Source organism: Narcine bancroftii, chromosome 3, assembly GCF_036971445.1.
Source record: "Narcine bancroftii isolate sNarBan1 chromosome 3, sNarBan1.hap1, whole genome shotgun sequence".
Taxonomy (NCBI): Eukaryota; Metazoa; Chordata; class Chondrichthyes; order Torpediniformes; family Narcinidae; genus Narcine; species Narcine bancroftii.
This window is the reverse complement of record NC_091471.1, coordinates 280,439,475-280,511,563: the sequence shown is the minus strand read 5'-3', so window position 1 is coordinate 280,511,563 and position 72,089 is coordinate 280,439,475. Positions and strand designations below refer to the sequence as shown.

General features: G+C 45.7%; 1 protein-coding gene and 1 long non-coding RNA gene across 5 annotated transcripts; one reads left to right on the top strand and one right to left on the bottom strand.

Moving 5' to 3' along the window:
* Positions 1 to 24,903: 24,903 nt before the first annotated feature.
* Positions 24,904 to 27,696, top strand: LOC138758849 (protein ELFN1-like). The gene has a single exon (XM_069928322.1). The coding sequence runs from the start codon at positions 24,910 to 24,912 to the stop codon at positions 27,268 to 27,270; it is 2,361 nt and encodes a 786-aa protein (XP_069784423.1). The 5' UTR covers positions 24,904 to 24,909; the 3' UTR covers positions 27,271 to 27,696.
* A 4,495-nt stretch (positions 27,697 to 32,191) lies between these two features.
* Positions 32,192 to 70,363, bottom strand: LOC138756503 (uncharacterized). 4 transcript variants are annotated; one of them, XR_011353114.1, is made up of 4 exons: positions 70,221 to 70,363; positions 51,755 to 51,963; positions 51,019 to 51,089; positions 32,192 to 32,575 (listed from the first exon to the last, which is right to left on the bottom strand). It is a non-coding gene; the product is annotated as an uncharacterized lncRNA (long non-coding RNA). The 4 variants fall into 4 exon arrangements; XR_011353115.1 differs by lacking the exon at positions 51,019 to 51,089; XR_011353112.1 differs by lacking the exon at positions 32,192 to 32,575 and having other exon boundaries at positions 50,855 to 51,089.
* Between the last annotated feature and the right edge of the window lie 1,726 nt (positions 70,364 to 72,089).

Genomic DNA, 72,089 nt, shown 5'->3' with positions numbered 1-72,089 from the left:
TGATATACCCAAACCATTACAGTCCAGGCCAAAATCTAGAAAGTCAAAGTTCAGACTTTTAAAGTCAGCGTTGAAGTGTAGGCCTTTGAAATATTTGATGCCCAGAATTAATGTTGAACTGATGAGAAGACTGGAGTTGTGGCTGCTACAGACTCATGAATTCTCCTTGCGTTGTCCTTGAAGAAGTTTCCATCCACACGAGCTGTGATCACAACACTCCTGGTCCTTTTGTAGGCAACACTCGAACTGGGTGGCCCCCACATAGTTTCCAAGACCCTGGTCTCTCCAAGTGACCTTCACTGTTAGTCACACTCAAAATGAAGCACTTGGCTTCCCAAAAGACACCTCCTGGCACAGGTCATCCACCTAAAAAGCCCAGTCATTTCCAGAGCATCCTTTGCTCGGAATTCCACAGAACGGCTGGCCACAAGAGCTGCTTCAAAAAGCTGCTTCCTCTCCTGCCGTCAGAGTGGTTCCCCCTCACAAATTCACAAGGTCTTTGCAAATGTATTGGATCTGGAACAGACTGTGACAAACCTTCCCTCATTTCTTCCAATGTATTGAATTGTTGCTGGGCTGTGACTTGTGAAGGTGCTTGTGTAAAATGTTAAATGTTAATTGTGACCATTCAGTTCCTCCTGTCTATACTATCCTTTACAGTGATAATTGTCCTACACAACACCCAATGTGCATATGCACTGAAATTCTTACTTGCTGTAGCTAAACTTTGTAAAAAAAATATCATCTATAAAAGCAACTAAAAAAAACTGCAAGGATATACTTGATTTAATTAGAAAGAGACAATAAGTGCAGAAAAAAGATAGATAATAAATATTTGTAGTTATTCCAGCATAAAGAAATGTGGCTGAGCAATCAAGCAGTCAGTCCTCTTATGGTATCAGAGCAGATCCTGATTCGTGTAACAAGGGGAGGTTTGATTGCTGTTAGAAAGAGATGGTTCTTGAACCTGGAGGTGTTGGTCTTCAGGCTTCAGTACCTTCTACCCAAAGGGAGCTGTGGGAAGAGGTTATGACCAGGGTGAGGGGGGGGGGGGGTGCGGATGGGGCTTTATGATGAGGATTTGGTGCATATTTTGGAGACGGCTTAGTGAGAGCTCCAGAAAAGATCGGAAAAGCCTCCTTTTGGTGGCCCAGATCTCCAACGATAGGTGAAACCAGAGATCAATGCTACCTCGTGGACTTCTTTCCTCAGAGGTCCTCTGGAAGCAACAGTGAAGGTCTTTGATCATCACGATGTCATGAGCCCTGTTTTCTAGAGTCTCACTGTGCTTTCTGTTTATCGGGCCTGCGTTGTTTAGCAGGAAAAAGTTGACAGGCGACTTTCGGCCTCTGGATATTGTGCGTAAGCCCACCCTTACTTCAGTGTAAGAGTCAACGATGTCTTGTCGCTCAGTCTCCACGTGCACTTGGGTGAGGTCTGTGCACTATTAACCAATGACAGAGGTTGGGGTGACTACTGTAAGTGGAAAACAGTATGATGGGGTAAATGAGTGTGAGCTCCAAGACATGATTATTGTTGCGAGGTGAAGGATGTGAATGCAATGCAGTGTCTCAGAGATGTTAGTGAGATGTTGCCCTTGATCTATTCACAATGGATATTGGGTTATTACATTCCTGGTCCAGATCTTCGAGGCTCTTTCCCTGACCATTGAGCTCTCTTCCCCAAATCCCATCTCATGCGAATGCCATCCAATTTACCTTCCTCACAATCTAATAGTACAGAGGACAATCATAGGTCCCATCACACATTTGCTAGCTCTTCAAAAGTGTTTTCCAGTTCCCTTGCCTCTGTCCTTCCACTCGACCCCATACATTGAGATGTTGTACAGTTCTTTATCAGGATGTTGGCTTCAAGATCCATGCCATTGGCAGCCTTGGGGCCGCAGTGTTCACGGAAACAAAAGTTAACAAATTTTGTGTGTTATGTTCATGACAATAAAGGAACCTTGAATGTGATATTCAAGTCCCATTGCCATTTACAAGCTATAGACTGTACAGAAAAGACACTCAATCTTGCTTAGAGCAAGAGACTGAGAATCCCTTCATGATTGTAATGCCTCACAAAGACTACCAAGGATTAAGGAATAAGTCAGATATCCCAAATTCCTCCTGGTCTCCACACAGTTCCATTTGAAACCATTCACAACAGATGGAAAATTTCTAGGTCCATTCACTCACTTGTGCCAAGGCAGCCAATCATAAGGGGCGGCATGGTTAGTGCAACAGTATTACAATGCCAGAGACAAGGGTACGAATCCAGCACTGCCTTTAAGGAGTTTGCATGTTCTCCCTATTGCCTGTGTGGGTTTTCCTCCAGACTCACCTTTCAAAACATATTGGGGCTATAGGTTAATTGAGGTATTTTGGAGGTACGGGCTCATGGACCTGCTATTATACTGTATGTCTAAATTTTTCTTTTTTTTTTCCTTTTAAAATATTTGTATTGATGTTAATAAAGAACTTATACTATCAAAAAGGTACAATTCAATAAGATAGTATGGACAGTTACACGAACAAAATAAGATTCTGTATAATCACTAACATACATAAATTGTAAATCATATCCATAATTCATACTCTAGATAGTATATACTTTTTTGGGGAAAAACTCTAATAATATTAAAAAAAGAGAAAAGAAGAATAAAAACTCAAACCCCTTATCTAACCATGTTGCCAGATACTCTATATGGCTGGTATTAAAAGAAAAATGAAGGTAAAAAAAAAATATATATATAAGGAACGTGGAAAAGATACGAGTTGGACAATTTAATTACATTGGAGTAAAATTATAATGTAAGGTAATGAATCATAAATGACCCTCATAGCATTTGGAATCTTATGTCTTATATCTGAATTATTAATTGAATAACAAACCTTTTCCATGCTCAAACAGGACATGATGTCTCACAACCACTGATCATGAGTAGGTGGGACAGCCTCCTTCCATTTCAGTAAAATCGCTCATCTCGCCAAAAGAGAGGCAAAACAAATGGCACGACTCTGAGCCAGAGATAAAGAAGAATCAGTCCATCTTGTTGTACCAAAGAGAGCCACCAAAGTATTTGGTGTTAAATCTATATTGAAATTTTTTGATAAAGTATGGAAAGCCTCTCTCCACCATTTTTCTAGATGAGGACAAATCCAGAACTTATGAATTCATGACGTTTCTCCGTTCTTACACCTGTCACACCAGGGACTCATATTGCAATAAAAACAAGACAATTTGGCCTTGGACAAATGTGTTCTGTGTACCACTTTGAATTGTAGTAGACAATGTCGAGTACATAACGAAGAGCTATTAACCAAATTAAGAATTGTGTCCCAATTCATGTCCAATATAGTCAAATTTAAATCCTGGCCCGAGCATTTTTGATTTTAATAAACAAAGTCTGATTTAAACATAACAATTTATCATAAATAATAGATATTAAACCTTTATAAGAAGGCATTAAACTAAAAAAAAACTCATCTACAAAATTTGATTTGGACTCTCTTGGGAAATTAGAAACCTGTGATTCAAGAAAATGCCGGACTTGCAAATACCTAAAGAACTGAATTAAATTTAGCAGTAATCTGTTCAAATGATGCAAAATATCCATCAATGAACAGATCTTTCAAGCTTTGAATAATTTAAAACATTAAAAAAGTTAGTTCATTGAATGATCCTGGGATTTGGCCCAGGAGTCCAGGATTGGGATTATAATTCACAAGGAGTTGTTCCTGATGCCTCTCCAGAAACAATTCTCAAGAATATTAAGGCTGACTGGTGAGGAAACTTCCCAAAAAAATGGCAGAATTTATTAAGACTGTTGGGGAGAAAATATGGAAGGCACTGAAGGTTAGGGGCAGTTGCAGATTAATTCAGGAAAGATGCCTTTGCAAAGCAGATGGTTGGATGTGGAACAGGGAGCAGCTGAGGTTCATTCAGAGGGATGTGGGTCACCCATGCAAGGAAGAAAAGAAGATGCAGATGGAGTTAAATGGAGGACGAGGGGAGGCTTATGTGGGTGGGGAAGACAGAAGGAAGCTGTCTGTTTCAGACCTGTACGCTCTCAGGAATTTTACAACTGCAGATGGAAAGTGCGACTCTGGAGATATCCCTTGGGTAATGAACATGTATTTATTGTTAAACATACAAGAACAATGCACATATGCATTGAGTTTCTTATATATTGCAGCCAAATAGGTATTTTGTGGGGGAAAAAAATCCAATATTATACATTAAATTGTTGTACAGAAAACAATAATAAACAAAATATAGATGGAAATAAATAGATAATGCAAGAAAAAAAGTGGTGTTTCAATAGTGCAGATCTTTTTGAAATGCTAGAGTAGTAAGGGGAGGTTCAAAAGTCTAATTGCCTTTGGAAAGAAAGTGTTCCTGAACCTAGAGGTGCTGGTCTTCTGTACCCTTTGCTTAATGGTAGCAGTGAAGAAAGGTTGGGACCAAGGTGATGGGGCCCTTCATGATGTTGGCTGCCTTCTTGAAGCAGCACCTCTCTCAGATATGTTCAGAATATGGGAGGTTGGAGCCTGCCTGCAATATTTATCCCATTCGGATGAACTGCTGTTGAACACTGTTTAACAGTAAGCCCATAACATTTCTGAAACATCGTTCTGCACCATTACCTCTCCCAAAGCAAGTTGTGCAGATGAAGTGAAGTCATTGTCAGGATGAAGGGATCTAGATACCAGTTGCCAACATTCAGTGAAACCAACCAGTTAATCTGTCCCACTGATGTTATTTCAAGGACAAGCATTGGCTGAGACCGTAGACAGGCCTTGAAGCAATGTCTCCTCTAAAAGACTATTGTGTGTTAAACAAGGAAGTCTGCAGACCCTGGGCCAAAGGTGCTGCATGAGTCTCTCCAACACTTTTGAGTACAACACTCATGCGTGCCTTGTAACCTTTTCACTCAGAGGCAAGAATGCAGTTCACCAAGCAACGATCTGATCTTCCTGCTCTGACCTCGGCTGCTCTGTTCTGATACACATAGAGCTCTTCAAAGCCAGCCTGCACTCTCTCAGGACAGGGAGGGGTTGGGGGTGGGTGTGTGTGTTGGGAGGAATAGGCTGGAAATAGTGAATGTGGTAAAGTCCTTCCCATCCCAGATCTGTGACTCCCACCTGTAGCTGTGCATTGCTCCATTAAATCATGGTGGTGTCATTTCCATCATAGGGCTGTTAAATGCATAGAGTGTACTTTATTAATAAACCATTTATGTAAGCCTTATTAAACTCTACACTTGGATGGAATAGTCAAGTTAACGACACAAGAAACCTTGTGTTTTATTAGTAATGAACATTATTATAAATGTACAAGCCTATGGCTGGAGATTTCATTGAAGCAAATGACTATTTTCTCATCGGGTAGATCTCCGATGCAATCTCTGCTATTTTTTTTAGTTAGCCTTTCATTATCTTTCCTGACTGATGATTTTATCAAATTCCATCTCTCTCTCTCGGTGTTTCTCTTTGGCCCCCACGTGGCACTATCCTGACATGGAGCCAAGCTGCCTTCACTGCATGCAGCTGCCGGCATCCTCCCCGACGTGCCAGGAAGTCGCATGGCGGGGCTCGTCAGGTGGCCAGCTGGTGGGTGCATTGGCCAGATGTTGTCTCGAGCCCCCACGCTAGGCATGCACTCAGAGCTGGACTCATAGAGTTGCCATGTCCTGAAGGCGGGGTGGTCCTGTTATACCACCTGCCCTCTGAGGGGGGCATTCCAAGGCCCCGACGCACACCTGGTTCTCAGTCAGCAACAACAACCTCTTATTGAGAGTGTGCCACCAGAGGAATAAAATGTCCTGTGGGAGATTTGTTCAGCAAACATTGGCAGCGAAGCACACGATAGCAAGATGGAGCAGATGGAGCGAGGTCTTCAGGTGCCTTTGAGGAGGAAGCAGACCTTCGGGAAGGAAATGCCAGGAGCAGGAAGATCAGATGAGTGAGTTCAGAGGGGGAGATGTAGCTGGAGGAGGCTTCAGACACTGAGAGAGGGAGTATCTTAGAGGGATGCGCCTTCTGCCTTTGATGTGTGCACGTTGTCCAGGGCTGGTGAGGATATAAGAGCTGGGCTTTGAATGGAAGTGATTGGAACAATGAAATCTGAAGGGAGTGAAAGAAGCCATTGGTGGAAACCAGTGAGTTGAAGCAGGAGATGGGTGGGGAGGCAAAAGTGAAACAAAGATGCAGTATGCAGCTCAACTCAGCTCAGTGTGACCACTAGCTCCATTCCCATTGTCTATCTTGGCCACTGACAGTTGCCAGGGAGAAGATTGGAGGTGGAGGCTGGGGAACACATCCTGTGATTGGGGGGGGGCCTCAATATTGCCTATACAAACAGGAAGAAGGTGAAGGGTCACAGCACGCTGGGCAGCATCCGTGGAGAGAAACAGGCTTTAGGTAGGGGCAAGTATCAAAAAAGGGTCCAGACCTCGTGTTACCTGTACATTGCTGTCTGTAGATGCTGCCCGACCCACTGAGTCAGGCCCGAGATTCCAGCATCTGTGGGCTTTTGTGTCTCTGTCGAGAAAATGTTGAGTTAGAGGGGACTCCTGTTGTCTCACCAACAGTCTAAAGCCTCAGAAACAGGGCAGAAGTTAAGGGATAGGCTGATGAACAGGACCAGGGTTTGAGCAGGAAATTATGAATTAATTTCAGATGATGAAGCCAAGGAGAAGATTGTAGATGAAGTCATCGGAGAGGGCCAAGGATCAGTTTTCGGAGACAGTGAGGTGACCACGCGGGGGAAGACACCATTCACTGACAAGAAGAAAGGCTAAATGTATTGCCGACACTTCGATCCTGAGCCTCTTCTTCAAGGACTAAGTAGAAGAAGGGCGCAGGCCCGAAACGTCGCCAATATATCATTGTCAAATCCTACGGATGCTGAAAGATTGGCTGAGTTCCTCTAGCATTTCCCTGTGTTTTTAGCACAGCAGGACGAACACGGTCGGGTGGTGAGGGAGGGGGGGGAAAGGAAGTGGGGAGGCAGTGGGGAAGAGGATGGTCCATAACATCCGCCCATTGTGGGGGGAATTGGCTATTCCCCGGGATCACAAGGTAACTGTGTCAAGATCTTTCACAGTCCCTCATCCAGAACTAATCTGATTGGATCAGGAAAGAAGGGACAATTAAGACAGGATTCAGGGAGCATAGTTCAAATGATTGGCAGGCATGGGGGGAGGGAGTGGGGGGGCGGTTGTGAGTTGGTTGTCCAAGGAATCTGATGATGGCAGCAGATTGACTGTCAGTTTTAATTGATTACGGATAAGATTCCTGAAAGGCATGTTAGATCATGCTTCTGGTCCAAATAATGGGAGCAACATCTCTCCAGCTTCCCAATAAAATCATTAATGGTTTGAACGAAGAGATGGATTTGAAATATAGATTGCCTTCTGTTCAAGAATATAAACAAGGAGATTCAACAAGCATTTGGCAGATTTGAAGCATTGGTTCTAATATAACTGATGTAGGAGCATTAGACTCATCCACGGATGGGACAGGGGATAGCTGACAGGACTGGCAGATGGATAGTACTGTTGGCATATCAATCGACCACTCTAATTTGTTCTTGGTGTAGGGTGAGGGAGTGCAAGAGGATCGGTGGGAGTTTTTGGGAATGTGGGAGAGAATAGGTTACAAGTGGGAGAATGGGAATGATGGGATTGCTCTTTTTGGGGTAGCAGACTGATGGGCCAAATGGTGTAACATATCAGAACATTAATTATATTTCCTTTGCTCAAACGCCTGTCGGAGGTTCTAATTTATCAAAGCTTACTTCACATTCATCTTTTGAGATGTCGGGACCATTGGCAAGGGCCACCATTTCCTGGAATCATAGAATCATAAGGTACACAAGTCAGCCATTCAGCCCATCCCATCCATGCTGACCATGAATCCCACTGGCCCACATTAGGCCTGCATCCCTTGACTTTTTCTCCCATCCAAGTCTCCAAATGCCTGTGAAGGCCTCCTTCCTCAGTCATTGCCATCCTTCTGGTCGGGCTGATCCCACAGTGATAAAGGAGGGGTGGGGGAGATGACGACATTGTATTTCCAAATCAAGCTTTAAAGGGGAGCCTGCAAGTGTCTTGGCTGCATAGGTCATTGGTCTGGGATGCACTGTAAGGTGTAACCTGGGCAAGTAGATGTTTCACACTACATTGTATTTCAGAATGAATGTTTAGGGTGGCAATAAGGCGTTTTGACCTGGCTGGCTTGGATATTCCATGAGTATTCTTTGGAGATGATTGAAAAGCCTGAGGGAGTCGAGACAGGATGCACTAATTGCAGGATGTCCATTCAAAACACAGTATTTTTGTGGCTGGTGCCATTGAGTTTCTGATCAAAGGTTGTTGATGGTGGAGGCCTCAGCAATGCTAATGCCGTTGAACATCAAGGGAGATGGTTGTTGGAGATTGTCATTGCCTGGCATCTTTGAGGTTTGAATGCTGCCTTGTTCTTGCCGTATGCCTGTGCGACCTGCAGCATTTGCAAATGGAGTTGGGCCTTATGCAATCTTCCATGATGGAAGGAAGGTCATTGATGAGGCCGCTGAAGGTAGTGGGTCCTGGGGCACTACCCTATGGAGCTCCTGCAGTGATGTCCTGGGGCTGAGATGGTTGACCTCCAACCACCACAAGCTTCTCCCTTGGTGCTAAGCTTGACCCCAGGCACTGCCATGATCTGTGATGATAGGGAGTGCACTCGTTCTATGGTCCTGAAGTCATAACAGTGACTCCATCTGCTGCCAGTGCTCCCAGTTACCGCACTTTCAGGTCATTATACTATATCAGTCTATATTTCAAGGACTAATTCACTCAATCTCTTAAGTCTCTTTTCTGAAGGGGCTTGACTGTCAATAAACTCTATTTTGAATGGTGGATCCCCTTCCCAACCCAGGCTAAAAAAAAAACTGAAAACACATTTATTTTGTTTAAAGTGAAGCACATTTTATTCTGAGTAGTAAATTCCATCAGAGATAAAAACTTTATGAAAGATTTTCAAAATACAAGTGCAATTCTTCCAAACCAGAGAAACATACCAATGAGGGACTGGTGAACAAGTTGCCCATCGCAAGGAGCAAGTTTGTGGTCTTCATCTGCATGTCCTTCGGTGACTCCCTGTTAATCCTTCCTGCCTTCTCATTTTTCTCCTGATATTTGTTTTTGTCGAGCTAGACAACATCATCTTGATGTGTTGCTTGTGACTTCATGGGCCAAATCCAGTGAATGGACACTTGGTGTCTCTGAAAGGAACTCTCTCTTGCTTCTCTTTCTCTTCTTCGCGGGGTGACTTTACACAGGCAAACAAAAGTAAACACATTTGATGAATATGGCAATAAGGGTCCCTTAACCTTGACTTGAGTGTTTACATGGGTTAACTGAACACTACAGTTTTTCCGGATAAGGTGAACGCTGATATAACCATATAACCATATTGCAATTACAGTACGGAAACAGGCCATCTCAGCCCCTCTAGTCTGCACTGATTTAAGTGAGCTCCTCTAGTCCCACCTACCTGCTCCCTGTCAATAACCCTCCAATCCCCTCACATTCATGCACTCATCCAGCCTTCTCTTAAATGACAACCACCTCATCCGGAAGGATGCGCAAACATAACTAGTCAGAGGTTTAAACTTTTTGAAACTAAGCATCTTTGAACTTTGAACAATTTCTCACTGAGGTCACAGTGAGTCTCACAGACTGAAAGCTGAGTTTAGCAATGAGTGGTGAATATCCATCTCAGATCCCATCAAAGTCAACACTTTGGGGCTCCTTGATCAAACACTGCCTTGACTCTCACTCACCTGCAAAAGTCAGCTCCTTGGTCCGTGCTTGGGCCAACTCTGTGGCCGGGGCTGGGAGCTGAGTATCTCTGACGATATGCCGACGTGGCATCAGCCAGCAAGTTCCCGTGAGGAACTGCAGCGTGATGGCCCTGCTGACGACACTTTCCTCATGCTTGAGACTGATGAGGCAGCAATTAGCTGGATTAGCTTTGTCCTGTTTCGTGTGAACAGAATGCACCTGGGCAATTTTCCACATAGTCGGGTTAGATGCCAATGTTGTGATTGTACTGGAACAGTTTGCTTACAGACAGCTGTTCTTGGACATTTTCAGTTCTATACCTGGGATTTTATCTTCCCCTGTGGCTTTTACTGTATTCTTTTTTATCTTCTTTACGATCTATTTTATTAAAGACATTATACCTTCATGTGATGTCTAATTATTTTGCATTGTGAGTGTATTTTTTTACGCACTAACTTGCACCAAAACACTGGGGAAATGTCACAAGCTCACTGCCTCATGTCTATTCCAACCACTGCAAGGATAGAATGCAAAAGCCAGCATCTCTCTCTCTGCACTTTGTCTTCACACTCACCACATACCTTACCCTTCGTTATGGAGTCATGGGTTAAAATAATAAATAGAATTAACAAATAGGTGCTGAGGAAGGCCCAACAAGCCTGCAGCACCATTCATCACGATCGCTGTTGATCACGTGACCCTATTCCTGCTTTCCCTCCAGTCCTCCCTTTAGCTTGTTAACTCCTTTCTGGATATATCTAAAGGACGGGCCTCAACAGGGTGTTCTACAAGTTCACAACTCTGCGCATTTCACCTCATCTCAGTCCTCAACGTCTTAGCCCTCGTGCTCTTGACCTCTTGTTCCCAAGCATTGGGAATATTGTTCCTGCATCTAAACTATTGAGTCCGATATTGGAATTTTCTAGCTCAATGTGAGTCTCTTTAATCATGCTCAACGATGTTTCGTGATCCTTATTGACCTTTCTCATGCCCTGCTTGAGCTCATGGACCCAGAGTGACAGAGACCCAAAGCACTGAAACAGATTCACAAGCCCAGCGTGTCCTCACTGAAAAGTGTCCACCTCCTCTGGCAGCCTATTCCATACACCACCACCCTCTGTGTAACAAAGTTATCCTCAGGTTCCTGTTAAATCTTTCCTCCCTCACCTTAAACCCATGTCCTCTGGTTACCAATACCCCTACTCTGGTCAAAAGACTCCCTGATCTATTCCTGATTTTGTACACCTCCATGAGATCACCCTTCATCCTCATGTGCTCCAAGGAATAAAGCCTGCTGAACTTCGCTGCTATTGCTCAGGCCCCTGAGTCCTGAAGAGCTACCTTTATAACCCAGCTCACCTCCTGCAGTAATGTTGGGGTGGGAATTCGAGGACATAGAACCAGCAGCAATGAGCTGACAATGAATTTTGAGGTCAGCAAAAAAGGTCCATGCACTTGGATATCCCAAGGCTTTGAAAGCCACTGTGAATAATTTATTTTCTGTCAGTAGATCAGACCTAGCAGATGTTGCATAGTCAACAAGTGTCCCACCATTTCTATGTCTCATTCTCCCTCATTGTTCCAAACCTTCTCTCCCCTCCCCTCCTCTCTCTCTCCCCTCTCCTCCTCTCTCCCCTCCCCTCCTCTCTCTCCCCTCCCCTCCTCTCTCTCCCCTCCCCTCCCCTCCTCTCTCCCCTCCCCTCCTCTCTCTCCCCTCCCCTCCTCTCTCTCCCCTCCCCTCTTCTCTCTCTCTCTCTCTCTCTCTCACACACACACTCCCCCCCTCCAGTTGCCCACTCTCAGAAAACTGCTTACCAGCTTTCAACTGTACCATGCATTGCTTGTGTTCACAGTCAGAAATCAATTGCCCTTTGTTGAATTTGTTGAATACTTGATCACTGATCCCATGATTGGACGGCCACGACACAAGCACTACTGGACTACCTGTCAATGGGCTCTCCAGAGATTGAGAGGTTGTACAGAAAACTACTGAAGCATTTCTATGATTTCGATGAACTGGTTGAGCTTTAAATCATCCGGGGCATTTCCTACACCAGTTTTCTCAGATCGGTTTCTATCACTGGCTATGAATAGCCACCACCCTGAGCCTTCAAAGCATAGATTGCTCAGATTCACCATCTTATTACATCTCCTCTCTGGGCAGCTCCTCGGAATCAAGGATAACCTGCTCCCTCGGGTGTTTTGGTTCCGAGGTGGCTGATGAGGCCATCATAGGAAAACCAGGTTCTTCCACATCAGGGGTTGGAGGTATATGATGAGCTAGGGAGAAAGTTTGTGAGATGACAGACTCCTTCCACAGTTGTGATCCTGATCCAGGAACTCGAGCTTCATGAATACTCCCCTGTCTTCAGCTTCCAGGAGCCAGGTGTCAGTGGGGATGTTGCATTGACCACATCCTTAAGTTTGTTTCCCTCCACTCTGCCTGGTAATCTTCTCCTATGACAGAGTTTTAGGGTAGACTGTCTACTTTAGGAACCAAGCAGACTGTCTAAAGGAGCCAGCGAGCACAACGAGGGCAGTGCTGGGGTTATGCCTGGGAAAGGGCACTGGTAAGGTTGGAAGATTTAGCTGTTGGTTGTATCTCCCCAGTCCCCTGGGATGGTTGGTGCAGGTAGCCCAGGTCTCAGACTCATCGTAAGTACTACACTACCCAAGGGAATGTCGCAAGCCCCTCGCGCCTCAATAATGGAACTGATCTCCCTCTCTCTTACTTTTTGTAGTTGGACCAGTCTTCCAGCCTCAACTTCCCTTCCCTCAACCAAGAGGATTTACCAGAGAGACATAAGGTGCTAGAATCTTGAGCACACCGAATTGCTGGAGGAACTCAGTAGGTCAGGCAGCAGTAGAACTCTGTGCTCTTCCGTTATATCCTCATACTCCTGTTCTCCCACCCGCGTCCCTCCATGGAGATGGCTGGTGGTCTCTCCCATGCCTCTCCCACCTTTATCACCAGACTGCATTATTCTGCTTCTTGTTGGCACTGCCTTCCTTCCACTGCTATCTGGGTCAATCCAATCCCTCTCCATCTGCTCCTGAGTTTTTGTACACTTCACATCTCACAGATCATTTAATTTAAACTTTAAACAGCCTTGGTACTATCTTGAGTGATATCTGACTTTCTCTACAATTTGATCAGTTGTTGGGAACAAATCAGGATGACCTGAATAACTAAAGCTTGCATTTTATTCATTGTCGTGAGGTCCATGCTTACCAATTTGTCCCAATCACAATCTATTCCCTCCAAAAGCAGAAATGATTTTATATGGCACCAAGTTTAAAGCTCCATACAACCATACAAAATAGGAGCAGAAGGCCATTCAGCCCTTCAAACTATTCAATACAATCATGGATGATCATGTGATGTCAGTATCCTATTCCTGCTTTCTCTCCATTCCCCTTGATCCCTTGTCAGGAAGGTCGACATCTACTGAATTCTCCCCTGAATATATCGAATGATCCAGCCTCAACAAACATCTGTGGCAGGGTGTTCCACAAGTTCACAGCTTGCTAACTGAAGAGGTTTCTCCTCACCTCCGTCCCAAATGGCTTCCCCCTTTCTTATCGACTGTGATCCCTTGTTCTGGACTTCCCCAACATCTAATCTGTCCAGTTCTGTCAGAATTTTAAATCTCTCAATAAGCTCCCTTTCATTCTTCTAAATTGCAATGAAAATAATCATGGTCTATCTCCTCTTTCTTCATAAGTAAGTACTCCATCCCAGGAACCAGTCTAGTGAACCTTCACTCCAGCCTTCAATAATAAAAATGCCCATTCTTAGTTGAGGAGACCAAAACTACACAATCTTGGTTTGGATTCATCAACATGCTATCCAATTGTAGTGAGACCTCCTGCTTCTATATTCAGAGCCTCTCACTAGAAAGACCAACACACAGTTTGGTGATCTGCATTTCAAATTTTTCCTCTTCTCCTTTCCTTAACTTCTAACCATTCAGCTAACTATCTGCTTCCTATTATTGCCACCAAAGTGGAGAACTTCACATTTATCTTCATTAGACTGCATCTGCTATACATTTGCCCACTCTCCCAATCTGTCCAAGCCACCCTGCAGCCTCTTGGAATCTTCCTCACAGCTCATACTGCCACCCAGCTAAGTGTCAGCTGCAAACGTAGAGATAATGCATTCAAACCCCTTCATCTGTTCTAGATCCTTAATATATATATTGTAAATAGATGGGTCCAGCACTGAACCCTGTCATACCCTACCAGTAACCGTCCCTGAAAGGGACCATTTATCTCCACTTTCTCCTTCCCGCATGCCAGCCAGTTTCCTATCCACGTCAGTACATCTCCTATGTCACGTTCTCTCATGTTGCCCACCAATCTCTTGCACTTCACCTTATCAAAAGCATTTTTAAAGTCCAAATGCACCTGTTTCACCGCACCAGCAACAATTGAGACACGTTAAGTTTTATACAATATTTATTAACAAATTATCAATAATAGAATTACCTCAATAAATTTAACACCCAAACATAAGCCTTTATGGCCACACTACATTAACAACAGGTATATGTGAAAAAAAAAAGAACAGGTGTATGTGGAAAAAAATCCCAGACCATTACAGTCCAAGCCCAAAAAGCCACAAAGGAAAACTCCCAAAACAAAACCTGAAGTCAGTCACATCAAGTCCGACAGTCAAAAAAGAACAGTTCCCAGAATCTGGTCTCCAGTCTTGGGATTCTTAGTTTATTGCACACGGGTCTTTAGTTGGGCATGGAGACAGATGGCTGTGATTACTGATCACTGTAGACTTAACGACTTTCCTGAGTTTCGAATGTGGCAATGACACCTTTAATTTCTTCACACGGGAATTTTCACCGTGACCTCCTAGTCACTACATGAAGTTCACACCTTTGAAGCCCACCTTAGAGTCAACAAGTGGCCTTCTGTCACACACGTCTTCCCCTCTAAACACCCTGTCTTGGGTTGTCAAGTGACTCCTGTCACACAAGGTTCTCCTCTTGGAAGGGGACTGGGGAAGCCCAGGTTGGACATGGACAAACACACACACACACACACACACACACACACACACACACACACACTCTGGGAATCAGAGTGGCACAAACTGCTGTCAGGACAACAGTGCTAGCACCCGTGGTCAAAGTAGCTCAGACTTCTTTCTCCCATTGAAACTACCGGGTGAGCCCACTGACAAGCAGTTACGGACGGCAGCACTAGCACCCATGAATGACACAACTCAGCCTCTTGTTTGCTGAAGCTGTCAGGTGAACACACACAGACCGACCTTCTGACTGCCCTCCGACTAGCTGACCAGCCTGTTCAAAACTCAGTGCGCTGGGCTTTTCAACTGCCCCAGCACATTGCCTTCAACTCTCCCGATTGGTGGAGAGAGGTTGACAACAGCGGGCGCGCTCTGGCTTCCAGCGTGTGGCTCTCGCACTTCTGACAGCTGTCAGCTTTCCCAGCGCTATCTCAGCACTTCACAGCAGCACACAATCCTCTCTCTCATGCTGTTGGTTCAGTCTTGTCCCTGGTCCAAAAATAAAATTGTCCAGGGTCCGTAACACACCATATCAACTAGTTCACTGTTGTGCACTCCACTGGTTTTGTCCTCAGAAAACACTCAAAGATTTTTTAACCCTTTCATAAATCTATGCTGACTTGGACTAGTGTAGACACCTGCAGTTCTGGCAACCACAGTACAGCAAGGAGTCCCACAGGATGGAAACGACCCCCATGCCCAGCTTATGACAGGCATGAATCAGTGGAGAAGGTGCAGAGGAGATTCACTGGGATATTGCCAGTCACAAAGAGAGCGTGGATTGAATGGGTCTAATCTCCCTGGAGTGGCGGGGTTTAAGGGGTGGATGATTGAGGTGTATCAAACAATGAGGGGTACAGATAGAACAGCCCGCAGGAAGGTATTCCCCACATGAAAGGCAGATAAAACCAGGGGACATAGGTTGAGGATGATGAGGAAGAGATTTTGAGGGGATCTGAGAGAAACATTTTTCATCCAAGGAGTGGTGAGTACCTGTTAAATACCACCTGACAGAGTGGTGGAATTAGCACTCAAATAGGGCAGGCATTGAAGGCTGTGGGCCAAGTGCTGAAAGATGGAGGTTAATACGGATGGGTTCCCACTGGTCAGCATGGATGTGATGGGCTGAATGGCCTCTTTCCATGCTGTCAACTTCTCTGACTCCATGATTAAACCAGTCTGGATTCACCAGATGAACGATAGCCAGTGTAATATGCCTGGCAAGCAGAAAAACATCTCAAGTAGCTGAACTAATGTCCCACACTGTGAGACCAAATTAATTGAAAATTCAAAATTGGTAATGACAATTATTGTTAAACATGTTATAGAAACATAGAAAATAAGTGCAGGAGTTGGCCATTTGGCCCTTTGAGCCTACACCACCATTCATTTTGATCACGGCTGATCGTCTACTCAGTCCCCAGTACCTGCCTTCTCCACGTACCCACTGATCCCCTTAGCCACAAGGGTCAAATCTAACTTCCTCTTAAATATAGATAAGGAACCGGCTTCAATTACTTCCTGTGGCAAAGAATTGCACAGATTCATCACTCTCTGAGTGAAAAAAAAAGTTCTCAGTCTTAAAAGACTTCCTCCTTATCCTTAAACTGTGACCCCTGGTTCTAGTTTTCCCCAACAATGGGAACAAGCTTCCTGCATCTAGCCTTAAGAATTTTATACTTTTCTATAAGATCCCCCCTCAATCTTCTAAATTTCAGTGAGTATAAGCCTAGTCGATCCAGCCTTTCTTCATATGTAAGTTCAGCTATCCCTGGTATCAATCTAGTGAACCTTCTTTTCACTCCCTCTATGGCCAGGATGTCATTCCTCAGATAAGGAGACCAAAACTGTACACAATATTCTAGGTGTGATCTCACTAAGGCCCTATGCGGCTGCGGTAGATCTTCGCTACTCCTGTAGTCGAATCCGCTTGCTGTGAATGCCAACATACCATTCGCTTTCCTCACTGCCTGCTGTACCTGCATGCCCACTTTCAATGACTGGTGCACAGTGACACCCAGGTCTCGTTGCATCTCTCCTTTTCCTAATCGGACACCATTTAGGTAATAATCTTCTCTCCTGTTCTTGCCTCCAAAGTGGATAACCTCACATTTATCCACATTATATTGCATCTGCCATCCATTGGCCTACTCACCTAACTTGTCCAAGTCACCCTGCATCCTCTACACAGCTAACCCTTTCACCCAGCTTTGTGTCATCTGCAAACTTGGAGATGTTGCTTTCTATTCCCTCATCTAAGTCATTATACAATGCACACATGTACCAAAATTCTTATTCACTGCTGAAGAACACACTCTTCATAAAAAAGACTGTAATAGATTGAATTAAAAAGATAACAATACAAAATATGGACATTAAATATTCAGTTATCCTCATGCAAGGAAAAAGATGACTTTGCAATAGTGGAGACAGTCCTTTCGAAGTGTTGGAGCAGTCTATTATTCAAATAACAGGGAGGTTCAAGAGCCTGATCATTCATTTATCATTCAATTTATTTAATAGAAATTTAGGCGAATTAGCCCCTCTACATTTCTACAAAACTTCTACATTTCTGATGTTACTACTACAAAGGCAAAGCTTTGACTTCTTACACTACCTTTAACATGACAGCACAACACAGGATTTCACAGTGGTGGGGGGGCAGGGGGGTGGAGGAATGTTCAAACAAAACTTTGTATTGAGCCACCATTTAATTGAAGGAGAGAAGAGTTGTCAGGATTTTCTTCCCGGGGGGCAAACAAGAATGGAGGAGTTTGTGGACTGGAATGGCTGAAGGCACAAGAGTTGGGATGTGAAGATAGTTGACCTGCAGGGTTTGAGGGACTGATGGAGATTATTGAAAGAGAACCTGAATGATATGATGGGATTTGAATGCAAGGCCAAAAATTTAGAATTGTAAGACAATTTAAAATGTCAATGCATATTAATACTACAACTTTTATTCCCTGGAGCAGATAAGAATGAGGGGTGATTTGATGGAGGTATTTAAAATTATGAGGGGGACAGATAGAGTAAATGTAGATAGGCTTAAGAGTGAAAGGGGTAAAGTTTAAGGGGAACTTCTTCGCACAGAGAGTGATGGGAGTGTGGAACGAGCTGCCAGCTGAAGTGGTGAATTTTAACATTTAAGTAGAATTTGGACAGGTACATGGATGGGAGATGTACTGAGGGCTACGGACTGGGTGAAGGTCAGTGGGACTAAGCAAAAAAAAATGGTTCAGCACAGACTAGAAGGGCCTGTTTCCATGCTGTAACATTCTATGGTTCCACCATCTCTGCATGCAGAAGTCTTCCACAAATTCTAGACTGAAAGGCCTGTCTCTCGTATTAAGGATCTCTTACTTCACCTTAGTCCTTTCACAGCCCTACCAATCTCAACCCAGTCATCTTGAATCCAGTGACCTCAAGGAGCATAAGTCTAGGTTTGTAAGCATTGCAATTGAGATTCCAGGGTTACATTTACAGGACATTAGGGTTAGGAATGTGAGGAATTGCAATCAAAGCATCTCAGGGACAATGGAAGATAATTGGCCAATCTGTACTTGTTGAAACAATAGCATAGGTTTCTTCCAGGTCAGTGTGGTGAATCCCCCTTGAACGGAGAACTGTGAGCAGGAATATCTGAATGCAAAAAGTTCATTTCATGAAACAGGAATCCATGATCACATAACATCCGTATCCGGATAATTTGTAATCAGCTCCTATTTACAAGTTCTTATTTGTGCATATATTACTGCCTGCAATCAGAGTAGTTTGTGAAGATGCATGCTGTGATCAAATATACATACTCCAATCAACCTGAACCAGAGTTGTTAAATCAGAGTCTCCCCAGCACACTGGCTGGTTGAATGAGACCCTGTCTTGAGCAAGGAGTGAGACTCCTCCAATCTAGAGGCCTGCCTGTACTTTAGTGAAAGCAATCATTTTCCTTTTAATAATCTCATCCTTTTGAATAAATATTGACCACAGCAACCAATTTATGGCAGTGCTTCTTGCAAACTGACTTATCAATAAAACAGGTTGTTTGGAAGTTAATGATTTTGAAATCACGAAATGCCCCATCATATAATCCTCTTTACATGAGTGTTTCCTGGGGATTTGGGAGTGGGTATGTCTCCATCTTACCTCGATTCAAGCACTTTCAATAGACCCTTGTATTCATGGATTCTTATAGCATAGAATAATACCATAGAAGTAGGAGCAGAATTTGGCCATTCATTCCATCGAGTCTGTTCCGCCATTCGAGTCACAGCTGATGTATTTTTCCTCTCAGCCGCATTCCCTTGCCTTCTCCCTATAACCTTTGATCTTCTGCTTTAAATCTACTCAATTACTTGGCTTCCATAGCCATCTGTGACAATGAATTCCACAGATTCACCACTTTTTGGTTGAAGAAAATTCTTTTTATCTCTATTCGAAAGGGATAACCTTTTGTTCTGAGGTTGTGGCCCCTGGACGTAAACTCTTCCCAACACCTTAATTCCGGATTTTTGAAACAGCTATTCAATTAGCACTTTCCAAATTCCTTTCCAGAGCCATAAAAATGCCCTGGTTCTCCTTAGCCGGTTCTCCTTTGAGCATAAACTCCCTCCCTCCTCCCTTTTACCTTTTCCTGTTCTAAGAATGCTCTGGATACATTGATTCTGGGTGCCTTGCTTTGTTGCCAAGGACGTACCATGTTGTCTCGTCCAATATAAGTCAAGTTTATTGTCATCTGATTGTACAAGTTCAACCTGAAGAAATAACCATCAAAACAGGCAGACACACAACCAGACATAACACACATACAGACAAGTAATACACATGCCGGATAAGTATTTTATTAGAAAAAAATATTGTTTTGTGCAAATGAGAGCCTCGGATGGTGAGTGGGAGCAGTTCCTTTAATCGTTCAGCATTCTCACTGCCCGTAGGAAGAAACTATTCCTCAGCCTGGTGGTTCTGGCTCTGATACTCCTGTACTTGTTCTCTGATGGGAGCCGGTGAAAGATGCTGAGTGCAGGGTGGAATGAAGAATATCTGCCGATGCTCGTGTCGTGCAATGCACAAAGGTGCTGGAGAAACTCAGCAGGGCACGTGGCATCCATGGGAAGTAAAAGGTAAGCAATGTTTCAGGCCTTCCTAAATATTGCTTCCTTCCTAAATATTGCTTCCCATGGATGCTTCGTGACCTGCTGAGTTTCTCCAGCACCTTTGTGTATTGCATTCAATCCCAGCAACTGCAGATCTTCTCATTTAACTCCACATTTCGACATTGTCCACTGTGCTTTTGTTTGGACCAAAACAAGTGTGATGAGTTTGCCCTCTCATTTGGATTCCACAGCATTCTTTCAAAGGAAAACAAGCCAGGCGCCCCCAAGTTCCAGCCAAGCGTTTCTCCCTTAGCCAAAGTCAGTGAAATTGTTTTCTGTCGGTTTGCCTCATTACTGCTTGTGAAAGTAAAAATCCACAGACCCAAATGCAAGCAGAAAATGCTGGAGACACTCAGCTGGCCAGGCAGCATCTGTGGAGAGAAGATAAACAGACGTAACGCTTCAATTCAAGGATCCTTCCCATTGATGCTCTCCCAGATCTGCCTGTGTTGCTGAATGCTTCTGCTGCTCTTTGCCCCTGGAAGTTGCTGTGTGAAAATGGCTGCTGTGTTTCTGTAGATCACAGCACTGCTTCTTCAAAAGCACTTTGTCGTTTGAGAGAGCTGTGGGACATAATGAAATTATGAATATAAATGTGAATTCTTACTTTGTTTCTTGAAAGACACAGACTAATGCAAACTTTTCTTTGATTTATCTTTACAGTCTCGTAGGGGTGTTCTGCACTTGCACATTAGCTCCTCATTTAATATCTGACAACATAAGACATTTAAGGAGTGATAGAATGTGTCCCTGCAGACAATAACCACCAGTAACAGAGTCCTTTTTCTCCAGCACATTTGATACTTGTGTCTGGCTGATTCTCATGGGGACATCTCGATAGCTCCCAGGGCCTGGACTAACATCACAATTTCAGTTCTGATTCACTGTTAAACCTCATTACCATCTCAATTCGCAAAGTAAGGGACGCATGTTTGAAAATTAAACCAAGGTCGTGGCTGTATTTATATCCGCCACTCATTGCACTCTCCAGTGACACTAAATCCTTTCTTTCCTCAAGGCGTTCATGGAAGGACAGATCCATCCAATAAAGATAAGCCTCTAATATTCGATCTTCATGGATTGACCTCGAGAATGTCAGTAGCAATTCCAAGATTCATTGGGGCTGGTTATATTGCCCAATCCCTGTGAACAAAACATGTAACTATCTGGTGGGGTACTGTTCAGTAACAACATTCTCCACATCAACTGAACTCCCCCCCCACCCCTCAACCCATTCAGAATTGGGTAAATCAATACACCTCTCACCCGGGCAGAGAATTATGGACCTTTCTCCCCCAGCATCTGCACTTGTGCCCACACCTCCTCCCTCACCACTATTTGGGGCCCCAAAACTTCCAAGTGAAGCAACGCTTCACATGAATCTGTGGAGGCCGATGTGGCCTCCTCTACACTGGGGAGATTGGACACACATCAGAAGATCACTTTGCTGAGCACCTTCACTCTATTCACTGTAACATCAAGGACCGCCCAGTGGCCGTTTTAATTTCACAAACCAATGCCACGCTGACACGATGGTCCATGGCCTCATATACTGTCAAACTGAGGCCACCATCAAATTAGAGGTACGACACTTTTTGTTCCTATCTCTGCCATCTCCAACCAAACATCAATATCAACTTTCCAATTTACGTTAATTCCCTCCCCAACTCTCTCTTTTGTCCAAACCCCAATCCCTTCCCTTATTTCTCCTATCTGAGAGCTACGCTTCTTAGCCCTCTGCCCTCTTCCCCCATTACTTCTCAGCTTCTTCTCACCTGCCTGTACTCCTTCCCCCCTTCTTGGTCCTGACCCCACCTTTCTACACAGGCCTGTTTTTCCACGTTTCCAACAAATGGCTCAGGCCCAAATCATGAACTGCCTTTTACTTCCTATGGATGCTGTGTGACCTGCTGCGTTTAGCACTTCTGTGGACTGCACTCAACCCCAGCATCTCTGGATTGTCTTGCGCAACTGACCACCTGTCCCACTCTACAATTCTGTGCCGTAATGAGGGAGTGCCTGCACTGCTGGAGCTGCTGCCTTTGTCCTTCCTGGCCAATCCCTCAGGATGGAGAGTGAAATGCCTTCTATTCAGGTTCTGTGGGCTCTGAAATGGCCAAAAAGATCAAAGTGGATCCCACAGACTCTGCCAGTTAGAACAGCAAGTCCCTGATTCCTTCCACTGTTCACTCTGCCCTTCTGAAGGATGGACTTAAGGTCTTGGTGCTAACATCTCTGATCATGGACAGAGGTTGCCAGGAATCATTGGGAATATTCAGGCAGAGTTCTTCATTCTTTTCTTCCATCACTAGGTCACCTCTCCCTGTAACTCAGAAATGAGGGTCTGTTTCCACACTCTGGTCCTGTGCATCTATTGTACACCTTTTGTACAGATCGGGGTTGTTGTGCACCTGTTGTACACATCAGCGCTACTGCACACCTGTTGCACAGATAGAATCCAGAGCACATCTATTAGTTAGGATTCCCCAGGATAGAATGGATAAATTCTCACCCCCGTCAAACTTGAAACAGATACTCTATTTGAGCTCCAGGGAAAGAGATGGTGACTGGTCTTACTCCTTCTATCTTTCTTGGAGTTATTGCACAGTGAAGATCATGTCCATTGTGCCTCTGGATAGATGGAATCCTCACTGCAGTTTGGTGCCCTCCATCCAACAGAAAATGATGGTTGAGGATTCTCGTGTTGACTTTCCCTTTGGAAGACAACAGGCACAGACCTGTCCGAAGTTACCAGCATCACTAAGGTCCTCAGGCATATCCCCCTCTTCCAGACAACTCCCTAGGCTTTGTTAGTGTGTTGGGTCCAGGAAAGTTCCTCCAAAATAGTGGCTCCTAAGAACTTAAATTTTCTCACCCACTCCACCTCTGATCCCCCAAATAGATCATGCACCTCTGGTTTTCCCTTCCTGAAATCAACAATCTGCTCCTTGGTTTTGGTGACATTGGGTGTGAGGTTGTTGTTGATACACCATTCAGTCAAATTTTCAATCTCCCTCGTGTATGCTGATTCATCACCTTTTTTCATACAACCCATTACCGTGGTATCGTTGGCAAATTTGTAGATGGTGCTATTGTCGTACGGAGCCACACAGTCGTAGTTGTAAAGAGAGTAGAGCAGGGGGCTAAGAATGAAGCCCTGTGGTGCTCCAATACCGATGGAGATTGTGGAGGAGACATTCTTACCAATCCTCACTAACTGTGGTCTGGAGGTGAGGAAATCCATGACCCAATTACACCGTAGGGTGTTGAGTCTCAGGTCTTGGAGTTTGCTGATTAGTTCTGAGGGGATGATGGTGTTAAATACACAACTGTAGTCAATAAAGAGCATGATGTTTGCATCTTTGCTGTCCAGGTGTTCCAAGGCCAGTGAGATGGCATCTGCCATAGACCTGTTGCTATGATAGGTAAAGGAACGAATCCATGTTCCGGGGGAATCAGTTACTGGTCCCCCTGAAAGCAGAAACGGTTCCTTCCTGTTGATCTACTCAAACACCCTCCCTAAAGCATGGTTCCTGTTTCTGAACAGTCAGATTCATTATAAATTTCTGGGAACTTATTATAGTGTCAGGATTCAGGATTGGGAACAGATTTAAGGTTAGGGAGAGTGGTTTAGAGAATGAAGGGAAATTTGATAGAGGTCTACTAAACTATGATAGGTATGGACAGATGAAAAGCAAATGGATTTTTCCACTGAGAATGAGTGAGACAAGAACAAGAGGACATGGATTAAAAAAGGAGAAAGCAGAAATATTTAAAGGGTACATGGGGGGGGGGGGGTAACTTTTACACCCAGAGAGTGGCGAGTGTGTGGAACAGCTGCCAGACTCAATTTCAATATTTTGGAAAAATTTGGATAGGACTTGCATGAAAGGAGTATCCAGGGTTATGATCCAGGTGCAGGTCAACAGGGCTAGGCTAGATTCAGCACAGGCTAAATGGGCTGAAGGGCCTTTTACAAAGCTATAGAGTTCTATGGTTCTGGAGCTGTTGAAGAGGTTCAGGGATTAAAAATTAATAATGGTTGGAGAAAAGGATGGATGTTGAAACAGAGAGGTCTGGATTGGAGAAAGGAGTTGTAGATAGAAAGATGGGGTTAGGGTTTGGATGGGAGTAACTCACAGGGGGAGCTCAGCAGGTCAGTCAACATTTTGGGGCTGAAGCTCTTCATCAGGAACAGCAACGTTAATCATCTTTTGCATTCCAAGTATGCTGCGTGACTCGCCGAGTTCCTCCAGCAGTCTGTTGCTCCAATTTTCCAGCATTGGTACTCTCTCTTGTTTACATTAGGAGGGGAGATGGGAGCAGTAGATTAGGTAGGGTGATTCTGAGGGCTGGGGGGGAGATAATCAGGGAGAGGAGGTAAATGGGAGGTGAGAGGGGTAGGTTTAGGTAGGATGATCCGGAGGACTGGGGGGAGGGGGGGTTACGATCAGGGAGAGGAGGTGAAAAGGGTTTGGGTTGGATGGGGTAGGATTAATGAGCAAGGGTTCAGAAAAGGTTGGAGTTGTTGGGAAGAGGGACTGTAGTTAGGGACCGAGTTACAGACAAGGGCAACGTGGTTTTGGGAGAATTCTGAAAGAGCAGAGCGATTTAATACATAAAAAAGAAGTTGCCCAATTATCTTCACTCAATGCCTCTTGGTGTTTTGTTTTCCAGAAAAAAAACGGATGAAATTGTATGAAGAGATGTACTGGGAGGCCGCAGAACGCCAGAGCGAGAGAGAAGCTGAAGAATGGGTCGGGAAATAAGGGCCCTGCGGTCCCACTGCTAGAGGTTGACCTTCGAGGCCGCAGCTTCCCTCTTGTAACAGGTGTTGCCGTCGAAGAGTCTCCAGTCCCTGGGAGCAGACGGGGATGGCTCTGCACAGCCTTGGGGTCTGGGTCTGCCTCGCCTCGCTGCTGAACGCTGTCGTGGTTTCCGGTGACTGCTGGCTCATTGAAGGAGAGAAAGGGTTCGTTTGGCTGGCGATCTGCAGCCAAAACCAACCCCCTTACGAGTCCATCCCCCAGCACATCAACAGCACCATCGTGGACCTCCGGCTGAACGAGAACAAGATCCGCAGCGTCCAGTATTCCTCCCTCAACAGATTCGGCAACCTGACCGAACTCAACCTGACCAAGAACCAGATCTCCTACATCGAGGATGGGGCTTTCTCCGCCCAGGACAACCTGCGCGTCCTGCAGCTGGGCTTCAACAAGCTGCGCAACATCACGGAGGGCATCCTGCGGGGACTGGCCCGCTTGGAGTACCTGTACCTGCAGGCCAACCTCATCGAGGCGGTGAGTCCCAACTCCTTCTGGGAGTGCCCGAACGTGCTGAACATCGACCTGTCCATGAACCGGCTGCAGAGCCTGGAGGGGGCCACCTTCCTCGGCCTGAGCAAGCTGTCCACCTGCGAGCTGTCCGGCAACCCGTTCCACTGCTCCTGCGCCCTGCTGGGCTTCCTCAAGTGGCTGGTGCAGTTCCACAACGCCACCCGCAACTCCGAGCGCACGCAGTGCACTGGCCCGGCCGAGTTCGCCGGCTTCCCGTTGCTCGGCCAGGGCCAGGCCGGCGCCCGGGACGCCCTGACCTCCCTGGCCCTCCAGTGCAACGAGGAACTGTCCACCGGGGCGCACTTCACGCAAGGACCCTCGACCACCGCCGTCTCGGAGAGCCCGTGCGAGGCCGATGACTGCCCGTCGGGCGAGGAGTCCACGCCGCTGCTCTCCTTCCAGAGCCCGGTGGTCACGGTGACCGGGCCGCCGGCCGAGCTGCAGCTGAAGGAAGTGTCCCACACCTCGGCCACCCTGCTGGTGCGCAGCCCGTCCCCCGCCGCCCTCCTGGTCCAGTACAAGAACAGCGTGTCCAAGGACGTGAAGGAGCTCCGCGCCGAGGAGGAAGAGGTCCGGGTCGACGAGCTGAGCCCCAACACCAACTACACCTACTGCGTGGCGTCGGTGCGCAACTCCCGGCGCTACAACCAGACCTGCATCCGCTTCGCCACCCGCGCCCGGGTCCGAGTGAAGCCGCTGCCCGTCGCCTCCAACACCACTCACTACATCATGACCATCCTGGGCTGCCTGCTCGGGGCCGCCATCCTGCTGAGTGTCACCTACTACTGCCTGCGCAAGAAGAAAGAGGAGCGGGAGAAGGACAAGGGGCCCGGGGACGCCAAGAAGACGATCATCGAGCTGAAATACGCTCCGGAGCTGGAGACCATCACCATCACCCAGATGGCGCAGAAGAACATGCCGCCGTCCGACCTCATGCCCTCCAGACTGCCTTTCCTGCCCTCTCCGGGCCCCTTGGACGACTACGATGTGCAGGAGGCGCTGGAGAGCCCGACCACCAGCCGGGGCAGTTACATGGACGTGAGGACGGCGGAGCACCCGTACCACCGGGACATCCTGGAGAGCATGTTCGCCGAGAGCCACGACTCGGCCGCGGAGATCTCCACCATCGCCAAGGAGGTGGACCAGGTCAACCTCATCATCAATAACTGCATCGACGCGCTGCAAACCGAGAGCAGCTCCTTCCGCGGGCCCAGCTCCGGGGCTTTCGCCGAGCCCCCTCCGGGCTTCCTGGTGGCCGAGGAGTCGCTGGCCAAGCCGGGCTTCCTGTCCCCCGTGTACCGGGAGAGCTACCACCACCCGCTGAAGAGGCACAGCAGCGTGGACGCGGCGCCCCGGTGTCCCAGCAACGCGTCCAACTGCTCGGTGCGCAGCCCCAGGTCGGTGCGCTCCGAGCGCGACGCTTGCCCCAGGTCCAAGGCCGAAGGCAAGTCCATGGAAAGGACGTCTCCGGCACGCAGTGCCATCCTGAGTGGGACTCCGTGCCGGATGGGGAGAGCGGATGCGGGCCAGCTGGCGGCCTACGGCGACCACCCGCACCTCTACGCCGGCTTGCATTCCGGAGAGAGGAAGGCGACGAGGAGCCCCAGCCCGTGCTTCGTGGAAGCGCCGCCGCGATCGCGCTCCCGCAGGAACCTGGCCTACACCCAGTTCTCGCCGCAGTACCACAGCGTCAGCTACGCCTCCAGCCCCGAGTACTCGAGCAAACCCTCCAAGGGGGTGTGGGAGCGCTACAAACCCCACGAGAAGTGGCGCAGGGAGGAGGAGGAGTACCTGGCGGCCGGCTACGCCCTGAGGAAGAAGGTGCAGTTCGCCACAGACGAGGATTTGCACGATATTCTAGATTACTGGAAGGGAGTTTCCAGCCAACAGAAATCCTGATCTAAATTGGGCACCACAAATTGGAAATGTTCCGTGTCCGTTTTGATTCTCAAAAGAAAATATTCTTGGAATTGAACTCTAAAACTGTGTAAAGGAATTCTTTTTGAAGATATATTATATCTACACACACTCGTGCATATATATATAGACCCTCCCTCTATATGATATATGAGAATATAATATATATTTAGAAAGACAGATTGGTGGAGAGAATGGCACCCAGAAGCCTTGGAATATCAGATACTATTTATCGCATGACTCTGCCGTGACTGTGATTCACTGTGGTGTTCCTGGGGCATTGTTCGTTGTAGTGTGCACACTGTGACTGGACTGTACTGTGTAATTGTCGCTCACACACTGCTCACACCCCGCATTGTACAGGAATATTCACCAGTAAACAAAAAACCCTCTCTCTCCCTGCAGTTCTGTACAGATAAATTTCTATATTTGCAACGATGTTTCTGGGTTTTTTCGCCTGTTTGTATCAGGGTTCTAACCGCGGGTTTTACAGAACAGTTGGTTGGATTTCCAGTCTGAGCGCTGACCGCAAGCATTGGATAAAACTGGACTGGCAAAAAAAGAAAAGAGCTGAATGGCTTCTTCTATCGCGCTCTCCCCCCACCCCGATCCAAATCACCGGCCGTCCCAGTGAGAGGAAACTCTGCACTGTCCACAGGGACCCCCCCCCCCCCCCCCTAAAGGGGAGGTAGGGAAGGGAAAGAGATGAGGATTGGGAGAGAGGGGGAAGGAGAGAGAGGAGGAAGGGGAAGGGAGGAGAAAGGGAGGAGGGTGGGAGGAAGGAAGGGGATGGAGGGAGGGCGAAATGGGAGGAGGGAAGGTCAGACTGGAGGGAGGGAGGGCTTCATTCTGTGGCCATTCTGATCAGGGTGTGCTGGTTGGCTGAGGGATGGCAAATCTCGTGTCCACGCCATGATCAGTGAAGGTTTCAGGAGAGCTCACTTTAAGCTGATGTCTCTTTCCTGGTCTCTCCCCCACCGCATTGTTTCTTATTCTCTCCTGACACCCTCCCCCCACCCCCCCCCTCCCCCCCCCCCCCTCCCCACCATAGGCTCAGTTGCACATTGCAAGTTATCTGAAGGCATCAATACCTGCAAACATACTCAATCATTCACCTTACCCACTTGGAAAATAAACCTGTGGGTGCAACCACCATGTACATGGTGCATATCCCAAAACTCTGGGGAATCGGGGGCTTCAGCAAGGATGCACCAATACAGCTATATCCTCAAAAGGTAAAATAAGAACAAGAACTTACAGTGCAGTACAGGCCCTTCAGCTCACAATCTTGTGCTGGCCTATTAAATGGATGAAGATAGGTCTGGCAATATGTTGCAGCTACTGTCCATGGGAGCTGTTGGAACTGTCTGTAATGTGTATCTGGGGTACAAGGGATATGGGATTTAGAGTTGACGAGTTTGGGGCTGAAGTCCAGGTGCTGCCAGTACACCAGTGTTCCTTTGTTCCAGCAAGCAATCTCACCTTTTATACTGCAGAATGAATTATTCAGTCAACAAGTGTGATCACATAGGAGGAGTGTGAGCTCTTGGCTTTGTCCAGTGAGTACACAATTCTCCAAGCCAGTTGAATCACACAAGATATGTGAGGGTGGATGACCACAGGTGTATGAAACAAGAGCCTGTTCAAGTTAAGAGAACAAAAAAAAACCAGAATGTAGATCCAAGAGGACGATAGAAGGCATTGGTCATAACTAGGATGGAAGTTCCCTGCAGAGGTCCCATACCCTTATTATTTCCTGTCGTCCTTCAAATCTTTGGCGGTTAAGGACATCTAGGAGAGGTACCAGGAGTGGGAAGTTCAGTAAGATCGGAGAATTTCATGCATGGCTCAAAGGTTGATGTGGATTTCAATTTATGTTAAGATGGCACAAGGACGAGGGAAAGGAGAGCGTGTTCCGTTGAGATCAGTTTTATTTTAATTGGGCCAGGACCACAGTTGTAGATAAGGTTTCAAACTCAATGCACAGAGACAAATGGTTAAAAAGTCAAGGCTACCTGAATGTATGCAACACTTGTAATGAGATAAGTCAATTAAATGCACAAATATAAATAAATGGATACAATCCAATTACCTTGACAGAAATAGGATTGGAAAATGACCAAGATTGGGAATTAAATCTTCCAGGATGAAAATTTTAGGCAAAATGTTGAAAGAGGAAGGGACAATAAAAAGATGGGATATTGGTGATGGAGAGAAAGAGTCAGAGGGCAAAGAGTCGAGAAGTGGAATTGGGTTGGATGGAGTTAAGAAAGACCGAGGGCATGCTTCAGTGTGAGAGTTCTCTACTGCCCCAAACTGTGGAGCCATGGGGTGAAGCAAACTAAGGGCAGTGGTAGTCATGGGGGAATTAGACTACGTCTAGACTGGGCAAAATAAATGAGCTGGAATATAGTGGAGGGCTTGAGGATATAAACATTCTACGTGAAGAGGCAAAGATGTTGGAGAAGGAATATCATGTGGAAAAATTGAAGTCATCCACATTGATAGAAAAATAGAAAGAATATAAGAACATTGGACAGGGGAAGGTTATCTGGCTTCTCGAGTCTGTCCTGCCATTCAATATGATCAAGTGGGACTTGTGCGGTGGGACATTTTGGTCAGTGAGGGCATGTTGGATTGAATGGCCTGTTTCCACATTGGATGACTATGAGTACGGCTGATCTGCCCCAGGCCTCAACTCTTCTGTGCCAGTTCCTCATGGCCCTCAATTCCCCATTCTTTCAAAAATGTCTCTCTCTTCTTCAAATTCCTCCAATGAACTTTGCTCCAGACCCTCTTTGAGATGCACAATCTCTCAGATTCAGAACATCCCCATTCAGAACATTCCTGCATTGCTCCATTTTACCTGACCAGCCTTCTCTAGTTGTCCTCTCATTTGAGTCTCTCCAAAGGAATATTATCATGTTTACATGGCGAGAGATCAATAGATTTTGGTGTTCAGAGAGACCTGGTACATGAACCTCTGAATGTTAACACGAAGGTGCAACAAGCATTGAGGAAGGCCATAGGTTGTTAGCCTATATTCCCAGAGAATTTCAGTATTAAAATGAAGATGCTTAGTTTCAATATAAAGCACGGTAACAGGTCTTAATGTCCATGAGCCCACGCCACCTAATTACACACACGTGACCAATCAGCCCCTACTAACCCTGTGTGCCTTTGTAATGTGATAGGAATCTGGAGCACCCAGAAGAAACCCATACATGGAGATAACGTACAAATTCCTTACAGACAGTGGTGGATTCGAACCCTAGTCATTGGTGCTGTAGTAGCGAGATGCAGACTGCTGTCATAAGAATGGGAGATTTTCTAACTGAAGCACACAACGTTCTTCCAGGGTTGACTTGGTTGATGTGGGTGAGATATTTCTCTTAGCTGAGGTCGCCAGAGCCAGGGACATCAGTTCTGAAATCAGGAGTAGGCCTTTTACAACAGAGGTGGAAAAAGACTCCATCACTTAGAAGGAAGTCTTGCTGTGAACCATAGAATACTACAGCACAGTAAACAGGCCATTCAGCCCTTCTAGTCTGCCCCGACCTTCATTCCATTAGTCCCAGTTACCTGCTCGCATTCCATAACCCTCCAGACCTCTCCCATCATGTATCTATCCAATTTATTATTAAAACTTAAGATCGAGTCCGCATTCACCATATCAGATGGCAACTCATTCCATACCCCCACCTCTCTCTGAGTGAAGAGCTTTCCCTTAATGTTCCCCCTAAACTCTTTCAGCTTAAAACTATGACCTCTCGTATTTATCTCCCCCAATCTAAGTGGAAAAAGCCTACTTGCATCCACTCTTTTAATTGGGCCAGGACCACAGAAATAAAGTCCTAACCTGTTTAATCTTTCCCCGCAACTCAACTCCTGAAGACCTGGCAACATCCTTCTCTTCATTTTTTCAATCTTGTTGATATCTTTCCTGTAGTTAGGTGACCTGAACTGCACACAGTACTCCAATTTAGCCTCACCAATGTCTTAAACAACTTCAACATAATATCCCATACTCAATACTTTGATTTGTAAAGACTAAGATGCCAAAATCTTTCCAGATCCCTTTGCTCTTCCGCGCTCCTCAGTGCCCTACCATTTACAGTGTATGTCCTACCTTGCTTTGCCCTTCCAAAATGCAACACCTCAAACGTATCTGCACTTGTGAGGGCTCAATATATTCAAGATGAAGAGTGATAGGCCATTACACATAGGGATGTGGTGTTGAGGTGAAGTATCAGCCATTCTTATTGAATGGTGAACCAGGCACAGGAAGAGGATGGACCCAATCCAGCTTCCAATTCTTATGTCCAAACCAAACAAACATGTGACTTAGCAAAGGCAGGAGGCTTATTATAGATGCACCTGTGACTCACTTGTTTAAATTATTAACCATTGTGGAAATTAAAAAAACACACCAAATTGAAATTACACTGAAGACGTAATACATTCCAGCAGAGATCCAAGTGCATACGAAACACAATGCAGCCAAAGTGATGTGATAGTTTTGTCACTGAGACAGCTTTGAAACCCAGCACAACAGCTGAGGAATTTAAATTCAGTTAACTAATATATCTGAAATGTAATCATGAATGATGAGCGTAAAACCTTTGGAAGGGAAAACTGCCGGTCCTGATCCAGTCAGATTCAATCCAAGCTCCCATGCCAATCTCTAACTCCCCCTGAAATTGCCTGGCAAGGAATTCAGCTCAAGAGCAATTGGAGATGGGCAATAAATGCTGGTCTCGCCAGCAGTCCTCTGAAAGAAATCAATCAGTTCATGTTACCACGAGACATTTGGCAGCAAAGGAACTCCACAAATCCTCATTATTCATCTGTAACACTTAATACCCACAACCGGACATATTTGTGGCAGAAGAAGCATTGCTCCTTCCCCTAAATTTATTTTAATTTTTGTGTGCTATCATGGGTTATGAGTAATTGGTGAAATTGTATGATTTTGTCAGAACTTAGTCACAAAACAGAAATGAGAGTTCCATGCAGATTCTTCGATCTCATGATATTTCGACACTCCCAACTGATAGTCACGAAGCATAGAGACAAGCCCTTTGGCCCACTGAGTTCCTGTTGACCATCAAGTACCTTTCAGTGCTAATTGCTCTTACCAAGGCTTGGCCGTACCCTTCTATGCCTTGATGTTTCAAGTCCTTTTCACTGTAAACAGTCATGTGTCAGCATCCAAAACTGAAAACCGTCCATTTTGTCCTCTTCTATATTTCACTGTTCATCACCATGCCTCCCTCTTCCTCTTCACCTATGATATGAATGGAGAGAAATTGAGAATCATGGAGTGACCCAAACACCTGGCCTTCAGCCAGGAGTCCGCGTGTTCTACCTGTGACTTTTGTCCTGGTGCTCTCGTTTCCCCTTGCATCCCAAAGACATGTGGGCTTGATACGTTATTTGGCCGCTGTAAAATGAGTGGAGCAATCTCAGGGAGCTGATGGGAATGCGTGGAGAATGGAACGGGATTCTTGTCAGATTAGTGGAAGTGGGTGGCTGATGAATGGTACGGACCCAGTGACCGAAGGGCCTGTTTCCCCTGCTGTATGACTCTGTGGATCTCAACACTGCTGGATCTGTACATATGAGACAAGCCAGAAAATGCTGGAAGTAGACTGCAGGACACACAGCGCCTGTCGAGAGAGAAACAGAGTCAAGAATTTTTGCTTTTATTTGTAATTGGATGGCATCTTGTAGCACATCAAAACTTATGAAGAAAACACCAAGGGGAATTATTATAGGTGTGGCGTATACCAAGAGATGGTTGAACCACATGGAGCTGGGACAGAGAACCAATAATATCCCTGCATGGAAGTTTTGAGGGGCTCCTTAATGGAGAAAATATAAAGAACAAGAGACCAAGGGATATAATTCCAGAAATTAAATGTTTGGCAGCTGAATGGTTCAGTGGTTACATTTGGAAACTGTTAGCAGCCCAAATCGCTCTCATTTCTCAGAAGATCTGGCCTGCCCTTATCACACCTGTCGTGGCAATGACTTGAACTCCATTGTACAATGGAAATAATGGTCTGACATATAAGGGCAACTCCTTCCAATATTTGTTCTGTTTCTGGATTCATCCATCAGTGATGGCCAATAACCTGGAGATAAGGTGCACCTCTTAATATAGCCGGAGAAATTCATTCTCTGTCACTGGTATTCAAACAACGATATAACAGCAGCAGCATATTATGCTCTGTTTCCCAAATTCTAATCCACTGGCATGCATTTAGTATTGGTTATTTTAAACCATTTTATATTCCATTCTATTGCATTACTATTTATTAATCTTCTTAAGTTATTCTTCAATGGATTTCCATGGACACAAGAATCTCCTGACACCTCATTCTGGCCACCAGTGCAGTGGTGACAAGGGTTGTGGGTCCTTCAAGGCATGGGTGAAGGATGGTATTTTGCACAAGCTCAATCCTCCTCCAGCATCCACATTTGAGAAGGAGATACTTGGGATCAGATGGAGAGAAGAGCCTGGTCGTGATGTCTCATGCAGTTCCTGCCAGCACAAAGGCCAATTTGACAGAAGTTCTCCAATAACTCCGTCACATTGTGCATCTGCCATGTGGGGTTGGACAAATTTCTATGATTGGCTAGAACACTGAGAAGTAAAAGGAAGTAAAAGGTAACCAATGTTTCAGGACTGAGCCATTCCTGATGAAGGGCCCAAGCCCAAAATATCACCTGCCTTTTGCTTCCCGTGGAAGGTTCATGACCTGCTCAGTTTCTCCAGCACAACAGCGGCATTTGCAAGGCAGTCAAAGCATAATAACACCTGCCATGTAACTTCACATAGGTAATGGGGTAGATGAACCAAAAGCATGGTCAGTGCAATAATAGGAGTGGAGAGGACAAAATCTTCCACCTATACACTCTGATTTTAGAATTGTCTACCCAGGGAAGAAGACATCATGATATTCTTATTCCATATAAGGTCACCCCTCAATCTCCCACATTAAAGACCCAGCCTATCTAACTTCTCCCTATAACTCAAGCCTTCCACCTTCCAGTTCTGGTGAATCTCATCTGGACACATTCCAACTTATGGATCTGTTTCCTAGAGTTGGGCGACCAGAACTGTGCATCACGCCAATGTATTGCACAGTTAGATCTGATGCCTCAGCCAATACAGGCAGGTTTGCCAAAGGCTCCTTCGCCACTCAGCCCACCTGGGTCACCACAGACTCATTAAGAGTGGAAACGAGCCCTTTGAACTATCTTGCCCACGCTGAACAAAATGTTCCCACCCCCCCCAACCCCCCGCCTACACACGAATCCTACCTGCCTGTGTTTGGCCCATATCCCTCTGAACCCATCCTATCCATGTGTCTGTCCAGTTTTTTCTGAAATGTTGCAACCGTCTCCTCCAGCAGCACATTTCCACCCTCTGTGTAAAATGTCACCCCTTAGGTTCCTGTTATATCTCTTCTCCCTTGCCTTAAATATCCTCTGGTGAGCAATTCCCCTACTTTGGGCAAAAGACTCTCTGTGTTCACTCGATCGATTCCTCTCATGAATTTGTACACCTCTATGAGATCACCCCTCATCCTCTTCCAATCTGAGGAATAGATTCCCTCGGCCGCTCAACCTCGCCCTGTACCTCAGGCCCCTGAGTCCTGGCAACATCCTTGTAAATCTCCTCTGCACCCTACCCATCTTGACGACATCTTTCCTGGTGCAAACCTGAAATGAGGCACCATGAATTCCTGTTCTGCACCCTTCTATCTCAGTGCCTCATGCGATTTCCCTGTTTGCCACCTACAAGACCTTCAAATCCAAACCCTTTCAAATTGCCTTGTAAAATGGGGTTAACTGGGCAATTTACTAGGTTGAAGACCCAAGTACAGGGTCTCCAAATGAGGTCTCACCAACGTCTCACACAAACCACCTCCAGAGTTTGGTGCCTCGCCGTAAAGCCATATTTGTGATTGTAATAAAGAAACATGGTTTCCTTTAAAACAGTAATATTTTATTAGCTAAAAAACTCACTGATGGCTGTATGGAGGCACTTTATCACTACATCAGTATATACCAAGACTCAGTAGGTGCTTTCAAATTGCAGCAGACATACACTGGCCCTCCTGGGACCCGGGTGAGATTACTGGGCTCTGTGGGCCTCCTGCACCTTTCAAATAGCGGCCTAACCTTCCTGTTAATTCGCCAATCTGGCAATTTAAGGGAGATTCCGCCCCTGTGATGACGTGGTGAGTGACGTGCCACTCAGCCACAGGGAATCCCCTGTTCCCTGTTTTTTTACTGTTTAAAGTAACTTGGTGAGCCATTCCCCCTTTCAAATAGGCAGAAGAGGACACCCGGGTAAGTTTAACCGGGTTCCCTGACCACCTCCGAGGTAGGTCTAGGACCTGAGTAGATTTTGACCAGGCTTCCCCGGTTCGGTCCTTTCAAATAGACCTGTACCTGTGTCTTCAACCTAGTAAATTGCCCAATTAACTCCATTTTACAAGGCAATTTGAAAGGGTTTGGATTTGTAGGTGGCAAACGGGGAAATCGCATGAGGCATTGAGATAGAAGGGTGCGGAACAGGAATTCATGGTGCCCCGTTTTGATTTGAGTGTCGCATTAAAGAGCTAACACTATTCCTTAAAAATTCTTGGGAAGGGTGAATCTGAGTGGTTCTGAAGGATCTGTGGGCTTGCCCCCTGCTGGTTTCAAACATTCCAACAACAATAAAACAAACGAAGCAAGGCACACGTGTCACAGCAGGTTAACAAAGAGTTCCTCTGAGAGCAGTATAATGATTAAATAATTGCAATAAGACTTTATTTTCCACAAGACCTTGTCATTGACAATAGTAACAATTACCATTTCATCCTCCACTTATAAAAGGATTTGTCATTTCAACTGCAGTAGGTTCTGCTGTGGTGTGTCTCTGCCAGATGGCGTGTACTTTTGCAGCTGTGCAGACTGGGGTAGGGATGGAGGGGGAGATAAGGATGCTCCAACCAGGGCAAACTCCGAGACCCCGAAGGAAAGTGAGGCAAGGGGGGGAAGAGGTCAAGCAGAAGTAACCAAAAGGTGGTTCCTTCTCGTCTGACCTTGTGAAGCCCTGAGCTGGGGAAGGGATGGGGGTGAATCAGTGGTCATTTTGGACAGGTCATAGATTTCTCAGCTGCCTTCAGACTGTTCTTTATTCCCCCCCCCCCCCATCTTGTGTTTCACCTTTGGATGGAATAGGGAGGAGGGGGTCATAACTGGCTAACCCGCGCTGCCTCTCGAGTCACGTACAACAGGGGAAGGTTTGAGATGAAGAGCTTGTAAGGTTGGGGGGGTTAGTGTAATCTCTGGGAGAAATGTCAGGAAGGCTTGCCTTTCTATAGCACCTTTTGCAATCTGACAGACCCCCAAAGCACTTCCCAGTGAATGGAAACCTGGTCATTAATTGAATAAAGCAGGTCATTTGTTTCAGGGGTATTGGTATTAGTAAGACAAAGGGAAAACCCCACCACTGTTTCACAAGATAGGCCCTGAGATCTCTCACATACAGCTGATAGTCTGACATCCATCCCCTCAGTGATGCACTGTGACCGTGTCTTCCAGAGTGGTAAACAGGGCATCATAAATGAAACTTTAACAATTTTCATCCACAGGAACTAATAACCATTTTACTGAAAAGGAGATGGTATAGAAATGGGAGTGGACTAGGGGTTGAGAGGAGGTGCCGAGATGGGAGAGGAGATGATATAGAGATGGGAGTGGACCAGGTGTCGAGATGGGAGAGGAGATGATATAGAGATGGGAGTGGACCAGGTATTGAGAAGGGAGAGGACTAGGTATCAAGATTAGTGGGGACAAAGCCGTGAGGTGGGAATGGAGCAGGCAGTGTGATCGGAGAGGAGCTGATATCGAGAAAGGACGATGAGGTTTTGAGATGGGAGAAAAGCAATTAGACAGATTTCCTATTCCCAATTTGGATTCCATGGCATTACATCAGGAGAGCTAAGATCCAGAGGCACTGGAAATTACAGATGTTGGAATTTAGAGCAAAAAAAAACAGATGAGGTTGTCAGTGAATCGAGCAGCATCTGTGTGGGGGAAAGAGGTTGTAGTCATCTGGGATTGTGACTCTGCCTTGGACTAGTACCTGCTGACATAAATTCATACAGCATGGAAACTTGCCTTGTGACTTACTGTCTTCACGATGACCAACACTAATCCCTTTCTATGTGCTCCCCACATTCTCATCAAACTCTCCCTTCCCAGATTCCATCATTACCTACACACCAGGGGCAATGTATGGGTGTTAATTGTTTCATCCTGTATTTGTATGTGTGAGTTCTTAGACAACACATGGATGAAGAAAAAGGTTCTTTGTTTTGAAATTGTTGTAAACAGCAACATGAGGCAGGCCATGAGGCTGCAATCCTCCATTACAGATCTTGCATACTGCCTCTTGCTCTGTGTCGTCCCCCTGCTGGCAGCCAAGTCTAATCAAACAGGAATTATAATCAAGGCCTTGCTAGTGGCCATGCAACCATGATCACTATCATTACATCTCCCTTTCCTTTAAAACAAAAGTACTTACTTTTAACTAACATGTTTTCTTTATATAATTCTGCAATTTTAACTTTAACATCAGGAACTTACATTTTCATTATTATCAACATTGTTAACTTTTTTTAAACTTGTTTTGTGTGTTCACATTTACTAAAACTTGAAGAGTAAATAAGATAGCACCATTCTATAAAAGGAGTCTTTAAATTTGCTCAGTCAGTCTCTTAGGAGGATTCACGTGTCTTGACGATCTCCTGATTCATTGTCCTTGAATCTGAGTTGTTGCCTCAGACGATGTCTTCTCAGATGTGCATTCAGGTTGTTCGACAGTGTCCGTCATTCTATCTACTGTGGCTGAACCCATTTTAAGATCTCGACGATTTCTTCCCAGAACAGCACTTCATCTGTCTGAATGGTGTATGATCTTGGTTGGACTTCACGAAGGACAGTTCATTTCTGAGTCCATAAGTTTGTTTTGTCCTTTAGCCTTACTTGGTCACGAGTGTAGAGTTCCGGTAGGTTTTTTGTTCTCCTGCCAAAGTAATACTTTTGCTTTTCTTTCTGTCATTCTTTGAACTTCTTCACTTTCTCCCCCTCTTTTGTTTTTAGGAGGTTCTCCTGAATGGGTAGGTTTGATCTTAGCTTACATCCCATAAGGAGTTGTTCTGGTGACATACCACACTCAAGCAGTGTTGTGCGGTATACTAGTATGCTCTAGTAGACGTCCGTTCCATTGTCTTTTGACTTGTTCATCAGTCTTCATTGTCTGTACTAATTTTTCCACCAGACCACTGGACTGTGGAAAATGAGGACTTGGCGTGGTGTGTACAAAGTCCCACTCTTTGGGAAAATGTTGGAACCTTAAATTGCAAAACTGGGGTCCATTGTCTGTGAAGACCTCGCTTTCCACTCCATGTGTGGAGAATACGGCTTTCATACCTGTTATTACAGCATCTGCAGTGGTGGTGTTCCATCTACACACCTCTGGATACAGGGAGTAAAAGTCTGTGATGATAAGATAGTCCTTCCCTTGACATTCAAATAGGTCAGCGCCAATACATTACCTCTCGTGCTATTTTCTTATACTTTTCGATTCCGAGATGTCCTCCATGCATCCTTTTTAGCATCTCTTTTCTCAGACTCTTTGGGATAAGGATTTTGCTTCCTTTGTAGATGATGTCTTCAACCACTGATAGTTCCACCTTGCAATTCCAGTACTCTGAAATGTCAGGTGAGCAGTCCTGCTTCATGTTGGGCCAAGATGTTTTTTCTCAGTTGTCTCAGTTTTTCATCTTTGTTTGTCTCTGACTTTATGAGCTCCATTTTGGCATCTGCTATGAGCAGTGCACTTGTGATCATGTCCACGAAGGCATTCACATCTTCATCCATTTTGGTGTTTGTGAGCTCTCTCGTGTCAACAGCTCTAGACAACATGTCTACTGTTACATTAGCTGATCCAGAGCATTGCAGCCTAATCATCATTCTTTGTATTCTAAGTGGACATTCATTTAATGGCTTTTGGAACAATGAAATCAAGGGCTGATGGTCAGTCTCTCCACTGATTGCTTGTCCTGACACAAACTGTTGAAATCTTTCGCAGGCGTATGTGATTCTGAGCAGCTCCTTTTCAATTTGAGCGTATTGCGTCTCCGCATCTGTCACTGAGTGTGATGCATACGCAATGGGTTGCCAGTCATCATACTTTTGCAGAAGAACTGCACTGAGCCCTCTATGTGATGCATCTGATGATATCTTGATGGGTCTCACTGGGCCATAAAAGCTCAAAACTGGTTCCTATGTGAGCAGTTTCTTTAGTTTGGTCCATGACTTTTCATGCTCACGATTCCATTCTCATTCAACGTTCTTTTCTGTTAGTCTCAATGGAACCATCTTTTCTGAGAGGTTGGATATGAATTTACCCATATAGTTGACCATTCCATTAAACCTCTGTACGTTCTTTTTGCATTATAGCCTTAGCATGTTCCAATGGTAGACACCTTTCTGGGATCTGGTCTGATGCCCTCAATGCCAGTAATATCTCCTACAATGTTAGTTCTAACACCCCGAGCTGGCATTTCTCTCTATTCAGCTTCAGATTTACTTTCCTTGTTGCTTCCATCACTTTCCTTAGTCTCTCATTATGCTCCATTCTCGTAGTTCCTCATACTATAATGTCATCCATTGTGGTATCAACTCCGTCCAGGTGCTCATAGACCATATAGATAGTTTTGTGATACCCTTCAGGAGCTGAGGCAATTCCCAATGGTAACCTTAGGAATCTGTATCTATCATATGGACTATTGAACGTGCAGAGTCTTGAACTTGCTTCATCCAATTTTAACTGCCCAAATCCTGATGATGCATCTGAAAAACTTTGAAAAACTGTGACATGATTTCTTCACGTGTCGGAAGCTTAAAGTGTTCTCTCTTTATTGGTCTGTTTAGATCTCTTGGATCCAGACAAACTCTAAGCTTTCAATTCTTTTTGTCCACAATGACGAGTGAACTCACCCACTCCGCTGGCTCATCTATCTTCTGAATCACGTTCAGGCTTAAGTGCAAATGGAACTTTTCTGCATGGATGCATTATCGGTGGCACGCGTTTATCAACTCTGATCATGTGTTCTCCTGGAAGGCAGCCTAGACCCTGAAATAGGTTATTGTACACTTTCATGAGTTCATCATCGACTGTCTCTCCTTTGCTTTCCACAATGAGGACTCTTTTTACCAGGTTCAATTTCTCACAGGCTGTTAAACCTAATATGGCCTGTACATCCTTTGGTATCATGATGAATGTTAGCATGTGCTCTTTGTCCTTGTATTTCACTTTGACCATGCATTCTCCTTGCACTGGTATATTGGTACCTGAATATCCTATCACCTTCACTTTTGTTCCATACATCTTTGGTCTCAGTCTAATCTTCTTAAAGTCAGTCTCTGATATTACATTAATTTGTGCTCCAGTATCCAATTTAACTGAAATGTAAATGTCATTCACTTTTAATCTCAATATCTCAAGTCTTTTCTTTTTTGTTTTCATTCCCAACATCTTCATAGAATTCATCTATCTCCCCCTTTCATCTACTGCATGAACATTGCTTTGTTGCACTTAGTTCCTACAGCAACAAACATAATGGTTGCTTTTGTTGCACATGTAGCATGGTTTACCATATGCTGGACATTTTTTAGGTAGGTGTTGTGCGCCACTTCGACAACATGGCTTTCGATTGTCCCTTTCATTTTTGTTCACTGGCCACGCCTATCTTTCCACTTTGGCGCTCTTTTTCTTAAATGGTTTATGTCTGTTCTTGCTCACTGCATCCACATTGCAGCTGGTTTCACTGAACAGCTCTTTTGCCTGCGTTTTTACAGTTTCTGTAGCCCTACAGAGTGCTATGGTTTTTTCCATGTCTAGATTTTGTTCTCTTAGCAGTCTTTCCCTTAGACTATTATCTGGAATTTCACACACAAGTCTGTCTTTTATCAGCAAGTCGGCCAGTCCACCAAATTCACACGTTTTGCTTCTGTTTCTCAATTCAGTCACATACTGATCAATACTTTCTTTCATTTTCTGTATACATGTGAAAAATCTGTACCTCTCAAATGTCACATTACATTTGCAGTATGCCTCAAACTGTTCTATTATTTTTTCCAGTTTAATTTTGTCTCCTTCAGCAGAAAATATGAAGTTATTATACACCTCCAGGGCTTCATCACCCACTATATATAAGAAAACTGATGCTTTCACTTTATCACTTTTCTCGTCAGCTCCGACTGCCACTAAATACAATCCAAAATGCTGTTTAAATCTGTTCCAATTTTCAGCCATGTTACCTGTCAACTGAAGTTTCACTAGTGGGTGTAATCCTTCCATTTTTTACTTTGTTAGCTTTTCTTCACTGATCAGTTGCTGATTTTAGAATTTCCTTTTTAAGTATTTCCTTTAACCCATTTCTGACACCATGTTTCATCTTGTATTCATATGTGTGAGTTCTTAGACAACACATGGATGAAGGAAAATGTTCTTTACTTTGAAGTTGTTATAAACAGCAATATGAGGCAGGCCATGAGGCTGCAAGTCTCCATTACAGATTTTGTATACTGCCTCTTGCTCTGTGTCAACCCCCTGCTGGCAGCCAAGTCTAATCGAACAGGAACAATAATCAAGGCCTTTCTCATGGCCATGCAACCATGGCACTATCATTACATTAATAACCTGCCAACCTGCATGGGAGGAAGCCGGAGCACCCATGGGAGACTAATGAAGTCACAGGGAGTACATGCACACCCCACCCAGTGCAGTACGGAATAGGCCCTTTAGCCCACAATGTTGTGCTGGCCAGGGGTGCAGGGTTCATTTTTTAGGTGCCGGGACTCACAAAAAGCGGCAACAAGGAGGTGCCAGAGCAGCAGGTTTGGTGCTCCGGTAGGGTCTGGCAGCACTGCACCCCGATGCTGGCCAATTTTAACATGACCCTTGTCAATGTAACCCTTCCCTACTTTACGTTTTCTGACATCCATGAGCCCATCTAAGTGTCTTTTGTATGTCTCTTTTGTACAAACCTCCACCACCAGTCCCCAACCATGCATTCTAGGCACCCACTATTCTGTGAGTAAAATATTTATCTCTGACGTCTCCACTAAATGATCCTCCACTCACCCTAGACTGACGTCCTCTGGTATTGGCCATTGTTACCCTGGGAAAAAGGTGATGGCCATCCACTCTATCTAACCCCTCATAGTCTAATGCACCACTATTAATTCACCACTCATCCTTTGTCACTCCAAAGAGAAAAGCCTGAGCTTGATCACAGCCAGACATTACTTCCAAGAGGGGAGTGAAGGCTTTGTGGAGCATAAGACAGCCAGCTATGGAGGAGCACAGAGACCTCGATTTGTTTCAGGAGGGAAGGGCCAGTGACAGGGTGTGAAAACAAGGCTGACATTTTCTGACAGATCTGCCATGATATATGGGACAAGGCTGCACCTTTGTGCTGGTTTAGAAATCGTGGCATCATTAATGGCACTCATATTCCAAAGAGGATTAGATGACATCTGATCAACTAATTCCTGAGAGAATTTGAGATTCAGCCAGTCAGAAATCACATGCAATGAACAAGGCCTGGCTGATTCCAGCAGGACAGCCCTCGTCACTAACTTGACAGGCGAGGGTAGGATCCTCACCAGCTTGGGGTCTTTCTTCTTATCTCCAGCTCCAATATCTTCTCAAGCTCGGCGCTGAGGGCCAGTGAAGGGAGTACAAACTATCTAAGGAGAACCTTAAAATACACACCAGTTGGCAGTCTTAATTGGTCGCTATGGCCTTGAAAGAGCTGTCATGCTGTCATGTTGTTTGAGAAGCTGCCCTCCCTGACCAAACTGAAACTTCTTTAATGACCTGATCTCGTCAGGTACAATGGAACAAGCTAGGGATTTGGGAGTCTCGTCAAATTGCAGTGGGCTGACAGCACCAAATCAATCCGTGTCGAATCTGCACTTTGTGAATTAGTGAACCAAATCTATCATGGCTTGCCTGCAAAGCAAAGAAACTGCTTTGATGATCCTGGGAATGAGAGGGTTTACGTGTGAGGAGCATTTGATGGGTCTGGGCCTTTACGTGCTGGAGTTCAGGAAGATAAGAGGTGATCACATTGAAACCTACTGAATATTCAAAGGGCTGAATCGAGTGGACGTGGAGAAGACATTTTCAGTCGTGGGAGAGTCCAGGACCAGAGGGCACAGCCTCAGAACAAAATGGTGCCCTTTTAGAACAGAGATGAGGAGAATTTCTTCAGCCAGAGGGTGGTGAATCTGTGGAATTTGTTGCCACAGACAGGAGTGGAGGCCAAGTCATTGGGTGTATTTAAAGCGGAGGCTGATGGACTCTTCATTCATAAGGGTGTCAAGGACATGGGGAAGAGGCAGGAGAATGGGGTTGAGAAGAAAAATATACTGTATCAGCCGAGATTTGTCTGTCAGAGCAGACTTGATGCTCCCAAGACTTAAGGTAATTCAGGTTGAACAACAACAGTTCTTCCAGGTCCATGACCAATCCTATCTCTCAACCAATAATCAGATGCGATATGTAAAGAAATGGTGCAGAGACACTGTCAAGTCAATTCATGATCATCCGACTGGACAAGTACAACCTGACGAAACAGCGTTCTCCGGTCCTCGGTGCAAAGCATGCAGACACACAACCAGACATAACATACACACCCAGATATAGCTCACACAGCGACAAACAATACACATGCAGGACAAGTATTTTATCTATAAAAATAAATAAATAAAGGTTGTTTTGTACAAACAAGGGTCTCGGAGGGTGAGTGGGAGCAGTTCTTTTGGCCGTTGAGCGTTCTCACTGCCTGTGGAAAGAAGCTGTCCCTCAGCCTGTGGTGCTGGCTCTGATATTCCCGCAGGTGGGTGCTGTCTGTGTGGAGTTTGCACCTTCTCCCGCTGACCATCTGGGCTGCCTCCGGGAGCTCCAGTTTCCTCCCACCATCTGAAGATGCATAGGCTAGCGGGCTCATTGTAAATCTTTCCGAGTGTGTACGTGGGAAGTAGACGCTGGGCAAACTGATGGGAATGCAAGGAGGATAAAATGGATGAATGTGGGACTGGTGTTCGCTTGCCCTCGAGAGTTAGGACCGCCTCAGTGGGCTGAAGGGACTGTTTCCATGCTGTATTCTGCACACTCAAGGACACCCAGCAACTGAGAAACATTCTATGGAGCCTCTCCTTCCTTGTGGCAAAGTATTGAGCAATATTAATTGTGCTGGATTTGTGGAAAATTAGACAATAATTGTGTCTTCTGACTACAAGGGCAGCAGAAGGTGAGCCATTTGAGGTGTGATCTTCCCTCCTGTTTCACAATCCCTGTTTCTGGGAAGAGGATCGTCCATTTCACCTCACCTTCCATTGTGTGTCAATGCCGAGACGACCCAATGATTTATTTATCTGCTAACATTAAATGAAGGTCTCTGTGGGGCCACTCACAACCCCGGTTCATTTCTATGCATTTTATAGCCAATAATGTCATATTACTTTGACTGTTCTTGCCATGGAAACATTGACATTAACAAGCATAGCAAGATCCCAAGAGCACACTGAAGATCAGATAAACAGTTTTTGTAATGTTGGTCAAGGGATATGAATTGGACCAGATAAGAATCTCACAGCATGGAAACAGGTCCACAGGCTCAGCTTGCCCCGTGCCAAACAACGTGCTGTAGTCCCACTAAGCTGCATGAAGCTCACACCCCTCCCATCCATGACTCTTCAAGGGAGCTAACGTACCTGCCTCCACAACTTTGTGGGACAGTTTGATTCACCCTCTGATTGAAGAACTGTCCCCTCACCCCTTGCCTACAGCTATGCTCTCTCATCTTGTGCATTGTGTACATAACGATAAAAGAACCTTGAATCTCATTAAACAGCAGAACTAAATGGCCTCTTCCTATTCTGACATCTCTTTCTTCCTGCCCGTTCCTGGTCTTCGTCAGTGATTAACTGAGGAAAGTCTTTCCACACATCGCAAACCACGAGAAGCTGGAGCAACTCTCAGTGGGTCAGACAGCATCGATGGGAAGGGAAGGTCAGTCAGTGGGTCAGGCAGCATCGATGGTAAGGAAGGGTCAGTCAGTGTTTTGGGGTGGGACCCTCTCAGCGTCAACGTGATACCCCTTTCGGAGTTCCTCCTGCAGTCCATTGTTTGTCAAGATTCTAACAGCTGCAGGTTTCCTCAAACACTTCCAGCTTCATCCACCAATTCAAAGGCCAAGGTTCAAAGTTCAAAATTATCGTCAGAGTATATACATGATGTCACCTACCATGAAATTCTTTTTCCTGTGGGTCAGGAAACTTATTGTAATCTGAGATTACTTATTGTAATCTGAGAATATTTATCTTATTCAACTTATCCCATCTACCTTAAATATTACTGTATAATGTGTTCCGTGTATAATGCGACCTCCCATTTTTGAGGGGTAAAAGGGGGAAAAATTTTTCCCCCGTGTATAATATGAGCCCCCCTCACCTGTCTGAGTCACGCTGCTGCTCGCCCGCCCACTCGAGTTGCGCTGCCATCTCTCACAACCCTTCACTCTCCTTGTTTCTAGAATTCCTTAAGTTGTGTAACTACCTGACATATCAGCAGTTCTCAAATTCTGCTCCTTTGCATATTTAATTACCCCAACGAGAAGAGCCAAGCAGCCAAGATCTTAAGCTCCAGAAATTCTTCCATAAACTCCTCCATCTCTTTTACTTTTTTTTTTCCTTCCTTTGAAATGCTCTTTAACTGATCCGTTCGCCCACCCGGCCGCCCGAGTCGCGCTGCCGTTCACCTGCCCGGTCGCCCGAGTTGCACTGCCGCTCACCCACCTGGCCACCCGAGTTGCGCTGCTGCTCACCCGCTAGCCTGCTCACCTGCAAAATTTTTTTAAAATTTTACTCTTGAGTATAATGTGACCCCTCTATTTTTGAGGGGGAAAAGCGGGGTGGGGGGGGGGAGGAATTTTTCGCATTATACTTGAATATTTTCAGTATTTATTTATCTATTTAGAATACTTATTGTTCTACTCATTGAGCTCAAGATGAAAGATATGTACACAAAACAAAGGCCCGTTTAGTGCCAGCGACTGGGACCGGGTTTCGAATCTTGTGTGGGTATCCTGCGGGGCTATGGTTTCCTCCCACCCATCAAAATGTACCAAGGGTTCTATGTCAATTAGGTTTATTTGGGTGGCATGAGTTCATGGGCCAAAAATGCCCTGTTACCATGTTGTATGTCTAAATTTAAATTTAAATGTAAACAAAGAAAGAAATGTAAACAAACTGACTGTGTAAATGCAGAAGAAATATTCAGTATTAAGTAATGAGTAGGATCCTTAAAAGAGTCGCTGATTGAGTTTGTTGTTCAGGAGTTTGACGGTGGAGGAGCTGCAGCCGTTCCTGAACCTGGTGGTTTGAGTCCTGTGGCATCGAGTCCTGAATCTCCTTCATGACAGCAGCAGTGAGAACAGAACATGCCTGGGTGATATGGCCCATTGATGATTGTTGCTGGTCTCCTATGTAGATGTTCTCAATGGCGGGGAGAATTTTGTCTGCGATCATACTGGCCTTGTCCACGACCTTTTGCAGGGCTTTCCGCTCAGAGGTATTGGAGCCCCCATACCAGGCTGTAATGTAGCCAGACAGCACACTTTCCACAACACCTGTAGAAGTTTGCTTAAGTTTCCGACGACATACCAAACTTCCACAAACTTCTAAGGAAGTAGAAGAGCTGCTGTGCTTTTTTCATGATGACATTAATATGTTGGGTCCAGGAAAGGTCCTCTGAGATAGTGACTCCCAGAAATTTACATTTTTTCACGCTCTCCACCTCAGATCCCCCAATGATCACTAGATCGTACACCCCCCCTCCCCCCATTTTCCCTTTCCTAAAGTCTACATCAGTTCCTTGGTTTTGGTGGCCTTGGGTGAGAATTTGTTGTTAATACATCATTCAGCCAAGTTTTCAAGCTCCTTCCTGTATGCTGACTCATTGCTCCTTTTTATACAGCCCACTACTATGGTAGTAAATTTATATATGGTGTTGCCATGCTGAGCCACACAGTCAGAGGTGTAGAGTGAGTAGAGCAGGGGTTAAGAACGCAACCCTGTGGTGCTCAGGTACTGATGGAGATGGTGGAGGAGATGTTCCTACCAATTTTCACTGATTGGGGTCTGGAGGCGAGGATATCCAGAACCTAATTACATATTGGGATATTGAGGCCCAGTTCTTGGAGTTTACTGATTAGTTTTGAGGTGTTGAAGGGCTAATTGTAGTCAATAAAAAACTTTCTGATTTTTACATTTTAATTGTAAATTTAGACATTTCGGCCCACGAGTCCATGCCACCCAATTTACACCCCATTAACCTATACCCCCAGTACATTTTTGAACGGATCCCCTGGGAAAAAACCCACGCAGACACGGGGAGAACTTACAAACTCCTTACAGACAGTGTGGGATTCGAACACCAGTCCGATCCCAATCACTGGCGCTGTGAGGACGTTGCACTAACTGCTACGCCAACTGGGCATGCCTCTTTGCCATCCTGATGAGCCATCTTAAATCTGGGCCAACTCCTTTAATTGGTCCTTAACCCTAAAAACCCTCAGGATTGAAAGAACCAAGAGCAGATTTTTATTTTTCCAAATATAAACTTTATTTACAGTAAATTATTTACAAAAGAAAAAACTGTTGAAAGTCTCTTTGCACACGAAGTGTCATGTTCAAACCTTCCCTTCATTGTATTTTGTTACATATTGTTTCTGGTGCCCTGCACTGGTTCGCTATTTCCCAGAGTCCCCAAACATCTCGTGCCCACTACCAAGAACAGGTGCCGCCATCTTGGGCACAGACCTCAGCAGTTGCAGGGTTTTACTTACAAACACCATCAGTTCTTTTAACATTTACACCATATTTACACCTTCCTCGTTTCTGTGGCACCCTGATGTTACCCCCCCGCTCTGTTGTTCAAGAGGCTTCCCCTCGGTCTCAGCCCTTCAATGGCCAGTAATGGAAGGGATCGTGACTGTGGTCCTTCCCCACAGCGCCCTGGCAGGAAGACCAACAAGTTTCGGACAGACTAAATGGCGTTTTTCACTGAGCTGATGGTCTTCCAGCAGTTCTGGATGTTCGTCTCTGCGTGCATTGCTGGGATCAGCCTGAAAATCAGAGAGTCGTCTGTCATGCTGCTACTGGGGATGAACCACGACAAGGATCCTTGCATCCTTCTCCATACACTCTTAGCAAATTTGCATCCCAGGGTCCATAGGCTGGGCACGGCCTTCTTGATTCCTGTGCACATGTGCAAATGGTCAGATGGCACAAGTGCGGTGAGTTCGCATATTGGAGGTCGGTTGGCACACGTGCAAGAGTTAAGCACCCTAAAGATATTGAATTTGGGCCCTTAATTCTTGTGCATGCGCATAGGAATCAAGATGGCTGCATCTAACCTCCTGACCTCAGAATGCCGATTACCAAGGTAAGTGTGCACATTTTGGCTCTTATAGTTTGTCAAATACAACATAAATCACATAAATGTTATATTTTTTTAAACAAATTTTCAGTCATATGTGCTGATGGACGTAAGTCGCATAGGTTGCAAGTCAAGGAGTACCTGATCCTGTAGTACAGGGGACAAAGAACTGCCATTAATGTCACCTGGCGTCCCTTACAGTAAGAAAGAAGGAGAAGCAAAAGAGAGTCCCTTTAGGATCAGCGAGTGTCCGTGGATTTGCCTCCAGCGTTCCTGTAGTCTCTGCAGCCGCACAGACTCCTGTTTGATCCAGTCACCGAACATGAGCTCCATATCCAAAACTTTCAGCGCCCAAGGCCCTTCAGGAACCCTCAACAGCATCTCAAATCCTGCTCCGATGCCGAGTTCCCATGAGCCAGTCTCAAGTCCCATGATGCAAGTTTGTGTGGGACCTTCAGTCACTTATCCGCTACTGGTGGTCACCTCCCCTGCAGGGTCGACTCCTCCTTCTCGACTAGGAGTATTCTTCCTGTTTCTGATGCCCTGTGCCAGTCTGCTGCTCCACGGAGTCTGCAATCCCTCATAGCTAAGCACAAGGGCCGCTATCTTGAGTAAAGACAATGTCAGCTCCTTTAACAAGACGTTTAAAGGCTGTATTGAGCTGATGACATTAGGACTGGGTGATTGAACCCTTTGGAACAGCACCGTGTCTCCACTCTCTGCTCTCCCAGGTCTGCACCAGCAGCATGCTGTCATTACAGGACCTCTGACAGCGCCTCCATCTCAGGGACAATGCACATTGGGGGTGATGTTCCCATTGTATTGGAAGGATCTGACTGGGAGGTCTCCCCTCACCTGCAGCCAGGTCATGTCCTGGTGTTTGTGAGCACAGGCATTTCTCCAGATGACCTAGACATTCTTCTCAGGGACCCGCCCCCGCCCATCCCCTACACACACACACACACACACACACAGACAGACAGACAGACACACACACACACACACACACACAGACAGACAGACACACACACACACACACACACACATACACACACACACACACACACACACACACACACACACACACACATACACACACACACACACGTGTCCCAATATGTGCAGGACACTCCATGTTGACCACTGTCTGATGGCATTTGTGGTTAAAGGTGTTGGTGTGGAAATAACTTTTCCATGGTGTGGCGAAGTCCAGCTGACTGGGACCTTGTGTACCATCAGGGCTAGGCCCATCCTTCACAACACCTGGTGCAGGTAGAACATCAGCATGTAGCGATGCTCAGTGCCCTCCTACTTTGGACCCACGCACAGCCTGATGCAGTTACACGCAAAGGTCAGCCCAATGCGTTCAGCTAACTTTCCCGCTCGTTACTGCACCCAGTCATGCTCCTCTGGTACCTGTGGAACCCCAGGCTGGGGAATCACGACACAGACAGTAGAGGTGACACATGCCCCAGAGATAATTACTACCATGCCAGGTTAATGATGTGAGAGTCATATTTCTATTTCTCCAGGTTAAATAGAACTGTATGGTTGGTTACTAATAAGCATTTTCTCTCTTTGCTGCAGATATCCTTCTATGTTTGCCCTCGGTCACTGGAACTTCCTCATTGGTTTCCTTCACCAGGACATTCCTTGTCTGGTCTTTCTCATCGGAACTGTCCTCAGCTGCCCTCCTCACCAGGGGCATTCCTCGACCTTAACCAAGGCAGAGACTGGCAAAACTCTCCCCTTGCACGATATATGTCTCCAGCTCAGGAGACAAACTATCTACAGGCATCTTCTATATGGTATTGCACTTGGGGCTGAGTGACCCACTCTGCTCTTGCTCATATTATTGGGCTGAAGGCCATTCAGCCTCTCAAACAGTGCAATACCCCTCTTTACTTAGCCTTTCCTTAGGTTCTAAAAGTGCTTTTTACTGTCACGCGATCATGCAGTAAAATGTAATATACATGTTACACTTTAACTTTTGTCTGTTTCAAAGAGTCACCATGAGCATCACCCGGGCCCACCTCAGCCACCCACAAATGTGCTGGAGAAGCACAGCAGGTCACGCCACATCCATAGGAGCTAAAGGGTCACCAATGTTTCAGGCTTGGGCTCTTCCTGTTTAAGTGGCTAACCTCTGAACTCCCATGGTGAAGTGCTCAGGAGGCCTCTCGTTGTTCTGAAGCTCCTTTAAGATGTCGAATCCCTGAAAATGCAAGAAGTAATCCAAATAGCACATGGAAAAAGGAAGGAATTCAGGACGTAATTCACAAAAGCAGTTGCTGATTTCAATCTACAGGAATAAATAGGCTGCCAAGTATCAGATTTGGAGAGTGTGCTTTCATAAATGTCATCTCTTGCTGGAGGCTTCTCAAGGGGTGGAATAAATGGTGGCCGTACCCCTGTACCCACATCCCCGCATTCAATGAAGACCCGTCATTGTAATTGAATTGAAATGTGGATTAATAAATGTAAGTAAAAACCTCTCCCTTTTCAAGTTCAGCTCAAGGCTGCTTGATCCAAAACATTGCCTCTATTTCTCTCCCTGGGTTTGATGACTGACCTGAGGAGCATTTAAAATATCTTTCAGATTTCCAGCATTTGCAGATTCCCCTTCACTGCCGTTAATGAATGAACAGTGGTGAGTTGCCCAGAAACATTTTCATTCATGTGGTGAGTGCAGGCTCAATTTTAACACTGAAGGAAAATTTGGACAGGCACATGGATGGGAGGGGTATGGAGGGCCATGGACTGGGTGCAGGTCAGTGGGACTAGGCAGAATAATAATTCAGCACAGACCAGAAGGGCCAAAGGGTTTTTTTTCTGTGCTGTAATGTTCTATGATTGTATGGTTCGTTCAAGTGTACATACATGTTCCCATGCTCAATTGGGCTGCTTTGTCAAGGTCAAGGCTGATTTGACCTTGTCGATTCTTGCTCTACTGCTGCACCCACTTTAGATATTCCTTCCCCTTTCAAATGAATCCGGTGTTCTTGTTGCATTCTTTGCGAATAACCAGCAAAGCATTTTCAGCCCTCGTCAATCCTGGGATGGGAAGCCCCTTGGGAAATCCAAGTTATCTGTGGAGACAATTGATACCTGAATTTGACAAGAGCTCCAATTGCACTGAACATCTTAAACAAAGCAGCCTTTCAAATGTGAACCTCAGTCCAGAGGAGAGGTACAATCCTCCATCAAAACCATGCCATCTTTGCTTGTCGAGTTAATGCTTTCTGCCATTCTGCAGTTACCTCTCCTTTCCAAATGCAGCGTGCTACCCATTAATTCTCTGCTGCCTTCTTGCCTCTCTCATCAATGGAGATTTCATCCCAAATCACTAAGGAAATTTCAGCATCAACCATTTTTTCCACCTTCCAGATCTTTTTGGCGTCCACGCCAAAGTCACATTCATCTCGCCGCCTTGTTTGTCCTCTTCAAATCACTAACCCTGCACTCTACTGAAGTGAACTCTATTTGCCTGACGGACCATTCTGTGAATGTTGTCTACAAGTTACAACTTCCTCCATCCTCACAGTTCTTGTAACCTGCATTCTGGTCCCCTCTGAAATATTCCTGCACACCAACATGAGAATTGAATGTGAAACACACTCCTCATTCTTAGAAAGTCATAGAATCAGGTGGATAGAACAGGAGTCCATGTTGACCAATTAGGCATTCTGCACTAATCCCATTTGTCCATGTCCACGCAAGCCCCTCCTGTTCAGAAATCCATCTAAAAGTCTTTTGAATGTTGTAATTATACCTGCTTCTGAACCTTATTACAGAGAGAGAGGCCATCCTCTGAGTGAATGCTGGAGAAACTCAGTGTCCTTTATATAGCAAAGGTAAAAATATATAACCGACGTTTTGGGTTTGAGACTAACCTTCATCATATTGTCATTTCCTCAAATAAATCTCAATTAGGCTTGTGATGCATGACCTACCCCTCAAAAATCCATGCCAACTATTCTTGAGGAGAATATGCTTCTCCAAAAGCTTGTAAATCCTACCTCGAAGAATCCTCCCCAATAGTTTGCCCACCACTGACTCACTGGTCTATAATTCATCCCTATTACCTTTTTTAAACATGGGAACTAACCTTTGCCATTGTCCAATCCTTCGGTTTCTCCCCTGTGGCCAGGGTCAATGTAAAAATCATTGCCAATGCCCAAACAATCTCTTCCCTCACTTCCCATAGGAACCTAGAGTATATCCAGGTTCCAGAGACTTATCAATCTGAATGTTTTTATGAAGATCCAGTACTTCCTCTTTCTTAACCTCAACGTGCTGCAGCACATAAGCTTGTTCTATACCGTTCTCTTATTGACTAAGGTCCCTCTTAAATATTCATTTCAGGCCTCCCCCACCTTCTCTGTCTCCAGGAACATGTTCCCTCCTTTATCTTTAAGTGGCCCCACCTTCACTTTCACCATCCCTCTGTTCTTCATGTATGCATTAAGCACTTTTGGGTTTTCCTTAATCCTGACCTTCTCCTACCTCCTTCCAACTCTCCTAAGTAATTTCTTGTTCATTCTGGGCCACCATATAATTTTCATGAGCCATTCCTGATTTTTTTGCTTCCTAACCTTTCAATATCCTACATCCTTCCTCCCAATTAACTGCCTCACAACTTTTGTCAACCACGGTTCCCTTATCCTGCCATCTTTTCCCTATCTCAGTGGGGCAAACTATCCAGAATCCCCCAACATCCTCCACATTACTTCTGTGTTTCCCCCCCTCCCCCGAGAACATCAGTTCCCAGTTTACTCTCCCCAGTTCTTGCCCAGTCCCATCAAAATTAGCCCTTCCCCAATTAAACACTTTCGACCTTAAGATACAGAATTAGGTCATTCAGCTTGTTAAGATGACTCTGCCATTCCATCATGAGTTGATCCATTCTCCCAGTCAGCTCCACTCCCCTACCTTCTCCCCATAACCTTTGATATTCTGACTATTTAGATACCTATCAATATCTGCCTCAAATATACCCAACAACCACCTGCGGTAGCAAATTCCAGAGATTCACCAGTCTGGCTAAAGAAATTCTTCCTCATTTCTGTTTTGAATGGGTCTATTCCTAGACTTGACCATAGCTATGCTAAAGGTCAGGGTGTTATGGTCACTCTCACCAAAATGCTCCCCCACCAAATAGGTTCATTACCCAGTACTAGGTCCAGTATGGCTGTTATATGGAAGGTCACCTGACCTCTCGGGCAGGAAACAGGTCAGAAGTCACCTCACCTGTCAATGAAGGATTAGATCCACCTGTAGGTGAGGCTGCCACGCAATTGGTTCTCATAGCTCATCTGGTCGCACCTGAACTGGTCCCCCAGACACAATTAGGTTACATGGGTACCCTGAATTGGCCCCCAGCTGGCTGCAGTATAAAGCTCACCACGTGGAACAACTATATTTCCCTCTCTTTCTCTTGGTCTTGAGATGATCACTAAGCTCCACTCCAGGCTGCAAGCCATGGGCAATGCTGGAGACCATTTGTGAGGTGTATGCTGGTACAGGGTGGGGGCTATTGTGGCATATATCCAAAAGAGATGATGGAGTAATTGTAACTAGATTATTGTTCCTGTGTTGATCAGTGCACCATGCTTGCTTATTGCAGAGGAGGAGGTGGGTATTGCTTGTTTAACCCTCACATCACAATGGGGATTTGCGATTATCACTAGTGTCTGATGTGCATGAGTTGAGTGCTTGTGCTTTGTAAGTGTATGTGAGTATGTTCCCTGTTGTGAATAAAGACTGCAGTCTACTACTAACACGTGTCCAGGACTTGTTACTTCTTGAACTCTTCACAATGGCCCCTCCTCTAGTCGGCTTGTCCACATACTGTGTTAGGAATCCTTCTTGAAAACACATGACAAATTCTGCCCCATCTATTCCTCTTGCAGTCAGGAGGTGACAGTTAATATTTGGGACGTTGAAGTTTACCATAATAACAACCCTGTTATTTCTGCAACATTTTAAAATTTGTCAGCTCATCTGCTCTCATGTCCCGAGGGCTATTTGAGGGCCTGTAGACTACTCCCAATAGAGTGATCTCTTCCTTCCTGTTTCTGATTTCCACCCACACTGACTCAGTAGACAATCCCTCCTCAACATCTTCCCTTTCTGCAGCTGTAATACTAACCCTGATGAGAAATGCACCACCCCCCATTCTTTTACCCCCCCCCCCCCAGCCCTTTGAAACATCTAAAGCCCTGGTACCTGCATCAGCCAATCCTGTCCTTGCATCAGCCAAGTCACTGTAATGGTCACAATTTTGTCATTCCACCTACTAATCCAAGCTCTCTGCTCATCTCACTTATTCCTAAAACTTATTCCTTCCAACTGACTACATTTATGTTCCTTCCACTGCCTGTCCTTCCTCTCAATCTCACTACACATTGCATCAACTTTTCCACCATCTGCTCCATTTTCTGCCCGAGCAAACTAGTTCCCATCCCCCTGCCAAACCCTCCCCAGCAGCTCTAGTAAACCTCTCTGCCAGGATATTTGTCCCTTTCCAGTTCAGATGTAACCCGTCCCTTTTGAACAGATCCTACCTTCCCCAGAAGAGATCCCAATGATCCAAAAACATGAACCCTTGCCCCCAACACCAATTATACACCCATACCATATTCTTACCCTCACTGGTGTGTGCCACAGGCAGAGATCCTGAAATTCTACCGTGAGGTCTTGTCTACAGCTTTCTACCTCACTCCCTGTATTCTCTCTTCAGGACCTTATCCCTTTTCCTAACTACGTCATTGATGCCAATATGTACCACAACTTCTGGCTGCTCCACCCTCCCTTTCTGGATGCCAAGTCGTCTCTAACCCTAGCGCTGGGGAGGCAACAAATCATCTGGATGTGGCTTTCATGACTGTAGGATCTCCTATCTGTTCCTCTATCTACTGAATCCTTATCTCCTTTTCTCTCTCCTTCCCTTCTAAGCCACAGGGCCAGGTTCAGTGCCAGTCACTGCAGCTTCGCCCTGGTAAAGTCAAATCAGTTTTATTTATCGTTCATACCGTGATTGCACATTAGGACAAGATAATGTTTCTCCAGGACCACAGAGCATATTTACATAGATATAAGTTAGGAAAGCAGTTAACACGTTAAAGTATTAAGGTATTGAGATGTAGACTCTGTAAGTCCACGGTTCACTATCCATATCTGTTCTGGGAGTTCAGGAGCCTGATGGCTTGGGGACAAAACCTGTTTCCCACTCTGGACATAAGGGCCCGAGTGCTGCGGTACCTCCTGCCAGATGGCAGATGTTTACTTGTGGGATGTGTGGAGTCTTTCACAATGCTTATTGCTTTCCACCTGCATCGAGTGTAGTAGATGTCCTTCATGCTAGGAGGAGGTTCCTCAATGGTCTTTTCTACTGACTTCACCATCTTCTGCAGGGTCTTGCAGTCCGAGGAGCTACAGATACCAAACTGGGTGGTGATACAGTTGCACAGGATGCTCTCGGTACATCCTCAGTCGGATGTAGTGAGGATGGAGGGTGGGAGATGAAATTTCCTCAGCCTTCGCAGGAAGTAAAGGCGTTGCTGGGCTTTCGTGGCTATGGAGCTGGTGTTAAGGGACCAGGTGAGGTTCTCTGTCAGGTGCACTCCAAGGAAATTTATACTCTGGATGACCTCAATGATGGAGCCATCAATGGTTCTCCGTGATCTCCCTGGGCCCTCCGAAATCGACAAACATCTCTTTTGTTGTTTTCATAGCGTTCAGATACAGGTTGCTTGCTCTGCATCAGTTCGTTAGTGTCTGTACTTCATCTCTGTACGTTGCCTGCTCATTCTTACTGACTAGGCCCACCACTGTTGTGTCGTCATCAAACTTGATGATGTGGTTCAAGCTGTGTTTGGCTGCACGATCGTGGATCAGAACATCTCTGACATGTATCAGAACCCCGACCCCACCTCGGATACTTAGACCACATCACTGTAATGCTAATCCCGGCATACAGATCGTTAGCTAGTCATTCCAGACCAGTCCTGAAGCAGGTTAAAACCTGGCCAGCAGGAGATATTCGTGCACTTCAAGACTGCTTTGAGCTCACTGACTGGCACATGTTCAAGGAAGCAGCAACCGATGGTGACTACATCAATCTGCATAAATACGGCAACAGTGACCAGTTACATTAGTAAGTCACTGTACCCAAGTCCTTCACTACTCACTCTAATCAGAAGCCATGGATGACTGCAGAGGTGCGTGTGCGGCTCAGGAACTGAGACGCGGACTTCAGAGTGGGCAACAAGGCAGCCCTAGCGATGGCAAGAGCCAGGCTGTCTAAGGCCATCAGGGAGGCAGAAAGAACATCCGACGCATGTGGAAGGGCATCCAAGATATCACCAACCACATTTGCCTGTGCTGGTTTTACCTCCCTCCCAGATGAACTGAACAACTTCCACGCGGGGTTTGAGGTGAAAAACAAAGTGGCGGTGGAGAGGACCACCCCTCTTCCAAAGGATCAGATGCTGTGTTTTATAGTGGCCAATGTTAAGAGAGAACTAGGCAAAGTCAACCCACGGAAAGCTGCAGGCCCTGATGATATTCCCAGCAGAGTGCTCAGGGGATGTGCAACTCAGCTAGCTGATTATTCTCACCGACACCTACTCCCTGAGTCGCACCACGGTCCCAATGTGCTTCAAAGCCGTCACCATTGTCCCTGTACCAAAGAAGACATCTGTGACCTGCCTCAATGATTATCGTCGTGTCGCACTCACGTCCATCATCATGAAGTGCTTCAAGAGGTTCGTCAGGGGGCACATCAAGCTGCCCACCTCACTGGACCCCCCGAAATTCGCATATAACTCTACGGATGATGCCATCACCACCGCCCTCCATCTAGCCCTCACCCACCTGGAAAATAAAGACTCTTATGTTGGAATGCTATTACTGAATTCAGCTTGGCGTTCAACACATTCATACCTCAATACCTGATATGGAGGTTGGGCCTGCTGGGTCAAAACACCTCCCTCTGCAATTGGATTCTCAACTTCCTGATGGGGAGACCTCAAGGAGTCCAGATCAGAATCAGCACCTCCAAAACTATGACACTGAGCGCTGGTAGGTCAGCAGTATCCAATGAGGTATACCTATTACTGAGGGGAACGGCCTCAGGATGTCCTACTCTACCAGCCTGCTTGGTTTTGCTTTCCCTCTCCTGATGATCACCCTGCCTTCTGCAGCTTCAGAATGACTGATTCCCTGTAACACCCATGTATGAAGCTCGATGGACCTCGTGAGATGTCGGTGCCAGGGAGATGGCAAGTCTCCCAGAATTCCCACATTCCATAAGATGAACGCTCCACTAACCCTTTTGTCATTCTGACTATACTACCTTGGCACCAATACAATAAAATCTCACCAGAGTCTCTCCTTTGCCTCTTCTCACCGAAGCCTCTTGAGTCAAAGTTTCAACTCCCCACTCACACGATGGATGGGGCAATGATGGCCGCCCCCACTTGTACCTACATTTCCTGTCCTGCTGTCATGCACTCTTACTCTAAATCCCGTTGGCTGGAAAACAAACTCACCAGCGCAGCACCCACTCTCGTACAGTCCCGCTCCAACTCATGACTTTGTAAAACTCTATAAGATCACCCCTCAGCGTCTTTCACTCAAAGGAAATAAAGACCCAGCCTATCCAACCTCTCCAATCCCAGCTGCATCCTGTTGAATCTCCTCAGCGCCCCTTCCAATTTATTGATGTCCTTCCTATCTCTGGGTAACCAGAACTGCACACAGTACTCTAGGTGTGGTCTCACCAATGCTTTGTCAAGCTGAATCATGAATTCCTAACTTTTGTACTCTCCCCTGGCTAATAAAGATATCTCTGCCCCACCTTATCCGCCTGAGTTGCCATATTCAAGAAATTATGCATAGTAGCTGACTCAGAAGCAACACTCCTCTGCAGCAGACCTCTGGACACAGGCCTCCAATCAGAAAGGCATCCCTCCATCACTACCCTTCCTCTATGAAGCCACTTTGAATCCAACAGTCCAGCTCACCTTGAATCCCATGAGATCTAACCTTACCGACTAACCTGCCATGTGGGTACCTTGCTAAAGTCCATTTACTGCCCTGCCCTCATCAACCCTCTTGTAACCTCTTAAAACAAAACTCTATCTGATTTGAGAGGCATGATCGGCCATGCTGACTACCTCCAATTAGTCCCTTGCTTTCCAAACATTGCTTGTTCCTGTCCCTCAGAATCCCTGCAGCAATTTTCCAATCAGCAATGTCAGGCTCACGGGCCTGCAGTTCCCTGACTTGGTCTTGCTACCCCCTTTTTTTTAGTAACAGCATTTGAGTTTGTGGCATTTCATCTGAGGCCAACATTGATGGAAATATCTCATCAAGGGCCTCTGTGATTTCTTCCCCAGCTTCCCACACTGTGCAAGGACGCAGTTCATCTGGCCCTGGAGACGTGTCCACTTTAATGTGCTCCAAGGCCGCCAAGACCTCTTCCCTGGTCATTCTAATATGGTTCAGCAACTCTCCACTCATTCCTTCCATTTCCTTCCCTCCGTGATCTTCTCCACAGTAAAGACTGATGAGGAGTATTCATTCAAAATACCACTATCTCCGGTGGCTCCACACAACTGCCTTGATGATCTTTAATGGGACTGATTCTTTCCATATGTGTCCATAATATCCCTGTGGAATCTTTGGGGAATCACCCTGCCTGCCAGATCCATCTCATGTCCTCCTTTGCCCTCCAGATTTCCTTCTCAAGCATCCTTTTATGCGTCCTGTACTCACCAAGGATTTTGTTTGATCTGACATCTTAAATCTGATGTAAGCTTCCACCTTTTCTGGCCAGAGACTCAATACCCCTCATACAACTTATACTTATCAGCCATGCCCTTCAGCCTAACAGGAACATGCAGTGCCTGGACTCCTGCTATTTCCCCTTTAAAAATGTCCCACTTTCCATTCCTCCCCTCATCTGCAGACATCTCTCCCAATCTACCTCTGCAAGTTAATAGAAAATGGAACATTACAGCACAGTGCAGGCCTATGGTGAATGTCTGCCAAGCTGCCTGTCTCCCCTCTGGAGAGCCTTGCTGTACTAACATTGGCTGTGCATTTTCTCTACTGTTAAGGACACTCCCCTTGGGTATAACTGTATATGCACCTATTGTCTTTCATTATTGAACCATGAGTTTCTGCTAATAAAAGCCATGATTATTGTTTGACCACATCATCTTTGTCTACTTCATCAACTGGCACTTCAAGGCTATTCAGCCCTTGATGTTGTGCTAACACATGTAACCCACAATCTAACCCTTCCCTACTTCACACCCTTTGTGGTGATACGACCTCCAGCCGACTGCAGGGGGTGATCTCTGTACCTGCAGGAAGACCACCTAAGAGGCTGACTCCACCTGGCCGACTTTCAATCAGCCGACCTGAATAGAAACCTGAGCCGGCCCCTCCTGAGCCAGTCACACGGGAAACACCAAGGCATGAACTGGTGTTCAGACTTTTACTGGAACAAAACCTGTTGAGCAGTCTTTGGAGTTGGTGCTTGCTTGCTGCCTCCTCAGCGCCCCACATCCTGTACCTATCTGAGAACTTTTGGATATACCTACTCCACCATCTGGAAATGTCTTCCAGACACCCAGCATTCTGCATTAAAAAAAACCTCCTGTCTACTTAAAGTTCCTGACTGATTGCTCCAAAATGATCCTTGCCCCATTTTAAAGATTATGACATGTGGCCCAGCCCCATCATTCCCCAGAACTAATGGAGTTCTGGTCACTGGACCCACAGTGCTCCCCCCACTGTCACTTCAGTCACTTTCCCCATCTCATTTCCTAAGAGGAGAATCAGTGTTGAACCCTCAATATATTGATTGAGGAAGGACTTCCCACAGGAGTAGACACCAGAGCCCTTTGAGCTACTATGTCTACTGCAGCCAACATTTGGGAAGTTAAAGTCTCCATTATTATTCCTACAGATGTTTGCAATTTCCCTATTCTCCCAATTCCCATTGACTACTTGTAATCCAGCCTCCCCCTCCCCCTCCCCACCTTTCCCTTCTTAGAGCTTCACTGGATGATCTGAATATTATCTCTAAGCACTAATGTTATATCTTCCCCTTATCCATAATGCAAGCCCCCATCCTCTCTTATTTGCCCCTCTGCAACATCTGTATCCTGGAACAATGGGCAGACACCCTTGGCCTTCTCTCAGCCACGTTTCTGTTATGGCTGTAAAACATGGTCTCAAGCCAGACCACGCCTGACTTGTTATGCCTCTTCCATTGAAATAAAGACAATTTAACCTATGTGTCTTTCCTCTCTCTTTGCTGTACTCTTGCCTACCCATGTATGGGTACATTTGCTCACTTTGAGGACAGTGTAACCTCCATCTGCCTCATAGCTGCTCTGATCTTTAGCCCTCTACCAATCTCATTTAAACCTTCTAAGAAGCAGAAGCAAACCTCCCTGCCCAAAGACTGGTCCCTGTCCAGTTCAGAGGTAACCTGTCCCTCTTGTGCAGGTCACTGCTGCCCCAGAAGAGATCCCAATGACCCAAAAACCAATCCCTGCACCATCTTGGCCTATCTTTCTACTAACCTGACCAGCATGTGGCTTTGGGATTAACCCAGAGATCACTACCCCCTTGGTCCTGCTCCCTTGCTCCCTCATCTCACTCACTTCCTTTCTTCTGACCATGTCATAGATCAAAATGTGCACAATGACCTCTGACTGCTCACACTCTCCCTGGAGAATGTTCTGGACCCTCTCAGAGATATCCTTGATCCTGGCACCCAGAGACAAAACGCCATCCTGTATTTCTCTTGCTATGGAGTCTCCTATCACTAACCACTTTTATAAAGGCAAATCTAAAGGCAGAGCTTCTCTGTCTTTACATCGTTGAATTTACCTCCATAAAAGTCTGAAGGCAGATGGACTGGTCGAATTCACTCCAGCTTCCATCCGCCCAGAGGGCAGACTCAGAGATGGGGTGAGGTCGCTGGATGCCACTGAAAGGAGCTACAAGTGGGGAGGCTTATAATGTGGTGAAGACGCTCTTAGCCTGTGACCCAGCAGTGCAATTTTTTTTTAAAACCATATGCTTAATAGAGGCGATTACATTATGCAGGAGGTCTGCCTGAGTCCTCAGGCTGCTTGCACATATCTCCACTAGCGCTTTTACCTGCTCATTGTCGAGTATAGGCCGCTTTCCCTTTTCGATACGTATGCTTGTCGTCATGGTGGTAGGTGGTGCTACTGCACCACTCGTCCCACCTCCCTCAGCTCTGGAAGCCAGATCCTGATCAGCTCTGCGTAAAGGCACCGCGGGATCCGCATCATAGCTCATCACCATAAAAGATAGCATTGCCATTTTTTTTAACTTGAGCCGGCCATGATGTGGGATTTCAGCAGTAAAAAGGCCTTCTGTTGCTCTGCCGGACTCCACCGTTCCCTGCCTGTCGTGGTGTCATTGCTATTCTCTGAAAGGTCCATCAGTATCTACACAACATCCCTGTTACCAGGAGTGGGGATGGCCGCAGGGAAACCTGCACTGACCTTTCCCAGTGGTCACCCAGCTACTCGCAGCCTGAGCCTCAGGTGGGATCACCTCACTGTAACCACTATCTGTGATCTTTTATCAACTTCCCTTCTGATTTGGAATTTGTCCAACTCCAGCTTCAATTCCCAGACACCAGTCAGTCAGGAGCACTTCCCACAGGCGTAGACACTCGACGTCTCCCTGATGTCCCACATCCTGCAGGAGGTGCAGACTTCTGCCCTGACGGACATCCCCACTGCCCTGCTCTTACCGGTAACTCTGCACAGCCTTCTCGTCAAACCTCTCAAGCCGAATCTTCAGCACTTAAGCCCAACTAATAGCTTATACTGCTCAATGCAAAGTTTGAGGGCTAAATTCAGAAAGTTCTCTTCATTCTGGTCACCTGAGAGTGTGCGGAAAAAATGTTCAGATGCACCAGCAATGCAGATAAAGGATCTGACAACTATTTGTTAACAAGCACGCTCAGACTGTGAGCAATTCTTTTCATTACTACCTGCGCAGGGTTATTGCTTAATGACTATTTTGATAAATGCAGAGCAGACTGCAGTCTCAACACCAATCAGGTAAATCATTGTCTGCTGCAGGGCCCTATTGTTCTGAATGAGAAACCTGCTGAGCTGAGATACAGTACACCAAAACATGGTAATCAGGCAACCAACCCTTGCACCTTCCAGTGGAACAACGGCAGCTGAAACCAGGAGATCCAGGCACGGGCTTGACCAATTGCTGGAGAAAATCACACAGCCCATATGCCAGCCACTCAGTCCATCATCTAGGCATCAGACCTCCCCAGCTCCTTGTCACCCTCCAACTTTTCTCCCCACAGGAGAGGGCAAGGCCTGACCTAGTCCTGGGAAAGTGGGAAGGACAAGTGGATGAGGTGCTCGTGGCTGAGCCCTTGCGGTCATCGTTCGATTAGGTTTAAGATACGGAGAGAGACAAGACTTATAAAAGTGTGTGGACAAGAATCCAGGACCTGGACATTGCTATTAGAGTGAAGGGTCAGTCATGCAAGAGTTGGTGATGAGAGAAATTCAGGCTCTGGTCAAGAGCAAGAGGAGTTATGAGGCAGGCAATAATCAACTGGGATCAAGCGGATACCTGGAGGGGTTTCGGAAATTGAGAGGGCTAAATAAAATCAGGAGAGCAAAGGGAGGAGATGGCTCTGGAAGATAACATTAAGGTTAATCCATCGAAGGAAAAAGGTCAACAGAGAAAAGAAATGGAACCCTTCAGGAATCGATGTGGTCAACTCTGTGTGGAGCCACAGCAGATGGGCACAGTCCGGAGTGAGTAACATCTCCACTGTTTTTGCTGCAGAGAAAGGCACGAGGACTGGGGAATTTGGGGAAGTTAATGGTATCGTCTTGAGAACAGTCAGTATTATAGTTGAGGAGGCGATGAAAGTCCTGATGATTATGAAGTCCCCTGGGGCTGATCAGATATCTCCAAGGAGACTGGGAAGCTAGAGAGGAAATTGCAGATGCTCTGCCTGAGGTGTATATCAAGTCCAGGTGAGGTGCCAGAAGGCCAGAGGGTGGCAAATGTTGTGCCTCTATTCAAGAAGGGCTGAGGGAAAAGCTTGGGAAATCCTGGCCAGGGAGTCTACCGTCTGTGGGTGGGTCAGTTACAAAAGGTATTCTGTGGGAGAAGACATGCATGCACTTGGGTGGACGAAGATTGGTGAGGGAGGATCAGGATAGCGTGAGGTTATGTTTCACAAATCAGATGGAGCTTTATGAAGGTCAGCACAAGATTGTGGGTTTGAAGGGCCTGTACTGTGGTGTCCTTGTCTTTGTCCTATGTTCCATGTGACCAAGAGCATTATCGATGACAGAGCAGTGGATGTGGTAAATATATAATTCAGCAAGACATTCGATAAGGTTCTGCACAGCAGACTGCTCTGGAACCCAAGGGGACCGAAGGGGAAAGAGAAAAAGGGACAGAAAATTGGCTTCAGGGAAGAAAGAGGAACATGGTAGTGGAAGCTTGTTTATTGGACTAGAGATTTGTGACTAGTGGTGTGCCTTAAGGTCCAATCCTGGGTCCATTGGTGTTCGTCACCTATATCACAAGATCACAAGGAACAGAAGTAGGCCATTCAGTCCATCAGGTCTGCCCCACAACTCCACCCTAAACTGTTCTCACATCTAGCTCCAATTTCCGGCCTTTTCATCACATCCCTCAATACCCTGACTAGTTAGATATCTATCAATCTTCCCCTCAAACTCCCCTAATGATCGGGCCTCCACAGCTGTATGTGGCAACTCTGTGTGGAGCCACAGCAGATGGGCACAGTCTACAAATTCCACAAATCTATGACCCTCTGGCTAAAGAAATTTCTCCTCATCTCTGTTTTAAATGGGTACCTTCTAATTCTAAGACTGTGCCCTCTTGTTCCAGATTCACCCACCAAGGGAAGCATCTTATTCACAACTACTGCGGCCAATCCTATGTTTCTATGAGATCCCCTCTTATTCTTCTATACTCCAATGAATACAGTCCAAGAGGTGCTAAACATTCCTCATATGTTAGCCCTTCCATTCCAAGAATCATTCCGGTAAATCTTCTCTGGACTCTCTCCCACATTATTACATCCCTTCTAAGCTAAGGGGCCCAAAACTGCACACAATTCACTAGTGCCCCATAGATCCTCATCAACACCTCCTTACTCTTGAACACTATTTCTCTTGAAATGAATGCCAACACACCATTCACTTTCTTTATTGCCGATCCAATCTGATGGGTAACCTTTAGATTATCCTGCACGAGGACCTCCAAGTCCCTTTGCATTTCTGAATTTTGAATTTTCTCCCCATCCAAATAATAATCTGCTTGTTTGTTTCCTCTTCCAAAATGTGCAACCATACATTTCTCAATATTGTATCTCATCGGTCATTTCTTTGCCCACTCTCCTAAATTGTCCAAGTCTCCTGCAATCTTTTGACTTCTCCAACACTTTCTACTCCACCACCTAACTTGGTGGCATCTGCAAACCTAGTGTAATGGAATATTTGGGAGATAATTGGTAAAATTAGAGTAGGTTACATTTTAAAACAGATCTTATTTGAAATACTGAAGAATTCATTTTCAGTAAACTTTACAGAAAGTATGGGGAATGCTATGCATATTTCACAAGTAGCTGCTAATTGAAATGATGTCATCAAATGAATCGACTAGAGACAGGTCGTCAGTGTTGAACATTTTTACAAGGCTTCTGACCTTTCTGCAAGGTGCTCACTCAAAGGTCAATGAGAAGTTTTGTTTAACTAAGACAACAGATGGGAACAAAAGACTAACTCCTGTTGTTTACTGGAGAAAATGGGGGTTTTGTGGCAAGTGAGAGAGTCACATGGGCTTTCTAGCTGCTGGAAGATGAAGAGAGAGAGAGAGAGAGAGAGAGAGAGAGAGAGAGAGAGAGAGAGAGAGAGAGAGAGAGAGAGAGAGAGAGAAAGAGTGAACAGTCACAGCTGAAACAAAGCTCCAGAGTGACGGATGGCTGGAAATGCTATCTCTCTGATATTTCTCTTGGAATATGCGAAACAGAAAGCAATTCTGTGGTAGCCTGAAAGAAAGAGGTTATCATCTGGAGAACCCTGATGGGGCAAGTTTCATCAGCAAGACATTGAGGTGACTAATGGTGGTACCTCAGTTGTGGAAATCCTGGAACAACAAATCTCTCTCTGCAAACCCTACAAGAACTTTCGTGAGTGGTAAACATTTACCTTTCAAGCTCCAGAGCCTGGTGAACTTTATAGATGTTAAGTTCTGTGCACAGTATAAGAATTGCCTGCAACCAGAGAACTTGGAGGAATGAGAAGTGAGATTGAACTGTTAACCAAAGAACTTTTCTTAAATTTACACACACATTACATACACGTGCGCTTAGAATTAGAAGGGGGTTAATTTGGGTTAGTTAGGTTAATAGAGATAAGTTAAAGCGTGATTCTGTTTCCATGTTTAAAGATCATTAAAAATAACTTTTGTTTAAGTAACTACTTGTCTTGGTGAATATCTATTGCTGCTGGGTTTTGGGGTCCTTTAGGCTTGTACACTAGCCACAAAACCGTTCAATCCATTATCTAAATTATCAACATATATTGTAAAAAGAAGTGGCCCCAACACCGTACCCCTGCGGAACACCACTAGTAGCCAGCAACCGGCCAGAACAGGATCCCTTTATTCCCTATAGGTTAGTCAGGCAGGATCTTCCTTTTGTGAACCCATGCTGGTTTGGACCTATCACGCCATGTACCTCGAGCTATTTCATAACTTCGTCCTTGAGATTCGACTCCAATAACTTTCCACCTACGGACGTCAGACTAATAGGCCTATCATTTCCTTTTTTCTGTCTCCCTCCTTTCTTAAACAGCAAAACTACATTTGCAACCTTCCAGGGTCTATTGATTTCTGGAAAATCAATTCCAGTGCCTCTACAATCTCCAATGCCACCTCCTTCAGAACGCATGGGTGCACCTCATCCAGTCTGGGAGACTTATCTATCTTTAGTCCATTTAGCTTACTAAGCACAATCTCTCGAGTTATCTTGACAGTACAATTCTATTCCCTGAGACCTTTGACTATCAGGTATATTGCTATTGTCTTCAGGGAAGACTGACGTAAAATACTCATTTAATTCCTCTACCATCTTTTTGCTCCCCATTATAATTTCTCCAGCATCATTTTGCGTCAGTCCTCACTGAGGATAGCAATATATCAATTATTTATTTTGATGAAAACATACATGACATGATTAGCAAGTTTGCAGATGAGACTAAAGTGTCTGGTATTGTAGAGAATGAAGATTACAGCAGAATCTTGATCAGCCGGGCTGATAGGCAGAGAAATGGTTGGTGCAATTTAACACAGAGAAATGTGAGGTGCTGGTAGGGATGTGGGAGTACAGGGCCTTGAAAGTGCCTTGAAAGTGTCAACATAATTATTCAGGGTGGTCAAAAATGCTCTTGGTGCGTTGGCCTTCATCAGTCAAAGTACTGAGAATGAGGTTGGGAAGTCATATTGCAATTGGTCAAGTTCCCATTTAGAGTATTGTGTCCAGTTTTGGCCACCATGCAATGGGAAAGATGTTGTCAAGCTGGCAAAGGAGCGGAGAAGATCTACAAGGCCATTGCCAGGACTCAGCAATTAGCTCCTGAGAGCTCAGGAGGATGAGGGCAGTTCAAAATCATGAAAGGATTAAATCCGGGGATTGCAGAGTATCAGGACATAGGTTTAAGATGACGGTGCAGCAATTTATCAGGAACCTGGGGGGGGCAGGGGGGTAACCTTTTCTTTTAACACAGAGAGTGGTGGATATATGGATTGGGCTGCCAGAGGGTGTGTCTGAGGAAGGAGCAATTGCAACATTTAAGGAAAATTTGGATTGATAAATGGATAAGATTGGGACAAATGAAGTCAGATGGAACTGGGCGGGAGAGAGATTTTGAGCAGCCAAGATGAAGTTGGGCCGAAGGGCCTGTTTTCTTGCTGTATGAATCTGCCTCTATATACCTGATTTCCGATTGAAATGGAAGTTACCACCACGTTTTCAGCTATTGTGTTCCATGTCCCCCAGTTTGCAACCCCCTGCCATAAGGAGTTCAAATTTCTTTCCTACATCACTCATTTTACTCCGATAATTGGACAACACGGTTGGTGAAGCAGTTAGTATAATACTATTACATCATTCAAGAGCTGAAGGACATCATAGCCACCTCACTTCCTCAAACATCAAACACAACGAGGCTCAAGAGGCCGAGTGGTTAGCATAGTGGTTAGTGCAACACTGTTACAGCGCAAGCAACCGGGGTTCGAATCCTGCGCTGTCTGTAAAGAGTTTGAACATTCTCCACGTATCTACATGGGTTTCCTCTGAGTGGTCCAGTTTCCTCCCACCCTTCAAAATGTTTGGGCATTGTAGGTCAATTGGGTGTAATGGGGCAGCACAGGCTCATGGACAAAAGGGCCTGTTACAATGCTGAAGGTTTACATTTAAAACTGGGGAAGAAAGATCACACTATATCCCCTGAGCAAAAGTCTTTGTTGTTTCTTCAGCAAACGGCCCAGGATTTCTCCCAACTGCACCACTAGAATTGACAGGCGGTCTGTCCCCAAACCCTCCCTCACCTGCAGTGATCTTGTCCCAAAGAACAGTGACTGACCTGGGAGTGTGGAAAACCCAAGATAACCCAGCCTCATTCGGTTTCTTTGTTCAGACTGAGCTTTTAAACCATGATTCCCGATTCAAACCAGAGCACATCTGGTACATTTCGAACCAGTATGTACTGGTTTCAAAGGAAACTGCAGCCCCCATGGAAAACCCACACCGACTCGGGGAGAATACAAACTCCTTACAGCATGGGATTTGAATCCCAGTCCTGATTGCTGGCGCTGTAAAGACGTTGTGCTTCTTGAATTTTAGAAGTGGCTGCACGCCTGGCAACTCACTGCCTGCAAGATGTTTGGACTGAGGAAGGTAATGGTAGCTATGGAAATGCAGCTTTGCTCTTAATACTCTGCCTGAAGAGGAATGAGCATGTTTCAGCTGGAAAGGATTAGCAGAAGGTACGGGATTTAATGAAACAATCTCCGTCCAAACCCATTGCTGAACTAGAATGTTTGTCCCAATTCGCACAACAAGACCTTCAGGAGAAAGCAAGCCAGTGAACTAAGACTCCGCTTGCAACTCCCTCCACTGCCAGCAAGCCAGCATGAAGGAGAATAAAATCTATCAGCTTGTTCTCCGACAGAGCCAGGGGGACGACTGGAGCACAGCGGCCAGGAGAACTAATTACCTGATTAGATGCTTGGAGGAGTTCCAAACTGGAGCAGGGAGAAGGGGGAATTTAAATCCTCTTGAAAAGGATATTGTTCCCCCTCCCTTGCACTCGTTGTGTCCCTGAGGCCACAGACCTCTTCCCCCATGTGGAATCCAACACTGGGCTAGGCTGGACTTTACAGCAAGAATGCAATGTCTATGGCCATCCACTCGCTCTGGCCAGGAGCTCACTGTGAGGATTAAGCCCTTTTACACTGGCCTCTTCTGCCGCTGGCTGATCCTGGCACACAAGCCGCCTCTGCCTCATTGAAGCTGGCAGGACCTGGTTGACGTCGGCACCATATTCTGAAGCCTGCTGGGAAGGTTCACCAGTGTGAGTTCGCCCAACAACTGCTTCAGGAGGAGTTTCTTTGCCTCTGTCATCAGAGTCCCGAATGAATCTCACACCAGTGAAATAATGTGGCCTCTGCTCTGTCCTCTCTGTGACTTTCCACTCTGTACTGTGTTTTCACTGCTGTACTATGAATGGTTTGGCCAGCTGGGCTGCTCGTAAAATCAACTTTCTCACTGTACCTCAGTGTATGGGCTTAAACTGTGGACACACAAAGAGCTGGAGGAACTCAGCAAGCCAGGCAGCATCCTTGGAAGGTAGTAGACGATCGTGTTTTGGGCCAAAACTCTTCATCGGGAATGGCGAGAAATGGGGAGAAGCTTGAATAAGGGAGGAACTCACTTGTTCACAGGGAGAACATGCAAACTCCACACAGACAGCACCCAAGGTCAGGATTGAACTTGGGGTCACTGGGGTTGTGAGGCCATGGTCCTACTAGTTGTATTACCGAGACACCTCCATTCATCAAATAAATGCTACAACCAGCAGAAAGTGTAACCACTGAACTGCCACTATGGTTCAGTAACATCCTTGTTCATCTTGACTATAAGTGGTTCGAGCCCAGCAAAGATGCTGCCCTTAAATGCCCTTGGGTCTGGACAAGGAGTTACCTGTGTTATCACTGATGGGAGAGAATTCAACCAGGTGAAGAACCCGGCATTGAACTTGAACACAATCACTGAGCACTGAGATCTTTGTGGAGTGTGGCTGCTGGTTGAGAGACTGGAGATTAGAGAAAGAAAACAAACTGCATTCTAGCAGACAGAGAGAGAGAGAAAATCAGAATCAGAATTTATTGTCACGAACATGTCACAAAACCCATTGTTTTGCAGTAGTGTCACAGGTCAAATATTGCAATAACATTTACATTTTAAAATAAATAAATTAGTGCAAAAAAAGAAGAGAAAGCGAGGCCGTGTCTGTGGTGCAATGACGATTCAGAAATCGGATGACAGAGCAATTTTTGTGTCACTGGGTGCTCGTTTTCAGGTTCCTGTACTTTTTCCCTGATGGTAGCAGTGTGAAGAGGGCATGGCCTGGGCGGTGGGGGTCCTTGAGGATAGAGGCTGCTTTCCTCAGAAACCGCCTCTTGCAGTTGTCCTTGATGGAGTGGAGACTGACGTCCATGTGGTCTTTTCTTTTCCTGTGCATTGGTGCCGCGTACCAGACAGTAATGCAGCCAGTCAGAATGCTCTCTGCCGTACACCTGTAAAAATTTGCAAGCATCTTTGATGACATATCAAATCTCCTCAAACCCATCACGAAGTCTAACTGCTGGTGAGCCTTCTTTTTGATTCCATTGACATCGGGGCCCCAGGACAGAACCTCAGAGATGTTGACGACACCCCCCCCACCCCAGAAAATTGAAATTCTTAACCCTTTCCGCTACTGACCCCTCAGTGAGGACTGGTTTGTGTTCTTCTGTTTCCTTCCCCCTTCCTGAAGTCCACAATTGGTTTTGCTGATGTTGAGTGTGAGGTTGTTGTGGTGACATCACTCCACCAGTTGACCATTGACAGTTCGACCGTTGAGGTCGCCAGCAGTATCAAGTTCCTTGGAGTGCACCTGGTCCCTTAACAACAGCTCCATAGCCAAGGAAGCCCAGCAGCACCTCTACTTTCTGCGAAGGCTGAGGAAAGTTCACCTCCCACCCTTCATTCTCACTACGTTCTGCAGAGGATGTATTGTAAATTATTCTCCCTGCTGCCATCTGCAAGGAGGTACTGCAGCACTCGGGCCCTTGCATCCAGATTGGGCAACAGTTTTTTTCCCCAATCCATCAGACTCCTGAACTCCCAGTACAGATGTGGATAGTGAACTGTGGACTTTTATTATATACATCTTGATATTTTAATGTGCTTAACTTCTATTCTAACTTATCTCTATGTAAATATGCTCCATGGTCCTGGAAAAATGCTATCTCATCTTTACCGTGCGAGCATGGTATGAACGATAAATAAAGGTGACTTGTCATGACTTGATCTAACTCCTTCCTGTACACTGCCTCGTTGCTGTCTGTAATTCTGCCGACAACTGTGGTGTCATTGGCAAATTTGTAGATGGGGATGTACTGGGGTCCAAGGTTAATTGGGGTATTTAGGTGACATGGGCTATTGGGCCAGATGGGCCTGTTATTGTGCTTTTTGTCTAAATTAATATATTGAAATTAAAATTGAATTGTGCCAATCCACACAGTCATGTGTCTAGTGAGTGGGCTAAGCACGCATCCTTGAGGTGTTCCTGTGTTGATAGAGAGGGACGATGGGGTGGGGGGGAGAGAGAGAGAGAGAGAGAGAGAGAGAGAGTGTGTGTGAGAGAGCAAGAGGGAGGGTGAGAGAGGTAGATGGGGAGAGAGTAGACAGACAGAGAGAAGGGAGAGTGTGTGAGAGAGTGAGATGGAGAAAGAGTGAAATGGGGAGTGTTCAAAATTAAAAGTTCAAAGTTCAAATACATGATATCACATACAATTCTGAGATTCT

Bases quoted from the DNA above. Each gene is read 5' to 3' on its own strand.
- LOC138758849 (XM_069928322.1), top strand. From the start codon at position 24,910: ATGGCTCTGCACAGCCTTGGGGTCTGGGTCTGCCTCGCCTCGCTGCTG.